At 42.3% G+C, this 71,639-nt stretch overlaps 1 protein-coding gene across 4 annotated transcripts; it reads left to right on the top strand.

Annotated features, from left to right (window-relative positions):
- The first annotated feature begins 26,768 nt into the window (after positions 1-26,768).
- On the top strand, positions 26,769-71,361 carry LOC104630115 (methylenetetrahydrofolate dehydrogenase (NADP+ dependent) 2 like). 4 transcript variants are annotated; one of them, XM_075750811.1, is made up of 11 exons: positions 26,769-26,954; positions 32,604-32,788; positions 34,116-34,238; positions 38,945-39,097; positions 39,849-39,956; positions 45,686-45,778; positions 49,794-49,919; positions 62,717-62,830; positions 68,339-68,459; positions 69,216-69,368; positions 69,681-71,357. In XM_075750811.1, the coding sequence occupies exons 1-11, from the start codon at positions 26,812-26,814 to the stop codon at positions 69,733-69,735; spliced, it is 1,374 nt and encodes a 457-aa protein (XP_075606926.1). In that variant the 5' UTR covers positions 26,769-26,811; the 3' UTR covers positions 69,736-71,357. The 4 variants fall into 4 exon arrangements, with proteins under 4 accessions (XP_075606926.1, XP_075606927.1, XP_075606928.1 ...); XM_075750812.1 differs by lacking the exons at positions 62,717-62,830; positions 68,339-68,459; positions 69,216-69,368; positions 69,681-71,357 and adding an exon at positions 58,152-59,652; XM_075750813.1 differs by lacking the exons at positions 49,794-49,919; positions 62,717-62,830; positions 68,339-68,459; positions 69,216-69,368; positions 69,681-71,357 and adding an exon at positions 58,152-59,652.
- The last annotated feature ends 278 nt before the right edge of the window (positions 71,362-71,639 follow it).

Raw genomic sequence — 71,639 nt, 5'->3', positions numbered from 1 at the left:
CAATGAATCCAATTATGCTACTTTGCAAATATTAAAGAGAGAAGAAATTAGGGGAGAGCATAAGCTGGACAAAGAGCTACATGCCAAAAAGCAGTGGAGAATGGGAGGGGTTCCTTACAGAGATAAATATAATTAAACAAATAAAGCATCTATCAAAGGGTGGATTTTACAATATGACAACTATGTATATAAATATATATACATGCGCCCATCTACTTAGATCAACTGCATATTATGAAATCACAAAATGACTCAAATGATAGATATTCTATACCCAACTGGCTATTCTGCTGGGTCATAACGTGAACTACCTGGAAGCTGAAAGCATTGAAACGACCAGTGTTACTGGTTCAGTCATATGCTGAAATCTGGCTGTAAGGAAAACCAGCAGCTTCCAAATGACTGCGATACTATTTGTCAGACAAAAATATTCAGAGCTTTCCCCTGTAGTCAACATTGCTAAGTGAGGTGGAGCAATTATTTACTGTCTTCCCAAGAACATTTTCCTTCTCAAAATTTATAGACTGTTTCCTCTTTGCATTTTTCAACCTTTTGCCCTCTTTTAGACTTTTCCCTTTTTATTAGCAAGAAAAAGAGAAACTTTGCTCTTTTTTCCTCTCCGTGGGAGTCCTGTTTCCTATGGGTGTAGGTCCCCGAGCCCTTTGGCACCTAAGCCAGAGGTTTCCCTTGCAGTGACCCTGCCTGAGAGGCACCTGCGCATTGAGGAGTCAGTGATCCCCCCAACTGAGCTAACTGTGCTGTGCCGCACGTACAGCTTGGCCCTCGGGCCGTACCGCACCCACCCCTTGGCTGCAGGATGAATTTAGGTGGCTCATTGTAACAGAGAGGTCTGCAGGCAGCTCCCACTCGATGCTGTGATTAGGGACATCTCCTTGCCCTTCTTTAAAACTGCAGCAACAAATTCTTGTGCGAACATTCTTCTTATCTGACAGGAGACATGATTGAGTTGCCTTCTTTTTAGAAAATCCTCAAAAGAGCTTGAACAACTCTCAGTGGGATAACCTTTCTGCAGTCAGGATCTGCACAGAAAGCTGTGCCCTGACCGGACCTCTGTTTGATACCACACAACTTAGGGTTGCCAGCATCTGAAGGGATGGAAGACTATCTTTACCGTCCTCTTCTTTTGTATAGTGAGACCTGTAATAAATGGCATTTCAGGCAATACTTGACAGAGAAAAAAAAAAGAGCCTGACTGCCTATGCTAGCCAACTTGCTTCTACCACACAGGCAATGTCAGCTCTACTGCAGACACGCAGAAAAAAGGTGTTTCATACAATGAGCCCTCACTGCTCTAGGCAGTTTCTGATGAGGCTCATCCAGACGCTGAAGCAAGTCTACTGGGTTTCCCCCTTCTCCAAGCAGAGCAAAAAGTTCCCAAAAAGGAAGTACAATGACAAATGACCTCAGCCCTCTTCTGCCTCACCTCTAGCCACGCCGTGTTGGGTTGCGGAACCAGAGTTGCGCTTGGCTTCTCCTCCCCTCCTACCTCTACCATCCAGCTCTTTTTCAATCACCCTAACTCTACCACATAAATGGATGCCTCTTTCCAAGACAGGACCAATGCAGTTCACATTTCCAGGGGAGCCCGTTATTATGCTGAAACCACAAGTCTACCCTCCCGACCATCCCATTGATGCCGTTTGTCACTATATGCCTGGAGCCCCGCCTGTTGGTTTTGCAGAGGTTTTTCCTGTTCATTGAGGAATTCCACAGGATACACCTCTGCTGGTCTCAGAGCACAAGTCTCTTGCCAGTCCCAGAATTTATGCCGTGCCTTGCACTCTAGTTGTTCTCCTTTAAGGAAATGCTTAAGATTATAAATTTTCAGGTGGCGGTAACAAGCCCATTGGGCTGCGGGTACCCGACCAGGAGGTGCGGGTTCCTCCACCAATTACAAAACTGCAGATATTACAATGTCACCGAAGCATTTAGATATAGCAGAGCAGCCCTGCAGTTGACGCCTGCTGAGAATGCAAAACCATGTGCCTCCACGCTATTTACAAAGGACTGAAGTCAAACTCTATGCAAATTAACATATGGAGCAAAGCTGAAAGGTTATTTTGCGGGAAATGTTAGCACCTTCTTAGAAAGACATATATACAGGTACACAGAGATCAAGTCTTTCATCCCGGTCCTCGGAGTAACCGATGATACTTTTCTACTGTGAACTATTCACTTCACAAAACCCCCAAAGTTTTCCATTGTTTTATGAAATAACCTCAGTTGTGAAAATAATCGTAGGACTACAGTTCTAAGTGGCCAGCTTTACTGAATGTTTTTGGAAGCAAATGCTTTTCTAAATACATACATTAGAAAAAAAGTACCTTTGAGTACTCTACCTTTCAGTTAATAATCCAAAATAATTGTAACATGATACTTTTGAACATTTTTACCTATTTTTCTAAAATTAGCAACATTTTAGTCATTCCATGAAATGACCAATTTCACAATATGCAAATACACACACAAACCCACAAATATCTGTTCATTTTGAGAGCTACCACTAACTTGCATAACAACGCAAAACGGTTCTGTATCATCGACTGGATAGAATTGAGTGCCTCGGTTTCAGGAATGCTTTCTGAATACAATATTTTAGGTCCCATGCGGGTCTGAAGATGCAGCAGAGTTTCAGTGCACCATAAGAAGGCACAGAAAGCAGTCATGGATAGCAAGACTGTAATCTCCCTCCTGATTCTCTCTTTCATGAGCAACTTGTCCTTGCTTCTTGTTGATACTGTCCTCAAAGTACCGAATCTCCTCTTTCATATATATTCTGCAGTTCAGCCATCAGGAATGTCACGGTGAAGATGCAGCTTGCATTAGTAGGAAAAAGGGACAAATGTGAGAGTTGTGATTGTGCGTTTTAACCTGTGATAGCTGATTTGAAAACAGGAAGATATCCCAGTGTCAGCAGTGGGTGGAGCTGGGAAAGCCCTGGGCTTCACGGCTTGTGAGCTTGGATAAATTCGTCATCTCTCCAGTGCTCTGTGATCAATCCCTAAAGACGGGATAATTTTTTTTTTTTTATTTTTTCTTCACTAGGGCAACATGGGTCTGGAAGAACTGTCAGGCAACAGCAAATTCGCCCAAGGACTTGGGTGCTGTACCACGTGTGGCATAATATAATCAAATTCCATCCCAAAGGTTGCTGGGTTTCTTGCTCCTAGTACTTACCCAGAGTTGCTTCCTGAGAGGCGCCCACACCTTTCCTAGCATCTTGATTAAGCTTCTGAGCTAAATATTTTCATGTCTTTTTCACACCAGGTACCAGTGTAGAATTTTAGCCCAAAGAGGTTTCATGTCCAGGCTGTATTCATGGGGAGCAGCCGTCTGCCTCTTCAGCTAGCTTTTTCTTCCTCTCACAAGAGAGGACCACCACACTTCCAGTAGCCTTTCATTGCACTTGATGTTGCAGGATGCCAAAATAATTGTAGTAGTAATGGGAACTTATAAATTGTTACCTGTACAAAGTCTGCAGATCATAAATGCCCCGTTATTGCTCAGTGAAGGTACTACCTCAAACCCATGCATAGCAATCCATCTGTACCTTGAGGCACGAACTTTTTATTCCTCCTGCTTTCTCTAATTAATATTTTCATGTTAGTTTGGTTCAGTTGCCGACATCATAAGCTTCCCTTTCCTCACAGAGATGATGCTGGCAGCGGAGCTGCAGTATCACTGCATCCAGACTGTCACAGGATTAATGTTGCCAAAGCACCTGGCCAACGTAGAAATCATTACTAAGGGCCCACGCTGCAACGTTATGAAAATGATTCAAGTCAGCAGGCAAGAGAAGGTACGGCTTACGAATGCCGAAGAGTTGGCAGCCCTTAAGTTTATAATCCTAAGCCTTGTCTGCGTCCTCCTCTGACCTACTCAGGTGCCAATATTAACTAAAGTGAAATGTTCATTCCACTGCAGTGCAACGCTGAAGAACAGCCAGCAAATCTGTTTAGATCCCCAGGCCAAATGGGTGAAGAGGATAATTAACAGGATTCTACACAGGTAACTGCCAGATTTACCTAGTAACTGCAATTATTCCACCAAAGGGCATATTTTCTCCAGTATAAACATCACCGTGTGTGCAATCTTCAGCGCTCTTTCTCGGAGACCCACTGAATAGTGCAGGAGGACTTGATTTAATTCATCTTTGGACAAGGCAGAAACCAGACCTACCTGACATATCTCAATAATTCAAAACAAACAAACAGTTACGAGTCATACTTTTCAAACAAGTATATTGATCCAGGTTCCTCAGGGCTGTGTTCAGCTCCACATTGCCAAGGGCAACGTTTGGGCTTTCTGGAGGAACAGTCTGGGAAGCAACACAGAAATGTCATTTAGCGCTGCCCTGTGCCAACTGGTCTGCCCAAGAGACGAGGTGATCATTAAGACAAGTTTCTCTTCTGTCTGTGGGTGGGTGCATCTTCTCCGAGACAAATTACACACACCAGCTATCAGGGCAAACTTGTTCTACAATAATTTCAAGTGACTTCTCCCTAGTGCAAATTAAACAAACATTCAACTAAAAAGAAACAAAAAAGTAAACAATTCTTTTATTTCCCACTAAAAGCGAATCTGGTTCTGTCCGGTTTCCATGTTTGTAAATTAATCTCGCTGTTTTGTGCCTGCTGTCATTCATTACAGTATCTGCATTACAATTCATCCAAGAAATGGCAGGAAACAGAGGTGTCTCTGCAATCAAGAGAGCTGCACATAGAAATGCAATTAGCCTTTAAGTGTCTCCAGGGTCAGGGTATTCATAATTTCACTCTAGCTTTTTCTATCCTCACTGCTCTCTACGTGCAGACTGTTCATCCGCAGAAGGAAGCTGCTGGGCTCAATAGGCTGTCACAACACTAGCAGACTCTCGTATTTTATGGCAAAATGTTACACGGTGTTTAACTGCAGAGGCATTTAAAGCAAAATCCTAACCAAACTCTAGCCTTGCATTGGTCAGCTGGAAACACCTGCACAGGGTTAGCAACGCCGAGGAGTCGGCATTCGCTGAACTGGTCGTTATACCAAATCATCTCTAAGCTTCATTCTGAAGGGCTATGAAGTACAGTTTTGTCTAGTTTATGAGAGCTGTAGTTTTCAAAGTAAAGAAATATTAACCAAAAGAGATTCTTAATGAAAGAAAAAATAAATAAATAAAAAGGAAAAGAAAGGGAAGAAAGGAATTCTTTGATATCAATAAAAACCTTGCTTAGAGACAATATGGTCAATGAAGCGAAGCAAATGCTGTAAGATTTCAGTGTTTAAAAACTGCTTTTTGGTCTTACGCATATTAAATATACCTCTAGCCTTAAAACAGCAGAGTGATAGTAATTCTGGTTTTGTCACCAAGCTATCAATATCATGAGGACTCTTCCATAAAAAAAGTTTTTGAAGCAATCAATTCAACTTCTCATAAATGAAATGCAAAGAAAATATGTATGAAATATCTTTAATGTTTTCAAACACGCTCAGAGTTTTGCCACCTGCAAACCATTGTTAGGGTTTATTCATAGTGCACCAGGGGCTGAAAAGTAAATAAAAATTTACAGTAAGTACAAAACTGTACGTGATTCTCTGAATTGCTATACCTGTTTTTCAAAGAAAATAAACTAGATTTCAAATTTATTTTCATTAATGACTGTTTTGCTAAAAGAAAGTTCCTTTTCCCTTTAAATAACATGTTTGAATACTACCTTGTTTTCAAAATTAAAAGTGCTCGTTCCCCATCTGAACACAGGCACATTTTTCCTTCTTATGTACACAAGAGATCATGACATCGTCGCTGAATGCTAGCACTGCAGGTCTCCAAACACATGGGAGAGATGATGTCTCAGCTGCGGAGCATGGGAGGCTATGTAAGGACTACCTGGCTACTTAATAAAGGCGAGAAGAAACCAAACGAAACCAAACCAGATTTGCCCTTAAGACCTTACACTTAGAGGTAACTGAAAAAGTATTTTCTGCAAGAAGAATTTTCTTCCGAATATATTGAAAAAGATGCCGATCGAGTCAATTAATTAGAAACAAAACTGTTGATCTTTTTGTCAGTGCTCGGATTAAAAGAATATTTCTTTCAGCTTTTAGGGAAATAAGGTAGCTTTTTTGATCATTTTACTTTGCGAAGAGCACGCTCATACCGAGTTGGTATTGGGAGCGCACATGCACATTGCACTAGGAGTTGATAACGAAAAATGTCTGATAAAGGCAGTTTTTCTCTCTAGGCTAAACTCAAAATTGCTATCTCAGATTCCAGTTTTTGTCTCTGCAGGCAGCCAGTGACTGCACTGACACAGAGGATTAATACCACATAAATAGGATGCAGAAAAACAGCAAATGAATCTCCTTCCAAGCCTCTAGGAAACAAAAATGCACCTTCTAGCCAAATGTCACAGCCCCCCTCTGGGGTATCATCTTAAAAAGATTTAAGGTTCCTGCCCTCACATCTGCCATTGCAAAAATTATTGCAGAAACATTACTCCTCAAACACCTAACAAGTTCTTCTAACTTCCAATCTATCTTTGCCCAGAATCAATTCTTATCTCTCGGCCTTTTTCCACCACAGTCCCTTTGCATAAATAGGTCTTTCCTTCCTTCCCCAGTGATGACTCTGTAAAAAGCCCCTACAGTACTTTTCAAGAGTGTAACCCCCTTATCTCTTTGCACAAAGAACATAAATACGTCAGTCTTCTAATCATCCTCATAGTTGTTTTCTTCTTTGATTCAAGTTTATCTTTCTCAAACATAAATAATCATCTTTCCGGTAAAATACTGATCTTGTCACGAAAGGATGATAGCTAAATTCAAACCCACGGATTGTTATTCTTGCTTGCATGGCAGTTTAATTGCACTGTAGAAGGTTGTCCAGAGATCAGCGTGGATTTCAGCAGAGGCAGCAGTGACAGCCCTTTTATCATCAGGCAGGCATCGCATTACGGATGAGAAAAGGCACAAGCCGAACCACCCAAACAGTTTTGAACTATCCAAGTTTCCAAGGCCGTGGGAGGTGATCTGGCTAACTATGGGAGGAGTGGAGGAGGAAAGACATCTGTACAGTAGAACAAGGTAAAGTTCAGAGGAAAACGACAAAGATAGTAAGAGTTATAGGATGAGAAACAAGTAAGCAGCATAGGTCTTTTTAGCCTGGAAAAGAGATGTCAGAGGGAACATGCCAAAATTCTGTAATGCTATAAATGGCACACATAAGGAGAACAAAGAATGATCCGTCACCGATTCCAATCTAAAAGAAAAACGGGGCAAAAATGAAGGTAGCAGGTGGCAGGTTCAGCAGAAACTAAAGGATTGTGGTGTTCTCACAACAAATAGTTGAACTGTGGGATTCTTTGCTACGCCTATTTGTGGATACCGAATGCTTCCAGGGGTTCAGGCAGTGAGTAGACAAACTAATGAGGGAAAATCCTGTAAGACCTATTCAACACAAAGATGCTGTCTTTGGCTCAAGAAGTTCCTCAACTTCCAATTCCTGGCATCTGGAAAAATATAAAGGAAAAGTAATAACGTATCTTTTCCCTGTTCTGTCCCAAGCATTCGTTACTGGTCACTACGAGTGTCAAGATACTGTTCTAGATGAACGTGTTAACGTGACGTAACGCAACTGTCGTTATCCGCTTTGGTCCTGAGGCCCTGAAATGTCATGGCATTTCCAGGATACAAAATAAGGACTCCCTCGGCTTGCATTTTGTAAGCAGCTGAAGAAATCTCCCTTATACAGCAAATAAAACAAAGGAGGCAATAAAACAGAGCAGTTTGTTTCACAAAGGATGCTGAATCAATCTTCTCATCCTCATGTTGCTGATTTCATGTCCTAGACTGACCAGAGCAATAGCAATGTCAGCATGAAAAAAAGGAAACTATAATTTCCACCGTAGAAGGATGATTTAGAAACTTCACAGCATGACAAAGAAGAGTAACCATAGTCTTGAAAGATTACACCATTACTGCGTATCAGAACCATGACTGGTGCATAAATTCTGCTTGAATTAATCATGTCCAGTGAAGTACAGAAAATAAACCCTTTCAGAAACTTCTTCAACTGATTTGAATTGGGTTTCCTTGTTCCTGGAACCACCACCCAATTTAATATGATTTATCTGATTAACACACACTTTTATCAGTGTTAGTTCATCAGTGAATGAGGACTCGGGCACTTGATGGCCTGTTGCTTTGTCCTCTGTTCCTGGGAGTCTCTGAAGAGGGCTTTCCCCAGGCAGTTCTATTGTGCTTGCAGTAGCAGCAGACAGGAGATACCTAATTAAAGGTCAGTCCCTTTAAACACAAAAAAGTTCAGGTGCTAAAAACATCACAGGTAGACTTTCCTATCTTTTTAGTCAATTTTGAGGTGATCTGAAAAAAAAATAGTTTGGTCTCTGTATGCAATATTTTCACTGACATTTAAAAACGTTCCTCTTCATCTTGGGTAGGGGGAAGAAATAAAAATCTTTCCTAAGGATAAGCAGAACACAGTGGCTGGTGGGTTTTTGGTTGGGTTTGCCTTGTTTGTTTGTTTGGGTTTTTTTCAAAAACAGCAAATAAGAACTTTCAAATCAAATAACAAGTATTCTTCATCACTGTGATTCCCAAAGCGATCAATTGGCAACTGCAATAAAAAATGGCTCATCATTATGAATTCCAACATGGTATAGCAGTGCTATATTCGGTCTTTCCTGGGAAGCTCTGCCCATCTTGACATGAGTACCTGTACCATTTTAACCGCTCATGAAGCATTTTCTTGATCCAAGGTTATAAAAAGCCAATGATAAATAGGAAAGAAATTGCCCTAATTCAGACAGTCACCATCTCAGAGGATTTTTTCCATCTGTGCGTTCTGAGTAATGTAATAATGTTGTCATTGAGCTGAAACCACCAAAAACCAAGGCCAAGTTATGAGATAATATTGCTGCTGAGTAAATTGGTGTGGTGAATGAAAACAATTAGCTACAAGTCCTCGGACACTTGCTAACGCAGATGCTAAATGGTGCCAACATAAAAACATATGTTACACCGCATTGCCAACAGGGCTATTTAGGAGTCTGAAACATAGCATCACGCATGCACTGCCACAATTTTTTCGCGGGAAGGTAGCCGCAGAAGTCTGCACTTTTTGTCCCAGCATTCTTCATTCTTGTTCCTAATGCCAAATTTATGTAAGACTGGCCACCACAGCGAGGATCGCTGCGGGAGCATGCCAGTGAGCGCATAGCACCAGGGTGAGATCACATTCGGACCAGACCAGCTGAAATGTACTTTGTTAGGCCACATACAGGATGCTGCATCCTTGCTGTTGTGGCAATCCGTGTCGTCTTTGGACATCATGAGGCTTTAATAAGGTGAGCTGCTTTATGATTCTTTCTCAGTGAATTACGGGAGAAAAACAGGAGTAAGCGGTCACTAGAAGACTTCTGCATTCAGAAAGCTTTGTGTGGTCACTGCAAAGGTTGTGAGTTATCTGCAAAGGAATCAAGTCAACAGTCTGAAATGGATCCAGCTAACGAGAACGAAAGCACCAATAATTCTGCATTGAAAGCCTTTGCGCAAGTCTTTAGATCAAAACCCCAACGCAGTTAATTGTAGCCTTCTTGCCTCCTTCCACAGGCTTCACATGAGGCCTCTAATTCTAGGGTGCTCTGCTTCCCAGCTACATGTTACTTCCCGGCTCAGATGATACAGGTTCCACCAAAAGAGCTGATACGAATAGTTTCTTACAACAGCTGAAGAGGAGATTAATGAGAAAAAACTGATCGAAAGGGGAAAGCAGCTGGACAAGGCCAGGCTAAAAGGAAGAGAAAGAAAGATGAGGAAACAAAAAGGAAATCTGGAAAATAACGAAATAGTAAAGATTCCTTAGAGGGTGTGGAATCTTCCTGCTCCTGTCTGCACTGGCCTGACTCATTACAGCATTAGTTTTAACACTCTAAATTGTTACCCATGTCATCATATGTCAGAAGGAAACGTGCCATTCTGATGCTATATGTAGGAAATTATGTCGGAAATACTGATTCACTGTAAGGAAAATAGTATATTCATAAAAACTCACCTGTGAGGCTTGTGGCACACTAAATAAAAATAGCCTGCTTTCAATATTAAATTAAAATGGTGACTTCTTCAATCATATGCAGAGTCAAAATCAGAAAAGAAATGTAAATATTTTTTTAACAATTTTGATAGTTTGAATACCAGCACTTGCGGTTTGAAAAGGCCACTTCTGCCCAGTGCTCCATTCTTAGCCACAATGGAGCAAATGTCCATTGGTCAGCAAGACAAGATTTCTTGGTAATCGTAATATCTTTATTAGACTTATTCATAATGCAAATACCTTTATGAGATCAACTACTTTATGCGGGAGAGATAAATATATGGAGCACAAAGCCTTCATCGTGCCTCTTGTGTATTTCCTTATATAGCGAAAATATCTAGGTTATTTAACTGTTTAGGAGAGTTTTTTATTTTTTTGACAGAAAGCTCAGGAGGCACTTCAAGAACAACGCTCTCAAACCACCGTGCACTGCAGGCCACGTGTCACTCTGTCACATTAGTACAACGACGGAGTTCCGCACGGATGCACGAAAGCAAAAAAAATACTTTTCTTAACTTCAGAGCCTTCTCCAGAGAGGAACTGAGTCTCTGCTCTACAGGAGGTAATGACCTATTATCACCCCCGGCTTAACGATGGGGAAACTGAAGTCATAAATATCCCAGGAACTGTGACCAAGGTCTCCTCCCTTCTAAAGCCATAGACTGTTGAAGGATTCTCCTCCTAGTTCAGCACATTACCACATTCAGGAATCTTTCCTACAGAGACAAAAATCTTCTCTTGTCAACAAAATAGAACATCATGGTAATATGATTAGAATATTTTTGAGGCAAACATGTGGTCTTTACCAATTCGTTCAGCCTAAATGGAAGAGAAAACTCTTCCATTGCATTTCTTCATGCCATCCAGCAGGGAGGACTGGTAAAAACAGTTCTTATCGAGAAATACAATGAAGCACACAAGATGTACATATGTACCAAACTGCTGTTCTCATTCGTTTTTATTCTTACTCTATTTCACACACAAGCTTTTCTAGCAGAACGACTGCATCTGGGTTGCACTGTAGGAAAGTCCGGCCCTTTTTGTTTTGTGCCAGAGCTGTAGCTTAGCACTCTTTTCCATGCAAAATAGCAACAGGCCTTTGCTGTTTGAACAATCTTTTCTACATCGTCAGCCTGTTTTCAAACCCTGTGAAGGAAAGTTGAGTAAAGGGTGGGTGTCTGGTGCTAACGAGAAAGACTTCTCTAAAGCTCTTCCTCAGTAAGTGTACTATGGCAAAGGCTGCAATTTCAGATTCCTTAAATCTCATGGGATTTTTCCCACAATATGAATTATTTGTGTACTTTTCCAATGAACTTCTGTCCCACCCCACCTGACAATTAGATATCTCCGTCACAAGGTGTGAAAAGTTACACCGGCGTCATTAGAAAACAGTCTCAAACTTGTTATTTATGCTGATCCTAAACAGAAAAGTTCAACCTAGAAGTCACTCCACTGCAGCCAATAGAATTATCCTACCGGTGAACGTAGCCGGCAGATGCTTTTCCCTCATGACTGCCATACGTCTAAGTACTTGCCCTGTGGATGAACTCATTAGTATTTACTATGAATAGCTTACCGAACTATGGAAAATACCAGTTCTCTCTACTTCTGTGCAATTGCAATTTTTCATTTCAGGGTTTTTCCGAAGGCACACCCTATTTACTAGTCATCATCTCTTAACTATTAGCAACATTTTCCTTCCATGGCACATGAATAATAGGACATTGCAATGGCAGGAAAGCATCATATACCTTAAACTCACTACTAGGCAGGAACTGGGTAGCACATTATGATCAAGCCTGACTCTAATCTCTTCTTAAATTCTGCTTTTCTGTGGGAGTGCTCTTAGACAATTTTTTTTTGAGATGAAATTGTCCTCATGCCCATTCCAGAAGATTTTCATGTATGGAAACTTTTCATGACATCTTTTCAATGACAGGTGAGTTGTTTTATCCGAAAGTACAAGTACCACCACACACATCCCCCTGGTAATGCTATGGTTAGATGAAAAATGAGAAGGATTGAAACGGACAATATCAGAGCTGACACGTCTTAAAAACCTACTTAGAATAAAAACAACCTAGCGAGCAGATGGATTGGGGAATGAAGACGAAAAATAATTGTGATTTGGGATGCACATTTCCTAGAGTAAATGCCATTTTCAGAAGTGATGTAAGCGTGTCAGTGTCTAAGTCAGACTGAAAGCCAGTAAAACCTACGTGGCTAAGTGAGCTCACAGGTTATGAATTTAAGATATGAGTAGCATTTGGTGGTAAAACTTGCCAACGGCACTTATTCTGAAATACTAATGATTTACCCAGGTCATTCTTACCACTTTGCAAGTAAGAAAAGGCCAGTGTTCACATCTACGGTAATACCGATACAATTATTAATATTACAGTTATACCATTCTAGTTTGGCTTCGCATTTGCCCGTTCAGACAAGCAAAGCGTCACTTTCAAAAAAGTAATGTTTTTACAGCGCTATTAGATGTGGACATCAAAGTTTAGCATCTTTTGAAACTTAAGGACCTTTACTAACTGCACCATGAAAATCTTAGGTTGGCTCAGCATTTGAGGGTGCTGCTGTTCGACGCTTTAGATAATCCTCTTGAAGGCTATCAATTTAAAGAGCGCCAGATTCATTAAAATTCTACACAATGGCTAACAAGAAAAAACAGAAAAATAGTTGTCGTCTTCTGCCTAAGCACCTACATGGAAATTAAAAACCTGTAAATACATTTTCAGAACTCAAGTACACACAATAAATGAAACCAATTTTTTCATTCCCTCCCAGAGGGGACCAAGACACCACATGCACCAAAGCCAGGGCCAGGAACAAGACCGGGGGCATGACATACGACGCACAAGCCTGCTGTACTGACAAAGCACGCATGCTTCAAATTCAGGGGAAAAAAATCATGTTGTAAATATGTCATGGTTTCAGACACTAAGAATGCATTTCCTTTCTGGCTACGTTCATATAGAGCAGAATAAATCATATCAATATTATTCTTATCATTACAGCTGCCTAAATCCCTTTGCCTGACATTCAGGTCAGCTGAAGCAGTTGCAATTCAGATTGATTTCCTTCATACTGCTAAAACAGATATAAAAAATCTTAATGTTTTAACAGCGTAAGGAAGGGGAAAAGACTTTTTTCCATATCAGCAAACATTAAATTTTGTCTACAGCAAGAATGGTAAACAAAAAAGTCATTTAGGAACATAGCTATGCAACTCACATTGTAATGTGAAAGCAGATTTTTAAAAAAGCCTTCCTTCTCCCAAGACAGGTTACCCTGTGTCGTCAAGGAAAGCTGCATCTTTGATGAAGGGGTTCACTGGAGCACGACAGCGCCAACATTGCACTGCTTGCATCCCACTAGAAGGCTACCCTGGAAAGCTGCACTGCGAGAAGCCACAGCAAAGAATGCAGATCCACAAGGAGCATTTTTTTTCTGCCAGCACATCTACCTCACTTACTGGAAGCCCTCTAGTTAAAAGCTTGTCTACATGTTAGGGCTTATGCCCCCATAATTACGCTGCTAGAACCGCCTCGTTGGTGCGCTTCTGTCTGCCCTTGCTTTGTCAAGAGGAAATTGGAAGGATTTTGCAAGTAGCTTTGACAGCCCATTATTCAAAGCTGTGCCACTACCAAAAAGTTGGCAAAGCTGAAGAAGGTGCTTTAAAATAATACTAGTGTGACGTCAAGCAGATTAAAAGAACTACCATACCTCCTGGTGGCAGAGCTATTGGGTGATTACATTCTCAGCTGCTCCTAGAGACCGAGGAGCTTGGCACAGGTTGGAAGGCTGAGGTACGGATGAAAACGGGCACGGCAATGCCGTGGTCCCCCTAGCTAATATGGGTATGCCATGAAAGCCCCAGGCAATGACATGGCTGGAGCCATCTTTGTGAGTTTCTAGGGATAGAGGTCAACTGGTTTTGATATTCTTAACCAGCTTAATCAGTGCGACCTGAGCTTTTTTTTTTCCCCTGCAATCTGTCAGGAAATTAGAAATAAAATTGAATAGTGAATTCTTACCTAACTGGCTTGTAGGGTAGCTATTCTAAATAAGCCCAAGTTTGCTGTTGCATGTTCATGGTTCAAACCTGCAGATACTCGTAAATCATACACAGGCACGGAACAGAGAACTCGGATCTTCAGGGTCGGAGTCATGGATAACGAAACAAGCAAGGTTTAGAATATTAAGAAAAGCGCACCCGGTTATAGCTGACTGGAGCTGAACGTTGTTTAGGTGATCAATACCTCCGTTTTTTGGAAATGCCCACTGTGGTCAGACTCTGCAAATTAGGTCAGTAATTTCATAATGTTTCTAATTCATTCTCAGAAGGGATTTAAAAGAAATGGCTCATGTTATAAACAGTTCTCTCCACAAGTAATATTTTTAAACCACACCGAGAATGCACACCCATGTAAATGTGCCTGGTTTTTTTTTTTTTAAATGCGGACTTATTAACCTTGATGAATATGAAATCACTGAGTTTAGTTAATCTACTCCAACATACAACCTTGCCCCAAATTTACCGTCACAGTTCTTACTTCTTAGTGTTGTTGGGCCTCAATTCTGAAAACCCTAGCACTTTATATTTAACCCACAAATGGCACCAAATCACATGGTTGACCTTAATAGTACAGATAACTATTTCCCTGTATGGCAGGAACAGACTTTAAGGAGTTCAGCCAGTCTCCACAGCAATTTCCCTGCTGTGTTTAATGGATTATTCCCACCCACACAGGTCAGTAACCACAGACAGCAAAATAAAAGATTCATATAACTGCTTACATCCAAATACAGTCAAAATAATTTGTCAACATCCCTTGTAATAAAAAAAAATAACAATTCCAAAATTCTATGTTCCACCTCACTGCGACTCAAACTTAGAAAACAGAACATGCTAGCATGACTTATGTTCCTAACTTTTGCCTCAACAACCATCTTTATCCTTGACCTTCATACTTTATAAGTCTGTAGTGGCCACAAGTTTTATGACATAAGTTTTATGCATCATCTCACAAATCTTTCTTCATACTCAGGCAGTAGTTAAGTCAATAGCACTGTACAGTTCACATATTTCAACATCAGCTGTCTATTAAATGGCATGAAAAAATGACTTTGTCAGATTACAGGCTGCCATTGATTAGGAAATCATTATTTAAACCAAAACCATGACAGTGTATATTCAGAACCACAGCTTTAGTACCCTTTCTGCTCCGCCCGCACCTACAACACTGAGGTGAGGACAGAGGCACAGTTCTAGAGCACAAAATTGGGTCCTACGAGTAACCCCGATGTTTTCCAAAGAGCTGAGCATCCACCAGTTCTTTCCAAAATCCTAAGAATCACGTGAGAACTAATATACACGCATGTCACTTCAAACCTTGGCCGAAGTGACAAAACCTCTTTAAAACTTAACAGGCCCTCTGCATTTGAACCTACTTCAGAGATAAAATCAGGACCGGATGAGCATTAAGGAAAGAACCTCATGCTCAATGACGAGAACTACTTCACAGTTCATTCAAAATCAGCCTTTCCTCAATCCAAACGCAGTACATCTGACTGACATCTGGCATGCGAGGATATACAGGCAAAGAGCTCCTTAGGACTACCCCTCTCACGGCACCTGCACTAGATGAAAGCACTTTAGCAGGAAAAAGGAAGAACCTGCTCTGTGGTCACACAGGTAAAACCACACGGTGCCTCGTGGCGTGTACTCTCTATATCCTCTCTCTCAAGCAGAGGAACGCTTACTCCTAACAGCGGAGATCCTGGTCCGTGCAGGTGGGCAATAGGACGTATTCTCTTTGACTTGCTGGACCAGTTTCTCCACTGGGAGACCAGTTCCACCACATGGGTCATCCCCCCTGTGCCCCCCCTAGATTGGTTCTCCAGGAAAAAAAAAGGTAGAGAGTGTGATTATTAATAATTCCCAGGAGATAGCGCCCAAGGTACGGAAGCGACAGCAACGTTGAATACACAGACCAAATCATTCTCATGGCCAATAATCTCATCTGATCATAAGCGAGTAGTACACAGTGCAGCAAAAGGAAAATCCTCATACAGCTCCGAGGGGTGATAAACAGCACAGTAGGGAATACATAACGCAAGGAAGGGCTTACATGACACAATCATGCGAACTAATAATACAACCTTGTGACCAGCGACTATTAAACGAATATAATGAATGCTTACAACAAATTTTGTTTTAACACGCTCTGATCAGATCTGTCATTATCTCAGCCCTTCATGCCCCACGTTGGGTGCCAAAAGGACTGTCACGGTTCAACCGGGTCAGCAGCTACAACAACCACGCAGCCATTCGCTCACTCCCCTACTCCCAGTGGGACGGGGGAGGGAATTGAAAAGAAAATGGTAAAACTTATGGGTAAGTCGGCTTAATGGGACAGAAAAGGAAGACGATGATGATGATGATATAGTAATAATGATAAAAGACTATACAAAACAAGTGAGGCACAGCACAAATACTCATCACCCAGAGCTGATGCTCAGCTAGTTCCCGAGTCGAGCCGCCTCCCAGCCAACTCCCCCAGTTCTATATGGAGCATGACGCCATATGGTATGGAATATCCCTTTGGCCCGTCTGAGTCGGCTGTCCTGCCCGTGTCCCCTCCCTTGACCTTCCCCAGCCTTCTCCATGGCAGGCCGGTATGAGAAGCTGAAAAGTCCTCGACTGCTTGGCAAAAACTAAAAACATCAGTCTGTTATTAACATTATTCTCGTTCTAAATCCAAAACACAGCACTATACTCACCACTGCTCAGAAGAAAATTATCTCCATCCCTGCAAAACCAGGACAAAGTTCACGTATGGTGTTATGTGGTTATGACAAATACAGCAATACAGAAGCAATTATGAAATAAAATATATTCTACTCTTTGTGTATCCTGCTATTTACTTATTTCTCATTTGTTTTGCCCTTGAGTGGTTTTCCTGAAAGTATTTGGGGTGTAATACAGATACGTTTTTTCCACGTGGATTTACTACGATAGGGACTCCGCAGGGCATGCCAGAGGGATGAATGTCCTCTCGGTTTATCACATGAGCAGCAGAAAGGCCCAAAATACAGCACTCTAACCTAGAGTGACAAATAAGGCTCTCCTGAGAGAGCATTGTGACACTCCTAAGAGACTGGAGAAGGAAGTGCGTCCTATTTAGAGCAATGTTACATGAGGGTATTTATACCAAAAAGCCACTATACCAAGTGACCCACGTTTAATCTCTTGTGTGTTAATACCTCAGGATTGCACAGACATAGCCAGCTGCCTGACTGCAGCGAACAGGCTGGAAACCAAAGGAACGTGGTTAATCACACAATTTGTAGCTAAGTCATAGCAAAAGATGTTGTAAATATTGTAAATAGCCTTACAAGAGTCTCCTATAGATAACGTGCAGACATGTGGCAAAAAAACCAGAGACAGTTGCCTAGCTCAGGCAGTCCGTGAAACACAAATGATTGGGAGTAGAGGAGCAACTCTGCCACGTGCCCAGTCTGTTCTTGTCTTCTTTCCAGAAGCAAGTTTTTGGCTACCGTCCAGGACAGGAAGCTGGGCTAGATGGATCTTCAGTCTCACTCGGAGCGGCGGTTCTTATGAAAGTCATGTGCACTTCACTCTGCAGTCTACCACCATTAGAAGAAGTTGGATTTATCCCTTACTTTCCTCTTCTCTTGTGTAAAACAGACGCACGGATAGGTGGTGTCTTACTGCATTGCAACAACAAAGCACTCTGCATTTTGATAAACTAGGACAGAGCAAACTAAGGTATAAGAAAAGCTGTCTGCTTCACCAGCACTAGGGAATTGCTGTAGGTAAGCAACCTCTGTCTCTGACCTTGGCAGTGCCAAAACACACTCGTGGGTAGACAATATGAAACACGTTCTTCCCTTTCCCCCCCACCACTCCCTTCCTGCCGTTTACAGGTGACGTGAAAGTACCGCTCCCTCTCCACAACCTTGAGAAAGTCCTGCCTGCACTGGCCACCACTCAACAGACTTTAGTGCATCTGCACGCATAATAGTTTTCCTCCCGGGGATGGTGTCTATCAGAAACCACTGTCAGCACATTGTCCTGTTGCAACACGTCTGTCTCAGGAATAGCATGGATTCCAGAGAGAGCTACATCCACCTTCACTTGACCAGAGAGCAGCAGATATTTGCAAAATCCCAAGTCTCTAAGGCAGAATTTTCACTTTCACTGCCCAGTGCAAGCTAAAGCCTGGGACTAAAACACCGACAACGACCAGTTTCCCTCAAGAGTCGAAAAATGTAATATACCTCCTCGAATAGATGCCTATGTTACATGTTATTTTTGAAAACTGTGGATCAGTGAAAACTGCTACAATTCTTCCCTCCTGCTCTATGTCACATGTTTTTCTTGAGATGCAAGCTAATCTCCTAAAACAGCAATGGAAATATCTTCTTGTGCAACTCTGGATTTTTGACTCCCAGCTAATTTTGAGCATGGAAGTATATTGCCCAACATGAAATGCTAGTAAAGCAAGACACATCAAAAGCCTCTCATTTTTTTAAAGTCCTCATGGGACTTAGGACTTTTTGTAATCAGTTCTTTGAAATTCTCAAGACACTAAGCATGAAAGTTAAGCTTGACAGTACCCTAAGAGCTTCAGATAAATGCCTACAGATAGTCAAATGTACACAGTCACAATAAGCCTATTGTTGCAACTTTAAACTGGATTTAACCCTTGCAAATGTTTTTCTTGGTGTAAAAAGTAGAACCGGAAAGAGGGTTTCCATGTAAAGTTCCAGCTTGGAGCGATTAGCATAATAGCCTTTGTGCTGTACTGTAACAAATGTGATGAACTGAAAACGTTTATGAGATATTTAGAGGAATGGCTAGGAAATTGCTTTGTTCTCCATCGCTGCAGACTGTGGAAGCAGAATGCTTTCACGGAGAAACTAGAAATCGCTTACTCTGCAAGGGTACTCAAAGATGATGAATATTAGCATCTGAATAACATGTCAGTTGTTTGCAATGACCTCTGTGGGAAGCCAGGAATATTTCTTGGAAAGTCAATTCCATTTAGCATTAAAAATAGACACCTACTCCAGCAAAGACACAGCCAAGTGTCTTGCTCCATGGACACAAGTTCACTATCCTCTTCCACACAGAATGAGCGTACTCAGAAACTCACTTGCCAAGCTAGCAACAATTATTATAGGGTTTGGGGGCGTTTTTTGCCAATACTATTTGAATAAAGTAGCTGAACACATTGTCAGTGAAGGCGCCGTATTTGAAGGGGCTTCCACAGTCAGGCTAAATAAAAAGCAGGTTCTTATGCCCTGCGCAGAAATGGCTTTGCACAAAAAAGAAATAGACTACAGGTTTTCTATGTGAAACATCTGGTATCATAAATAAAACTCACCTAGTGATCTAAGAGATTTTTCCTAAGGACACATTTGTCCTTATCATTCCTGACTTGCGTGTGAGCATAAATCTGACTTTTCAGCTCAGCCCAGAATTTCCTTCGTACTCTTACCTGCCAGCGGCACAGCTGCACTTCTGATACCCACGCTAAATACGTAATCTCAGTTAAGATGCTGTACTTGGTACCAACATTTGATGCTTCCCTTGAACGGATGGTCGATATCGCCAATTTCTATTTTTAGGATGTCTTGCATATATACTTGTATAACTTTTATTGTATTAGTGACCTTTCAATCAAGTGCTGATTTCCTGTCAGTTTCCAGAATAACACTGTTTCTGTAACATCCAGACAATAAATATAACACACCTCATAGCAATGATTTTTATTTCAACAAGCTTGCTAGTCCTCTCTTCCTCATTCAATATTACCTTTCAATTTCATCTATAATTAAATCCAAATTAAAGTCGCAAAATGTCCAGTTTGCACAGCAAGGAAAATATAATTATGTTAATGACGTTTTTTAAAACTACAGGGAAAGCAAACAAATTCAGATCCAGAGAAATGCATTGAACGTGGGCTTGCTTTTAAAAGGCAACATTCCAGATTTTTCTTTTACTTGCACTTTCATTTTGACCAGCATCTTTTGCTTTACAGAAACACTGCACTCCTGATCATAAGGGTATTAAACTAGATATTTACTACTACACCATCGTGTAAAACGGGCCCTTTTTCTTTCTACACTTAAAACAATCTAGAACATTTTGAGACGTTTCTTTGTAAGTTTTCTCCTACGCCCTTCTCTCCAAGAGACAAGACCCAAGATCAGCTACACATTTTCATAGATTCATGTAAGCGGTTTTTTTGTAATTCTCCTGCTGATCCTAGACGGCTGCCAGCACACAGGCTCTCCAACAGTGACACACCCAAATCCCTTAGACCCTGGATACCAATTTACCAACCGTCATCAGCACATAAAGGTGTCCTCCAAAAAGAAGAGTGCTCAGAGCAACCTAAGGCAAATCTACCCCTGTCTTTCCCCAACCCCAGCCCACCACGGCATTTGTAGCTTTTCCCCAGGTGATTTTCAGCCCTTTACAGCCCTGCTCATAACGTTCAGTCAGCTGCTCACCTCAGCCATAAACGCCAGCATTCCACCGTTTGCTCAGAACGAAACGCTTCCTTGGCGCCCAGAAGCAAAACTTGGGTAGGAGCCATCTGTCCTCGCCTGAAAGAAAAAACACAGAACAAAAGTAAGCGATGGAAAGGTAGAGAATTTCATCTCTCCGTCGGACCGAAACTTTGTGCCGTAAAGCCCCCGAAACCAGATAGGAAGAGAGGGGAACTTTGCACCAGTGGCACATCGCTGCTGCTATGTTTCTAATTCCCTGCAAAGAAGGATGGTGAAATTGTGAAGATATGTAAGGGAATAGCAACTGTAATACATAGATGACAGCTATTTTGGAGTCTACGTAATTTTCAGGAAGATTAGAGACAGTACACACGTTTTCAATAAAGAAAATGCCACGAGCTTAGAGAGTCTCATATAGATAACATTAGCAATACAACATCTTTTCTGAATTTTTAACTTGAAAACCATATTGAACATTGTGGCCTGATTTTACATAATTTCCAGGGGTTTTTAGTTATGCAAATGAACTGGAAAGAAGTTACTTTCTGGGATTGTCTACAGATGAGTGTTTTGCCAAAAAATTTAGTCATCTAGCGAGTAGATCTATCAAAAACAAAGACAGCTGGAGAACATTTTGGCGAGTGATAAGCATGAAGATAACTAGTATGGGTTTGCTGGGAACTTCAATGTGTATTTACATTGTTTTAAGCTCATGAAGACATCTTTTGTTGACTTCGGAAGTCTGATATCTGCACACCAAAGTAAAAGCAATATAAAATGCTGGGTTTATGTTTTGCTGGTGTATGTTACCAGAAATTTGGTTTTCCTTTTTAATAGAATAAGTTTTAACATAAGATCCACAGGAAGATCCCTTTATCAGACACAATTTGTAATGTGTGGTTAAACTACATGCTAAAAGTCTTGGCACTGTTTATAATTCCTAATGATTATTTTAGAATAACCTAAAAGAGGTTATAAACGCAATTAAGATATGCCAATCAAGCTTAAGAGAAGCTTCCCAAGGTTGAAAATCCACGTTCCCTGCTGTTGTACTCATAGCAAAGAGCTCAAGTGCCAACTAGATACCTCATTTTCACTCATGCAGAGTTCTATAATGAATCAGAGTATTCCAAAAGAGTCGTGGAAGAGCAAATACACCTATTACCAATGTAACCGATCTAAACTTGACTGGGAAATGACGCAGTATGAGTAGAATCTGCTTAAACTTACAGCGCATTTTACATTCCTTGCAATTCAAATCGACTATTTGGTTTGTTTGACTATTAATGAAAAATGAAATGAAAAAGTCAAAATATTACATACTTATGCAAATATATTACAGAATTTGGAGCTTGTTACTATTTAGGAATAGCTGTTAACTATTAATAATAGTGATAGTCATTACTGTCTAGCGATGATTTTGTAATAACACAAACTGTTGTTTCATTTAAAATTAAATCAAAATAATTTCCTTGTTTCTCCATGAAAACATGCATTTAAAGGATCAAATAATATTTGCGAAAGGCATTATAAATGTTTATTGTTGTGGTTAATGATTCCTACTTTATTTACTTTTTACAAATAATACCAGAACCTTTGCTCCAAATTCAATCCCGCACCAAATGCTAGAATTTTCCTTTTTCACATAAAAGATCCTTTCTATTGTTTCCACTGTAAGGTCCTTTAGAGTGCAACATTCAGACAGGATGTAGAGAAAAGGAAAACCTTCGTTTATTTTAATTGTGCTAGAGAAAGCCAAGAAAGAAGCACGTGCAATATTTAGGAGCTGTAGAAATACAATGCACTGTTACTGAATGACACAATCTACCTAACTCGCATCAGCACGTTCAATACTGTGCTCACTTAAGAAGACATTTCAGAGTCAGACCGTGACAGACAATAAATGCTAGCTATTAATCAAAAATGCATCTATCCATAAACTTTAGCACTCTGAGAGCATTGACTTACTGTAGAAAGGGATGCCAAAATAACTCAGATGAAAAACTCTCATTAAAACAGACTTGGCTGGGTATTTATTTCTTCAGTTTGTGCCTTAAAACTGCATATTTGAGCCAAGATTTTTCTAAACATACAGTGTGGACGGGTAGCCTGAGGACTCCTAATAGTTCTATGGAAAGCATAGAAAAAGAGTTTTTAAAAGATTGCCTATGCTTTGATGTCTATATTTCTCTTCAAGATCCTAAATATGAATTTCCATCTTGAATCTAGTTCTCTTTCATTTCCTACAGAACAATTTAATACGCATATGTTTTCTATTTCAGCTGACAGCTATGGTGAACAGAACTCGCGCTCCGGTTTGTTTCCCTGCCACCATCATCTGGTAGCAGGTCCTAAGGGAAAATAAGATATTAAAACAAGTGAAATGACTGGAGTCTCTTATTTGACGACTCACAATAATGACTGCACGGCAACAGATGTAGTTAAGGCACTCGCTAACGATCGTTTGCCTTCCCAAGTAGGGTGAATTACGAGGAGGGCAGCAGAAGGGATCGGGTAAGGCGAGACTAACGTGTGGGTTGAGTGACTCCTGGTGGCTAGCTTCCCACATGGCATCGCAAACCAGGGAGAGCAACGCTTGCCTTTGTGATTATCCCAATATACCCACAGACTTTCTGCATAAAAACAAGGTGAAGGCACAGTCCGGATTATTGATGTGCACTTTAAGAGAGTCACAGCACATAGTAACACACGTGCACACACACACAGATGCGATCCAGAACGTACCGATGAAGGAAAGCCCTTCAGGCCTCGAGCCATGTTCTGCACTGCCTCTTTTCCCTCTTGTGAAACAGCACTTGCGAAGTTGAGTTATGTTGGACCAAGGTGCAAAATATGCATCTGTTAAATAAATCAGTAACTCAGCTTTTTCCTTTAGTATTTCTTCCGGCTCCAGCAATAGCGGCGACTCTCACTTTTGCTCACATTCCAAAAATTCCCAGTATTCTGCTGTCAGGGCCCAGGTTTTATACAGAGTTTGTCGCTGTAGAAAGCAGACTCTGCAGCAGGTGCTGAAAGTGCCACATCACGGGATCCTGAGCAGGGCTTCTTAAAATACAGTAACATGTTTGCCGCGGATGCTACGTTCATCCCCAATGCTGGTACCCTTCAAAAAGAGGGGCTGCGGGTGGGGTGGGGGTAGGACTTCTAGAAAGCAAAAAAGGCCAGCAAATAAATTTTCTTAAAATGGAAAGCTTCCCAAGGGTAACAATTTTTTTTCTTAAACTAATTTTTCCTCAAACTATTTTTTTCCTAAACTAAGATTCATTTTTGCCTTAAACTAAGACTGCAAAATACTCACAAAATTTTTTGCAAAGCAACATTTCCTGCACCGAGTTTTCAGAAGATGAGAGAACAGCTCTTCTTACCCAAGAACCGCATTTGACTTCCTCCTCTTCACACAAAAATAATTATTAAGAGATAATTTTAAGTCGATGGAATTGTTAATGCCCAAGACAGCATTTTGTAACTATAGTCCTTTATCATAAGCGCATAAAAATACTCCAAGTATAACAGACTCTGAAACAACCCCTTAAGAATATCCACCTTCTTCACAGCTGTCAATGCCTAACTCTGCTTTAACTGTTATGCAAACCAAATTGCACGTTTTCAGCTTTATCCTTTGTAGCGATTTCATCAGTGCATTTTTGCGGATCATGTGCATACTGTTGTTATTATTATTGTAGTATTTTCATAAGATTTTCTATATAACATATTCAAGAGACTGTGAGCAATAGCAACGTGGTCACTTTTTGTAGGCTATGCTCTGCAAACTGTTCATTCTAAATATTGCTATTAAAGCAGTGGTGAGCTTTCAGGTTTGGATTTTTTCAGGAATGATAGGAAAAGGCAGTGTATTATTTTGGTGTGAATGACTGGTATCGGTAGCATTTTTTTTATATGTACTTTACTACACATAGCTTCAGGTCAAACCTGAGGCTGCCAGTATGGTGCAATTTGACCTGTGTGAAAGTTAATTTAAAATGTTGTGGTGTTTTGCTTTTTTTAAAGTTGTGATATTTAAGTATCAAACTCAAATGGGATCTAAAACCTAAGCAGTTAACTCAGGTCAAGAAAAAAGGTTTCATCCTCATATTACTGAAAACCTATTTTTATTTGTCTGTAGGGGTCAGTATGAATAGCAGGAATCCAATTGGTACAAAAAGTGAGTTTGTAGAAAACATAACGGATGACCTTTTTTTTTGTTGTTGTGTTCAGCGTAACTGACTGCAAGAATATGCTCGCCTACAGTTGTCAAACATTTCCTTGCTGATGTACTTTTGAAGTAAAGCAATTCTTCAGTCACAATTTGCATAGCATATTTTATCAAAAGCATTTATAATACTACTGTTTTTTCCTAGTGTACTAATTTGGTAGAAAAGTATGTGGTGGACATTCCATCTGTGGAAAATTTTGACAACAGCAATACAAAGTTTTGTAGTCAAGTATACAAATCTTGCATTAAAAAAAAAAAAAAGAGTGGACAACCTTTTTCATCCTAGACAAAAAGAAACTTTTGATGGAATTCTTTTCTGTAATACCAATTTTTAGGACTACTGACATTTTTTTCATTTGCCCATCGTGTTTTCTGTTATCCTCTTCAGCTTTTCTTTCTTTTAATATTTTCCCTATTCTTTGTGTGTGAGAGAGAGAGATATATCTGTCTCCTTCAAGTAACCTACTCCCTTTTTCAGGATTACTTGCAATTCCTTTTCCCACTACCACATGAAGTGTCAGTCTATCTGTATTTGAACATACCTGTTTTTATGAACCATCGATATGACAGTTCTAAACCAAAAAGCCCTCAAAAATGGCTAGATTTTATATAAATGAGCTTAAATATTCAATTTACATTCATAATATTCAGTTCTTTAGAAGCTGGATAGATTAGCATCTCAAGATCTTTCTTCTATCTTAAAAGATCTACTATCTGTTCAGGACGGTAAATTTTCATAGGACTTCCTGTATCCTCACATGTTCATTTTTCTCCAAACAGGATAGTAACAAATATTCATGGGAGTAAGGGTCAGTGTATATAATTGTGTCGACGCATCTTCGGTAAGCATCCTTTTTCAAAAGAGCTTTATAATGAATGCAGTACATACATGCTAAACAGTGTGTAAAGTTTGGTGTCCCTACTGTTTATAAAATGAGAGATGGCAACCTAAGGGGGAAGATTTACATAATATCTACATTGCTGGAAAAGGATGAGATTCTAGGAGGACAAGTCATTAAAAAACAGTATGCACATTGTCTGTGGAAGCATCTGAGCCATGTTCCTTACGAAACACCCGACCGATCAAGACGTTTTCCAGTGCCATGGCAGAAACTGCAGCCTCAGTAATGTGTTGCATCTTTTCAAAGATTTCACCAGCTTTGTAAAGGAACTTGCCAACTGTGAGTAGGCTCAGTATTGCAGATCAGGTTGCCGTTATTATTTTGGCATGCTTTGTACATGCTATTTCAGATCTCGGTTTGTTTCCTTCTTCCCCTTTGCACGGAGGAATCTTTCCACACTTTTTAGTGAAAAATCTGCCGTAAAACATGACAGAAAGCACTAATATGTGCGTTGCAAGGGAGTCCACGAGACTTCCCCCGGGAAAACACGAGGGTGCAGCTGAGAACTACGGAGGAGATCGGTGCTTTCCTGTGTAGCTCTCACTCGATGCCGGCTTTGCCCGTACCGCATTTTGGCGGGAACGGGAGTTGATACGAATCGAAGGATGCAAATGAAGGCGGCCTTGTGCACCACCGCCTGCAGCGGCTCCTGCCGCAAGCCGCCCCTGCCGCAAGCTGCCGAAGCACTGCAGGGTGGCAGGCGCTGGTGGTTGGATAGGAGCTGTGCCGCTCGCCCTCTCAGCACACAAACCCGCAGGGTTTGCCGGCCCCGGGGCCTGCCCACAGGTGTGCCTTCACTGGAGGCGCTGGCGCTGCCCGGTCAATGCAGCCGGGCGGTGCGCCCATCTCGCCCCTCAGGCCCGCTCTTCCTATCACGGCCACCGGCAGCTCCGCCCGGCCCTCAACGACGCGCTCCGCCCCGCCGCGGCCCCGGGCCCGCTACTTGCCCTGGCTCCTCCCCTCGTCGCTTGGTTGCGGCGGCGCTTCCGTCCGTCGGGACCGACATGGCGGCGGTGGCCGCCTTCTCCTCCTCATCCTCCTCCGTGCTGCGACCGGGCTTGGCGCCGCTGAGGAGATGGCGAGCCCTCTCGCGCCCGGCACCCCGGGCCGCCTACAGCACCAGCAGCTCTCCTCGCAGCGCCGCCAGGTACGCCGCACCGCTCGGGGCATCTTCATCCTCGTTCCCTCCTCTTTCTTCTCCTTCCTTCTCCTCCTCCTCCCGGTGCGGCGGGGAGCGTTCTGTGGAAAGGCGGGCCGCGCGCGCGCCGCCGCCGTTTAACGGTCGCGCTGGAAGCTCGCGAGCGCGCGGCGGGCAGAGCGGGCGCCAACCTCCTGAGGAGAGGAGAGGAGAGGAGAGGAGAGGGCAGAGCCCCAGGGCCCGGCTCCGCTCCCGGGGCCCCGTTTCCATCATCGGTCGCCTCCGGGGTGGCTCCCCTGGAGCCCGGCTGTGTTGGGGTTCTCGCCGGGGCTCCGCGGGGTCGGTGCCAGCGGGCAGAGGTACTCGGCGGCGGGGCGGGCCGCGGCGCGGACGTTGTGGGTCGAGCGAGGATTTAAACGGTGCACTGAAATGGGGGAGCCCTGGCGATGGATGGGCCTTCCTGTCTCCTCCCCGAGGGGAATCTGGCTATTAAACGTTTGGTTGTGTCTGGTACCTAAAAGAGACTCTCATTTGATTTGCACAGAATTAGTATATGTACAAATTTTTTGGCATCTATGATTATTTTTGCTGATGTATGCTGCCTGTATGAAGGGGCATGTGACGGTGACAGGCCATCCCATTGCATCCTGGTGTCCTCAGCAATTTTGTTCTTGACAAAATAAAAAATTTAAAAGAAAAAGAAACTAAACTCGTAATCATTTAAATAAATAAGTTGAACCCCACGGTCACAGTGTGTCTCACGTAGCACTGCAGCGAGCAGAGGTCTGCCGGTGTTTGCTGAAAGCCTGGATGCCAGGGCGAGCAGGACACGTTCTAACACACCGAGGGCCCGTCTCTTGATGTCGTTAATCCATGTGTTTCATTTAATGCGCTGGCTGGACTGAGCCTCTCATGTTGGTATTGCGGCACGGCAGCTACAAGCGCTTGTCTGGGTGTGGATTGGAGGGTTTCAACTCAGCTCTTGCTCGACAGCCTTTTCGTTTATACTGGAGTTGGCTTGAATACTGACCTGAAGGTTTGCTGAGTTTGGCGGGTCACAGGTAGCCTACAGTGAAAGCAAAACCCCTTTGCTTTGTGTTTTTAAATGTGAAAAGATTAGTAAGCTGTACTGTGACAGTTGAAATAAGGGTCTGATTTTCTAGATATTCTGTATATCCTGTGCAACAGAGCATTCAGTTCTGCTGGTTTTGGCACAAATAGCTGTATTCCTTGCACAGTGCATGACTGCTTCTGTTCTTTGCTGCTAGTAACTGTTCTGCCAGTTCTGCAAAAAGTAGGTGCTCCTGTTATAATGATTTTACAGAGGTTTTCGTGCGGTATGTATGAGACTAAGATCATGTTGTGATGCCCCATGTGCTTTGGGGCTTTTAGTGTATAGGTTGATCTAAAATAGCAGCTGACATCTTTGTTTTGGTCATGTCCTGCACGTCACTGGATGCACTAATAAGGAAGATTGAGTATATGAATTGTTCTGTTGTAAACTCACACAGGGTTCAGAATAAGAGCATCCATGAGCGGGTAGGATGACAGTGGGACAGGATGGCGTAGTAACACGTATTAAATATGTCATTACACCTGGTCAAGTTTGTAATGTACACACAATTTAAATTAATAATTAACTTATTAATTTCAATGTCTTGAATAGCTTGCTGCAGTGTAACCTTCCTGTACAGCTGATGCTTTACTTTTTCATGTAGTTCTTGTGTAATATTTCCATTGAAAGACTTTAACTAGTTAGCTAGTTTACCTTGTGGATGTGTGGCATGCTTTTAATAGCTTGGGGCTTGTGACAGCTGGGGCACTTGGTTTCTGAACCTTTATAAAAACTGTTAGTTGTATTCCAAAAAAGATTTGCGTTAGTGGCATAGTACCGATGTTGGTAAACTATGGGTGGCTGAACTCATGTGGCTCAGGATTGGTGTACGATCATCAGCTGTGAGCAGATGATGGGGGTGGAGGGGAAGCTTTCTGGCCTTCAACAAAGAGTAAAATTTAGCGTGTGGGGGGTGGAAAAAGCCACAAGATTTGCTGTTCTTTGCCGCCTTAGGAGAGAAGAGTGCATCTATAACTTGATGGGCTCTTTATCTGTAACTCTGTAAGGTACAAAGCTGACCCTTTACACACCATTTTCCCATTATTTGGTAATTTCAGTTGCTCTGTGGTTCATGGTCAGTCTCCAAAGCAAAGACTGAAAGGTTTATCTGAAGATTTCTTTTCCCTGTACTTTGTCTTTGTTGAGATTCTTCTTGAGACCTGAAGTTACTTTCATAAACATTTGCCATAAATGTACATGGTATTTACCATCTCCCTGCCAGCACCTTGAAGTTATGAATATGAAAAGTAGAGCTACTCTTTGAGACCTTTCTTAACTTCCTCCAAGTATCCATTCACCTGTCGGAATGCCAAGAGAGGGTAGCTCTTTTACAGCAGGGCCATTCCATAAGTCCTTGCGAAGGTATAGTTGTACTTGTTTCCTTCTGCATATGTGAAAATTTTGATCTTCTATATCTGGGCTGCCCCAGAGTATTAATTTTTGAGAGTAATCTTAACTTGAAACACTTTGGTTTTCAGGCAAGTTTTTGTCTTTTACAATTGACTTTTGCCAAGGCTTGTAGAACTTGTAGATTTTAAGGAAGAGGCAAACACTTAAAATTGTGTGCTTCAAGATTAGGAAAACTGATCCTTTGGCAATGCTTTTACAGTAAAAATAGCATAGAAATGCGATACACACGGATTGAAATTTTTTTTTGGCGCCAAAACATTGTTAAATCCTTGTAATCTAAAACATATATGGCATTGCTACACAGGTGAGCATTAATTATTTATTTGGCGTAATGAGTACATTGAAAGAAATGTCTTGTGCCAAAGGCATGTATAGCTAAAACATAAATAATGAAGATGAGAGACATCTATGAAAATGAGCATGTAGAGAGCAGGCCATACCGGAAAAGAATTAAACCACATCTGTTGGCTTAATTATTTTTCTTTATATGTATCTATCTATCTATCTATCTATTTATCTATCTCTCGAAGTTCAACAGTGCAGAACCTTGTGTTTGAGAAGTAGCTAAGGCTGGTGTAAAATTCAAAGAAACAAGGTATTTGCGGTTTTTGTGCGCTAAGTATGTTTCTAATGCTTTGCTTTCCTGACAAACAGTCAGATAGGTTGTTCTCAGTAGAGTGTGTTTTTCTTTTTAAATATTAAGCAATGTGATTTTTTTCTTTTTTTGAAGTTATAATGATACCGTGTTGTTGTCATTATAACTCATCTCAAGTCCTTGCTAAACTATGTCAGCTACAAAGGGTAGTCACTTTGAATTAATTTATTCAATTCAAAGCAGGGGTTACGATATCTGTGTGTGCGTGTGTGTATACATGTAAAACTCTTCATCTCAAAGAAGGAAGCAAAGGATGTTTGCAGAGGGGAAACTCTGTCTTACTCAGGCTTACTTTCTAGTAAGTAAGATCAAGTAATCCATCAACGGTCTTTGATTAGGAGCTGATGAACCAGGAGGGTGGCTTTTCTTGCAGTGCTGCTGCACAGTTGTGCTTGTTAGGAGAGGAGTGAACTTGTCCATTCGTAACTTTAACTTTGTGTCTGTCTTAGTAGTTCTGCTTCTGGGGAGTTGGTGTTATTTTACTGCGTTTTTACAGACAGAATAGTATTTACTTTCTTGTAGTAGTTTCAGATGATTGTGCCAAGAAACACTGTTAACTGTATGTATGTATCATGTTAAGATTCTTGGAGTTTCTTTGAGAAGATGAGAGGTTTGATTAGTGAAGGAGACACTGTAGATAAAAGCTGGAACTGAGGTGGAATATGTCCCATGGACATGTATGAGGTGAGGAGCACCTATGCTTGCTCACAGCGAGCAGACGGGCAGGAAGATGGAGAAGACTCTGGAGACCAGGAGAACAACCCAGGTAAGATAACGCTGACACTTGGAAGGTCTGAATGAAATAGTACTGAAGGAAGTGCTGTTCAGTCGAGGTGCACTTGATCTTTGAGCAGTTAGTTGGTGAGGTGAGCATGGGAAGTTGATAGAAGACATTAAGAGCTTTACCCAAGGGTAAGTCGTAATATTATTGTCACCAAAGTGTCATTTGAGGGTGAGGGTAGGGCTTGTAAGATTAAGTAAGAAATTCGACTTTCGTTCCATTCTGCGGTGTCTCTGGAGCATCATTAAGGTTTGGCTCATATGCCATTTGAAGTAAAGTTTATTTTAAAATACATTTTTGGGGTTTTCACGTTACTGCTTACAAGTTGTTCATTTATTAGAAGGGGTTGAGCAGCAGTAGTAATTAGAGACTTATATAATTCTATTAACTTCCAATCCAGAAAAAAATATTTTCAGGTAGACTGGATTTCTTCATCTGTCAGTCAGATATAGAGGTTAAGTTTGGATGATTTCTTTATATAAGACCATAGCTAGTCTGTGATTTTGGGTGGTCTTGTGATTGTCTTGTCCTCTGTGGTGCCGCCTCCACCGCTGCTCCCCCTCACCTTCCTTCTTCCGCACCTTTGTGCGCTTAGCTTCTTTGGTCGTGAAGATTTACTGAGAATGATTGAAACTCTGCAAATTGCTGAATTATGTAAAATGCAGCATAATCTTTTTGGCTGCTTCAAGTGATGGGTTTGAATCTTAGAGAATACCATATTTTAAACCAGATCAGCAATAAAGTTTCTTGCTCTATAGCTTTCTGTCTCTTCTTGCTTTCTACCCTCTAAGCACCACCACCACTAAGCAATAAAGTTAATATTGAAAGGCTGCTTATCCGATACAAAAGGAATTAATGTCGTAGCATCTGAAAGTTATGCGTGCTGGAGATGTCTTGTTTGTTACAGGTTGGTGTGTGTGGGGGGGGGGGTGTTCCACGTCCTTGGTTGTGGTCACGATCACAGCAATGGTAGAGGTAAAGAGGGGGGCTGAGGAGAAGCTCAAGGCACAAGACTTTTTCCGTTTTCTTCTGCTTTTCTACATGGGTTGGGTGATGGTTGTTGGCCCTGCACCCAGGGAGGATGTTCGTCTGCTGTAGTGCTGGGGGGGCGGGGAGCGCGCAGAGGGAGGTTACTGGAGGGAAGGGGAATTGAAAGGACAAAAGTGGGGCGGGTATGACAGAAGCTCCCGAGTTAGTCACCGCTGGCTTGTATCAGCTAAGTCCTAAGAAAATTTAGAAATAGTGTCATCTAGGTATGCACCAAACAATAGTGTGAATAATCCCATGTTAGATTTATTTTTTTTTAAGGAAATTTGGAAGGGAGGTGGGTTAAAAATTCCTTACACCAAAAAAACTTAAGGGCGTAAGAACGTTCTCATGTTCTGTTCCCAAAGGCAGGAGTTGATAGATGTGTTCAACCTGGCTGGCTACGTGTGCTGGGAAGGTGGGGTGTGGCGGTTGAGCTATTCTTCTGCATGCACTGATGGCACATTGCCGCTCTTCAAACAAGAGTGGGGAAACACTGCTTTCCCCAGGTGGATTTGTAGTGCGTTAGTTTGTTTCAAAGCATGTTTGAAATACTGGCAAATTAACTAATCAAAGCATTTGCAAGTATTTAATGTGGTAGATGGCACACTTGAAAATTTCATAAACAAGACACTTTTGACCTAAATATTTTCTATCTTTTTGTCTTTATAGTGATGAAGCAACCATTATCTCAGGAACAAAGCTTGCTAAACAAGTTTTGAAAGAAGTTCAAAGGGATGTAGAATCGTGGATATCCTTTGGAAACAAGAGACCTCATCTCACTGTCATATTAGTAGGAGACAATCCAGCTAGTCATATCTATGTCAGAAACAAGATAAAAGCAGCTGCAGCTGTAGGTATGTGTTATGTAATGTAAATGATCTTTTGGTAAGCACCAGATACTGTTACTTAAAAATAAAAAAAAGCAAGGGGGAAACCCCTTTGTATCTTAATTGAATTTTGAACTGTTTTCTTCCTCATCTTCTCTGATGAACCAAAAGAAAAGAAGTTGCATTGACATGTGATGAAGGTAGTTTTAATGGCACATGAATGACAGCCCTAAGTTCAATTCTGTATCTTAAAATGTTGTTAGGAAACAGTTTGCACCCTTATCGTAAGAAATTGGAAACTAAAGGAGAAGGCTGGGAAAGTTTTTTTGAGCGTTAAATGTCTTAACTGGCTTTGAGGAGCTTGGTGAATAAAGATAATCAGAGAGAAATTATGTCAGTTTGTAGTTGTTTTTGCAAGACACTATGATTGTTTTTGAATGTGAAGTAGTTGCTTAAGAGCTTGTCTCCTCAGTACTTGTTAGATTGTTCTTTTTATACATGGATTTTTCAGCCCACCTCCAACCGTGGTAGCAAACCCTATACCTCGGAGTTGATGGGAACAGTGATTAAGTAACCAGGTCTACAGGAAGATACTGCCAAGAGCCTTTTGCTTCATAATGTCAGTGATTTCTTCATAACATCAATCTTGCTGTGTATCTGCTGCATGTCACGGAACATCTGTCCAGTTGAATGCTCTAGGTCCACAGTAGGGCCAGGCAAGCCAATCCAAAACCAGGGCTTCACGGCTCTGAATATGAAGGGCAAGATTTCAGACATAATGAAATCAAACAGTAAAGCTAAGTGAGCGATTACCTGGGCTAAAGCCCAGTCACTACTACATCTCATCTCCAAATGAAAGAGTATCACAGTCTCAACAGGGAACTTGAGCATTGTTGCTGTCAGTGAAACTGCAATCTTGTGAAGTAACTTGAAAAATTTTCTTTTAATAATGAGTTTTGTCCCGCAGAAGCAGAAAAGATATCAGATAAAATGCCAGTAATGCTAATGTAGCTTTATCTGTTTGGTTTTAGATGTAACTTTTCTACAAATGTGCTCTTGAGAATTACATGCTTTATTTTCCAAATATTTCTAAACTGTTGTTTAATTTAGGTGCTACTATAGATTTGTTTGTTTGTTTGGGTTTTTTCCTTGTATGTTTCATTGTAAGATTGTACTTGACATCTAGAAATAGAGCATGAAAGACCAGGCAGCAAAAGTAGAATTCTTAGCAGGTCTTTCATGGTTATTTAAGACAGTTGTTAAAAATAGGGTGGATTTTTAGACAAAATACTAAGCTGTCCATAGATAAATTTCCTGATACTAATACGTGTCTTCTGTTTTTGGTTTTTATCAGGCATTTCTAGTGAGATCATACTGAGGCCTAAAGAAGTTTCTCAGGAAGAACTCTTGGATATGACGGTAAAACTCAACAAGGATTCAACTGTTAGTGGTTTATTAGTTCAGCTACCTCTCCCAGGTGGGTGACATCTTTTGTCCCACTCTTCATATACAGTCAACATAAGACGAAAGAGTCTGACAATTTTGGATTGCAAGTGTGTCTTAGTGACACGCATAATGAAGGATTAGGTGAGATGTTAATTTTTTTGTTGTATACTACCCTGCAGTTCATTTCAAACAAAAAAGCAAATGAAATGGTAAGAATCATTTCATATTGTCAATCTTGCCATTTTTTAAAGTTCAGTCAGAAGGCTATTTCAAGGAATTTCCCTCCATACTCACACTTTTTCCAGTCTCTTTCTCTTTTTTTTGTTTAGTTTTGTTTTTAACATACTGCCCTGTTTTGCCTTGATCTCCAAGACCTTTGCCATAAATTCATCCCCCGTATCGTGCCAAGTTACGCTATCTAGCAGATGGTGCTACGGCCTTTCTCACAGTGATTTCAGGTTTTGCCTTAAACATTTGTTTGTTTTCTATGCTGTCCCTAATGTTCCAGGTGAGCTTTGTGCTAAGGTTCTAAAAGCTTCTACTATATTCTTGGGTTTTATTTCCCTTCTCCTAGTTTGTAATAAAATCTCACTAAAATATCACTTGGCAACATGTTTTTTTGGCAGTGATAAAACTTGCAGTTTTCATCTAAATCTACCTAAGTCAAGTTAGATAAGCCGCTGTATGCTTCCTAACGGGGAGGCGCCTGGATGCGTAGAGCCGTTGTAATAAACGGCCTGGCATACTGCATTTGTCCTGTCTCTGTGTTCCCAAGTGTTGTCTTTTATCATAGGTTTGTACCGTGTGCTTTGAAGGGCAGGAGCTGTCTCGTTGGCATGTATAGGCATGATTTCTAGCACTAGCTGGGATTCTAGGGGTTACTGTTTATTAGTATCTCTCATAATGGTGAAGTTGCAGCTTTGTTGCTAGGTAAGCTCTTCATTTCCGCTCTTATTCCTAGTCTTGGTTTTTTCCTTTCAGATAGTTCTTGCTGCCTTTATTTAAGTTCATATCTATGCAACAGCAAAAATTGGGCCAGGTGCTGAGTGTTACAGAGGAAGAGATGCTTTATTAGATTTGTAATGAGCATCAGTGTTTGTGATGAGGAAGTTTTGTGCTTCGTATTAGATGAATTAGATGAAAAAGCCAGTTGAAATAAATTGGCCACAAGGTGGGAGTATAACACAAGTAAGGAGACAACAAATTGGACACCTAGTGAGGGGCTCTGGGAGCTGATGGAACGTGGTTGGTTTCCTTTGAACATACCTCTGTCCCACTAAGAACGGACTAGGGAAAACAGGTAATGTACTAAATTTTCATTTCAGTAGTGAGAACTTGTGCAAAAGATGGAGCACTGACAGCCTAGGGATGGAAGGCTTTGTCTGAAGCATGTAGCAAGGGAAACACTCATCCCCTGGACTCCCAATCCGCTGTTGTGCTCCACAGAAATAGGAGGTGTCATGCGTCACTTGACTTACTTGTGTGGATACTCGATAAAATTGTTAGGTACCGCTTGGAGAAATGCAGTTTTTTGAGGAAGATATCGGGTCATTATAGTCTGCTCTTGAGCCGTCTGCCTTCATCGATACATGGTTCAACAACAGACTTAAGTCTTGAAACTTAGTGAATTTAAACCTGTTCAACGTTTGAAAAAAGAAAAGAAACCCTGAAGATAATTCTAGTTGCATCAGTTGTAACCTCTGATGCTAGTACACTTAAATGGTTAAGCCATTTCACATTGGGATAAAAATAGAAGCAGAAAATATGTTTGTTCTCTTTCACTTTTGTGAGCTGGAGCAACTTAACTTTGAGCATTGTCATCTTTGCTTGAGGAAAACTTCCTTTCTGTGCACCTTTTGAGGGCGTTACTTGTGACGTGGTAATGGTTTTGTGGAGAGTTTCCTGTATCTTTTTTAAATAGCCTGGAAGATGGCTGTGAAATTTTAGATCTTTAGTTGAGATAGAATATGAATATCTCACAATTTGCTTAGTTGTAAACAGCAGAGAAGTATGAGACAAAAGAGTGCAAACATGATATCCCTCTGTTGTGGCAGACTGTGCCAGCGCAGTCTGTTTTGGTGGAACTGACTGTTGAGATCATAGCAGTGTCTCGCTATAGCTTCTCAAAATTATTTCCAGGGCGCTCATTGCTGCTGCTGCTCAACAGCTTCCTTCCTGCTCCACGTTTGTACTTCTTGATCGTTTTCGAATCCCTTTTTTGCTACGTTTTAATTTTTATCGGTGTTCCTTTTGAAAACCAGTCTTGATTCTTTTGTGTGTCAGCATTAGAGGTACACGTTGTTCATTGTGCGAATAAGAGTTTCTCTCTGTGCATGTCAAGGTAGCTAGGCAAGCGATGCCTGGTGTCGCCTCGCGAGTTCGATGAACAAGTGAAAGGGTGAGTGCAGAGAGGAACTTGGCTTGGTGAGTAGTGTGTATGACTGTCAGTAAGACTGAAAGGAACGTGCTTAGGAAATTGTTTTGTTCCTCTGGAAATAACTGAGGCTCTCTTCAGTCAACTAACCAGGAAAATAGATTTCTTGAGGCTAATGGAATTTTCTCATTAAGTAACATAGTAACTGTCTATATAGCTTGAATTGGGTTGTTTGGTTTGTTTGGAGATGGCCTGCCCAAGATAGTGTTTCAGAAGTGTCTCTGAGCAAGGGAAGGTGTCCGCATCCTCTCTTCTCAGGCCCGTGTCAGCCTACTTGTCCCCAGCTACGCAGCTGCATTTCTTCCGGTGCCATGTGCCCTCTTCTGAAATTGTGCAAATCAGTTTTGAGTGGGGGTGGAAAAAAAAATCCCTGTAAAGCATGATTTCTTTCCCTTTTTTGTGGAGGTACCTATTATTTGTCTCTTTTTGGGAAGCAGAAGACAGACAGCCATGAGGAGGCATTTGTCAGAGCAGCGTTCTGTCCTATCCTGGGCGCAAGGAGAAGCGTGCCTGCCAGGTTTTTGTTTGCTGAACAGCTAACTTGCCTAAGGTTAACGAGTCGTCTTTTGCGAAAACTGTTTATAGGTTACTCCAAATTTCTTTCTTCTTTGTGGTTTGTGGTTTGTTGGGTTTTTTTTTTTTTTAAAAATTCCCCAAGCTGACACAAAAACAAGGTTATGGTTGCCTTCAATCTGGACTAGGCTAGTTTGACTTGTAAGAGACTCTTTAATCGATGTACTTAACATCTTAATTTCCACAGGCTTTTCTGATTCGGATTCAGAAGTAAACTTCCTCCCATCGGACAATAGAGAATTAAATTGTAAATCATAGTAGTCTGGTTTAATTCGAGGGTTTTTTTCTATTGGAAATCTTTTAACAAGAGATTATCACGTTTAAAGTTCTATAACATGGATGATATCTTTTAATTAGCTAGCTCGTTTTAAAGCAAAATCACAGAATACCTACATAAAGCTAGTTGACTACTGAATTCAAACATCCTATATACGTCTATAAAATAATTTTACCGGGAACTTACGAATCTTGTAATGAACACTCATTTCCTTTGATTTGGCTTTTTTAAACATCCTGTTACGCTTCCTGAATTGGACTTTGGGATACGTCGCCTCACAATCATAGAATCGTTTTGATGGGCAAAGACCTTTAAGACCATCAAGCCCAACTGTTAAATAGCAGAGTTGTGTTAGGGATCTAGCCTCGAATGGGTGAGGTTTTGTTGTATGAAAGATAGAAAAAATAATCCTTCTGAGATGGAAGTAAAGCTGGAAGTATAATCCTGGAAGGAGTTTGGGACTTTATTAAGCAATGAAGCGATAGACTAAAATGTCCTTGCTCGTTGCAGGGGGGTTGGACTAGATGCCCTGTAAAGGTCCCTTCGGACCCAAACTATTCTTTGATTGTGAACTTGTGACTGAGGTACCCCTGGGTAAATGCATTTATTAAACAAAGTTTGCTTTCTGGGTCAGTATGGGAACATTTTGTAGAGCTGTTCCCCTGGAGTGTCTTTACGTTTGCAAGCTTTATACTTGGGTTTGTAGTTTTGCAGAGGTGAGACTGGCTAACGCGTATTTTTTCTCATAATCGGTGCCAATGTTTATGCGGTATAAGCATTAAATAGTTGCAGACCCATCCAGTGTCAATATGCGTATGACAGATGCTCTGTGCAAATAGATATGAGTCATAAATTATGTGTAGGTATCGTAGTTTAAGCCTTACTTAGCGTTTCAAGCTCATCAGTATCAAACAATGTGATGTGTTCTCACAGTTTTCCAGTGAAGGAGGATATGTTTCGGTCCTGCTGATTAGCAAATCGCTAAAACCAGTTGTTTTGTTGTAAAATGGAAAATGAAAGCTAGGCCTGCAAAGCTATTTCAGCTTAGGGTTTCTGTACATTTTTTTAAAACTGAGGTCGTGTATCCTTTGTGATCTTAGAGACGGGTAACGTGCACATTAACCGTAGAATGCAGAAGTCACTCTCAAATGTCTTGCTTAAACATTTATTTTTATAGTTACTAGGTGGTCATTCTCAGCTGACTGTCGGCCTCTCCTATTTTGATTGAATCTGTTGTATTAGCAGTGTCACAAACTGAATCATTTAATTGTCAGTAGATGACTTGAAAAGCTGAAGTTGTAACTGCTGCCTTTAGAGGGGGAGTGTAGTTGATTCATAATGAATAATAACCCTAGCTAGACCCAACTTGTGTGTTTCTCTGTAATAAATCAGATAGTATTGATGAGACCTGACAAGTGCAAGAACTGTAACGTGAAAGCAATGTTTTTCCTAGATCACATAGATGAACGAACAGTTTGTAACGCTATCGCACCTGAAAAGGATGTGGATGGATTTCATATTATGAATATCGGACGTCTGTGTCTTGATCAACCTTCTATAATACCTGCCACTGCTGCTGCCGTGTGGGAAATCATAAAACGAACAGGTAAGAAACTGAACTGTATTGAAACTCTCTTTATCTCGGAAGATGAAGGAACGATCAAGTCAGGTGTGAGTTAAAAGGTGTAGGTTATCTAAATGTATTGGGCTGATTGAAGAACAAACATTTAGAGGATTAATCTAAGTAATAAGGAGGTGCCAAATAGATGAGATCTTTTGCCAGTAGCATAATTATTAATTAACTGTAGACAGTAGTCTGCATAGAATACTTGGTGAAACACTTTGGTAACTTATTTTCTGCCTTTTATCATGTTGCAAGGACCTTTCTGTGATACTGCTGACCTCCTGATTATTTATCAAATAGAAGATTTGAATGCGTAGGTTCTTGTGGGGCATGAGGAAGAAAGAAGGACAAAAATGGGATCATTTAATTCAGTACTAGAAGGGGAAAAGAATGCATATGTATTCAATAGTTTTCATTTTATAAATATAATGTACATGTTCTTATTGGTAGACATAAGAGCTTCCATTTCTCAGAGAAGAGAAATTCAGTCCCTCCGAAGGGTGATTCAGATAACTGGAACGAGTTGCTAGTTTGGTTTCTCTAAGGTGAAAATTGGAAGTTGTTTTGTGGATTCATCCCTCAAGTTCAGCCTTGTGGATTTTCAAGTCATGTTGTTGTCAGCATTCCACAACAGTGAATTATATCTTGGGGGTTGAGAATAAGGGTTTAGGTATATGAAAATAGCAGAATACAATTTTTTTTTTCCCCTTTTTGTTCCCCCACCCCCCATAAGGAATACAAACATTTGGAAAAAATGTTGTTGTAGCTGGAAGATCTAAGAATGTTGGAATGCCAATTTCAATGCTTTTACATACTGATGGAGAGCATGAAAGGCCTGGAGGTAAGTTCATCAGTGTTGTTTGAATGTTTCCATTTGTGCAGTGGTTAAAATAAAGCTGACCAGAGGATTCGGATAAAAAGAGAAAGCTTTTGTCTCTTGTACAGTATTTGCAACCAGAGCAAGGAAATAGATTTGCTGATACATTTCCTGACGTATTTGCAGGAGAGCGGATTCCGGACCCGACTTTTTCTGGTGTTAGGTCATCATTTTGTCCTCCATTGGAAACAGCTACTGTTTGAACCTGCTTAGCGCTGAAGGCCGAGGATGACGCCTGACGGTGTGGCCTTAAAGAGCTACAGAGGTTCATAGGGTGTTTATACAAAGTAATATAGCTATATGCCTTATCCTCGTGCTTACGTAGTAGTAATTTGAAGTTTTTCATACACGCGCGCGCACGCGTACGTATATACGTACACGCATATACAGATATGCACATATGCATATATAAAAATACACATGACACGATTCCTGCGTTGTGCTACGTTAGTGAGATGGTGATAATGAAAAGATCCAAATGACCACCAAAGTAACTTTTCAGCGTGAGCTCTGTGATATTACATGTTGGCCTGGGGGATTTTTCTGCAGTGCAGTTTATATCCCCCTGGAAATTGGGGGTTGTAATGGAGATAATTTTAATTAATTCTAATTACAGAAGCATGCATGTGCTGCTGGAATTGTGCCGTAGAAAGAAAAACAAATATAATTTAAATAGAATACTGGCCTTTTGCAACTTCATTTTGATGTTAGAAACTGCCAAGGTGGTGTGCGCAAATGAGGTAAACATGAATGTTTAATCCCAGGCACATTTAATAGGAGTGGCGTGAAATCTGTTATTAATATAATAAAACACTAAAAGCTTCTTACTAATCATAGAGTTGGTTTTTGCATTCAGCCTCTGTGGGAAAGTTGCTATTTGAAACTTCTCTCAGCGTTTGAATTGTAATTACCATCAGCACATAGTTCAGGTCTCATCCCCATTCCCATGAAAATGAGTAGCATTTTTGCCATTTGCTTCAAATCCTGGGTTTTATATGTCACTGGCCGTGCAGTTTGGTGTTTGAAATAGGCTTTATACAACACAGAGTTGTGTTGCAAACTGCTTGCGTGTTTCTCGGTTGGAGAGGAGGAGGCTTAGTGACCTGTGATTGTTCAGCAACTTGTTACAAAACCCATAGTAGTTGGAGGGATGCTTTTTAGCTGTACGTACGGTTTTGTAGCTTTCAGCTTGTGAATTAGTTGGATCCGTGACTGTTTTGTTTACTTGTATCCTGGGTTTGTAGTTCTTAGGTGACTGCCTGCTAGTCTGACTTGTTTTGGGGGGGTTGTCCATGAGTTTGGCCTGTGAATGAACTTGGTTGTACTTCACGGTCATCTGCCTACGTTCTGATTCCTGACATGTTACGCATGACTTCACTGGCAGCCCTATTTACTGGCGTTGTCATTGATGCTATGTATGTCAAGGATTCTATGTAGGGACAGAAGAATATTCGGATATTCCCCTACTGACAGTGACAGTGGAATTTAGATGTAGAAAGAGTTAAGTCATTGAAGTTATCTTTGCTTATTCTGAAGAAATGGATTTATTTTTAAGGTAGTATTTCTTGTTTTCCAACCTGCCGAGTGGTAGTATACACTAGAGTGGTAGTATATAGTTTAAAGCAGCTAGCCGCAAGAAAACAAAGGAACGTTTGTACTTCTTTGACAATAAATTAGCATTAAGTATGTATTTTTTGTGTACATGGTGATAAATACTTTTGTAGTTGGGGTAGTTTAGTGTAGTTTTCATTCCCGACTCACAGCTCAGGCTGTCCTTGAAGATCTGGTTGGTCTTTGGCGGTTAGCTTTCTTCTCTGCTTCTGCTCTATGCAACGAGAGGCTAGCCCGGACGACGTGTGGAAGGGAAGGCAGGCTTGACGGCCGTTTCTGCTCTACCTCAAGGGCTGTCAGAATTTCTGGATGTATCGTGACAGAGAAGAGACTGAAGGTAGTTGAGACAAAACAGAGATAAACAGTGAAAGAGAAGGCATAAAGCTGAAGTATAATGACATCGAGGAGGTGGAGCTAAAGGAAAGATTGGAAATGTGAACGTAATAAAAAAAATAGCATTGACGGAATAATCTTGTCCGCCCGTTTCCTTAGTGAATAATGCCAGGGCAAAATTTGTGCATTATGGTCACAGATACCTGTCGGCATACAAGATGAGGTAGCTTTAGCAAGTGTGTTAAGCTTGGAGCTGAAGTGTGTTTTGGAGTTGAAAATTACGTGTTGGAGTTGCTAATTTTTACCAAAGGCGGGCTTTCTTCTTAAGCACGTGCTTAGAAAAATTTTAACCTGTTAGTAGAAATGAAGTGGAAGGTGGGCGCTTTTTTGGGGGTTTGGGGATTTTTTTCTTTTTTTTTTCTTTTTTTCTTTTTTTTTAATACAGGGGATTGGGGACCAGAAAAGACTTACAGTTAAGTGCTGAAACAGACTTTTTTTCTCAGGTTATCAGCTGGGATAGAGTTTTATCAGCAATTGGGCTCACTTGGTTAGATACATTTTATTAAGAAGAAATGCAAGGTCTGTTTGTGATACTACTTTTTTTGTTTGGTTTTGTTGTAGGTTTCAGTTGTGGGTTTTTTTACAGATGATGAACAAAACTGAAAAGCTGGGGTCTGTTTTCACCTGTGATGTTTTGTATGTAGAAATGGTCGTGTCCTGCAGGTGGCAATATCTGATCAGATGGGAAAACTATCTGAACCCTTACAAAACAAATTGTGTTTTGTGTAGGCAGGTCAAGAGACTGTCTCTATTTTATAAGCTAGTGAATTGACTGAGCAGTATCATGTGGAATCTTAATTGCTAAATATATTCCTCTTCTTTCAGCAGAAGTAGCAGTGTAAAAATTGTTGTTTATTTTCTGTTTTGGCATGATCCCAAATAAATGGAAAACCTACCCTTTCTGAGGTGTCTGTAAGCTTCTGGACTGCTATTTTGAGGGTAGGGGCTTTTTTTTTTTTTTTTTTTCTTCCTTTCCTTTTTGGTAGCGGGAGCGATTACTTGGTTTCAGGAGCTGACTACAGACAAGTTCGTCACTAAAATCTTGCTGGGAAAATAGCACTGATTTTATTTCTCAGAAGGTGTGAATATTTGTAACTTTAGATTTTATCTGTCGTTTTTTCTTAGCCGCTCTGCTGAGTACAAGATAAGAGATGGAAAGAATCTCATTACATATACGTATATATTTTTGGAAGTAAGGATTGGGATTTTGGGCAAGACATCCATCATCTGCTTAAAATAGGCATCAGAAGATTCGTCTATTTTATTCAAGCCGTTCTTTCCAGAATCCATTGATAAGGCTGTTTGCCTTTCGTACGTGATGGACGGCACTTCAGAGAATCCCTGAGTTTCAGTGTGATCGACAGAGCATTAGCCCAGAAAAGGAGAGTGTGTCACATGGAAGAATAGTCATGGTTCTTCTGCAGGGGACAAAGTGATGTGTTATTAGTATGTTTGGAGAATGAGGCCTCCGAAGAAGGACAACTTGGACCCTCTATACAGCCTGGATGCAGCTCACTCAGAAGAGTATGTGTGTGGCCTACATAAAAACGAATCGGCAGCTGGAGACATGCTGCTTTATTTTAGCAAAATGAGGGGTATTAAGGAGTAATAGTTCAGTTCTGTTCCAGTTGTTTTGTCTGTGATAGTTTTTATTTCATGATCCCAAAGGTATTCAGGGAAGAAATCTTGACATGCAGGCTTTGTGTACCGCCTGGGATGTTGCTATCATAGGAAGGGTTATTGCAGAGATTTTTTTTAAGATGATTAGCCGTCTAAGCTCTCGATGGACTTTGATTCATGGGAAGTTATAGAATGTCGGTGAGAGATTTATAATTTCTGGCAATTCCCCTTATTTCATGGAATTGCTTATGCATGTGTACTTTTCTGTTCTCATTATCTGAAAATATCTTGATATACTTCTCTTTGAGGAGACGATATAACTATAGAGACTGAAGGAGAGGAGGAATCAAAGATGAGGGGAAAGAGCAGAGAAGTCCGAGCACAGACAGGTTGAAGATGAGATGCGTGAGGAAGCGAGTTAATGAGATGAGAGGCACAGATTAGATCAGTCAGACACATTCCAGAGGAAGCAGATGTGGTGGTAACGTCTGAAATGGCAAAAACTGTTATTGAATGGTTAATAATGTGGCTTAGGAGTCTATGATGAGCAGAAGGTGGAGATGGGGGATGTAACACCTGAACGCTTTGCGGTAGAAGTAGTTGACAGGGAGAGTGTTGGGAGGCCTCTGATTGATAGTTATCTTTGTTGTTTTCTGTGGCAGTCCTTGAGGGATTGCCACCCATGCTGTTGGATGCAGGAGAGACTGCGGTCCCTATCCCCGTGACAATTTTTGTGTGCGGTGGTGTCTCCTCAGTATCTCCATCAAACAGCACGAGGTTTTTCATGTCTTACAAGGAGGGTTTATTGTACCTTCTTGCCAAAAAACGTGGGTATGTGCAAGAGCGGGCCCCATATCTTATGAGTTTGCCCAAAAGGATATGTGCTTCTATTTGACATAAATTGAAACGCTTCCTGCTCTGGTGTGAAGTAAGGGTTCAGCTGTTTTTGTTTTATTGGGACGCACAAGAGTTTGTAGGACATCTGCAAAAATCCAGTCTTTTCCATTCCTGTTGTGGCACTCGAGCTACATAAAATAATGACTTGAAATGCTGTAATTGTGTGGAAAAAAAATATACGCACTGGATGTATTGATTCCTTAAGTGATTGTGGTGATAAACCGCCTTGGACCCATCCCATTGGGATTTTGTAAATACTGATGCTTCTGTTGATTGGGTTCAAGAATGCCTCTCCGTGATGAAATCTAGTAGCGTTGCAGTCGAGAGAGGGATTTTGTTGTCTGACCCTTGCGTGCAGTTACTGGTCTGCAGGATTTCTGAGCAAAGACCCTTGGCCCGGGAGCGTCCTAGCTACTGGAGTCATTCCCCATGCAGTCAGAGCTTACAAAGAGAAGAGCCTCAGTTGTCATCTCCTGTTGCTGTCCAGATAATCAGCCGTGTTAATTCTAGAGAGAGGGAATATCAGTAATACGCAGTGCCACTTCACTGAACTTGAATTACCGTTTATATTCCTTGAGCACTCAAAATCTGTCAAAAACACGGGGCAAAGACTAAACGTTGACTCGAGGGAAAGGCTGTTGTGAAGTTAGGTCACGGGTACAGGGAAGACTGCGGTCTTCCTTCCTGTCTATACAACAGAAAGTCATGGGAAGCATCTAGGGAGCTTCAGGACAGGTCTGGTTGAGGACAGAGATCCGAACGTGGTGATCTTGTACTTGAAGCTTCGGTTCGTGACAGACAGCTGAGTCTTATCACACACTATACAAATTGTGCTTAATAAGGTAGACGCCAAATTCGGTGCTGGGTGTGCTCTGTGTAATTCCACTAAACGTAATGAAACTGATGAAGGACTAAGTCAGTCCACAATGTATTAATGAATTCATCCTGTGAGAATTTTTTAAGAATAAATGTTTTTTTCAGAAGTGTGAACAGCAAGTGATGTGAGATTTGTGCCTATGCTGAAAAAAATGCATGCTGGCTGCACCGCAACACAAATCTCATGATCATCTGTACTGTTGTTAATGTACCAAACCAAGTCATTTGCGCCTGAAAGTAAATGCTGTACGGGCATTGTATGTGTGACAATTAATTGATCATCTCTTATGTTTCAGGTGATGCTACAGTGACCATTACTCACAGATACACACCAAAAGAGCAGCTCAAGGTCCATACGCAACTCGCTGACATTGTGATAGTAGCTGCAGGTAATACTAGTTGTTGCTAATGCTCCAATCGCAGCGTTTAAAACCTAAAAAGTAGACTTTGGTGTCTGTGTTGGTGATGCTACTAGCTGTTTCACGTTTCAGCAAGTAATTGGTGCTCGTGCTTGCTGGGGGTGTTGCAGTAAGTAGGATTTCTTGTCATAAGAAGGGCAAGTGATTTGGCTCTTTGTTCTCGCCCTTCACGTTTGCAGACTCATAAACTGTTTCTCGTCACATGTGACACCTTTCCCTTAGGGAGACTTTGGAGTGAACTCAAGATTGGGAACCAGTCAGTGCATAGTTTATACAGGTATAATTATGTAAATTAAAACATTCTCTGTGCAGTGCAAAAATCATGAGTCATTTAAATTCTGACAGGAGGGTTTCTTTAAATCAGCTGGAGGCTGCATTCATGAAACAATGGTATTATTCCCTTGCTGCTAGAATTAAGGGCAGCCTTGGCAAATGAACTGGTAGTTTTGGTAACATAGGTAACTAATGGAGGAATTTTTACTTTATTTTTTTCTTTTACAATTATCATGTAAAGAGGAGGAGAATGGTAATTGCCTAGAGGAAGGGGTCTGAAAGATCAGCATCTATATTGTTAAGGCAACGCAGAGTGAAATACTTGCAGTTCGACTAGTCTAGAACAAAGAAACAAGCAGAACTCGGCTTCTGAGCAACCTCTCTTTTCTGTTTACGGGCAAATGGAAATATAAATGAATTTAAAAAAACAGAACCAAACAACGCAACTTACTAAAAGCCTCCGTAAAATTCTGCGTCCCCTCGCAGATCAGGATATCCTCCTTCTCTTGTACTGTTTTGGAGGACTACAAGAGGATTGTGGCTTTGCTCTTTTCTCCTCCTTTCCTCCCTCTTCTTCATCCTCAAGACTCAAGTCTTGCTTGGTTATTTACAAGATGAAAATTAGATGAAGACAGAAGACCTGTCTAAAGCTCATCACTTCCTGTTGAAGTGAGATGTCCTTTGCTTCAGGGCTTAACTGCACTATCTCTTTCTCATGCCGGGTCAGGCACGAGAAGCAGCTCAGTTGTCCCACACGTGATGACTCAGCTGCGGGCCTGACCAGAATTCACGCGCTGTGAATGAAAGATAAGGTGTGTGCTAACTGCAAATAAACAAAAACTTTTCATCCAAATTCCCCGCTTGTTCCAATTTAATCATCGCTTCTGATTTTTATGCTGAACATAGTTTGTCTTCAGTTATGCTTGTAGTTAAAATGGTTTGGTAGCAATTTAGCCATGTTTGTTCTTCACGTCATTTGTAACAGGAGCGTGATACAGTACTCGTTACACAACATGAGATATACTTGGAATGATGAAAAAATCTAGGGCTCGATTGTGCAAATGGTATGCAGCCCTGCCCCAGTGGATGCTCTGGGGAAGATTACACTCCAGAAAGGTGGAATCCCTCCAAGGTTCCTCTTGTGACTTGAGACCCGTGCACATTGTACCTTTGGGATCACGCATTCCCCGGAAGTGACTTGTTCAGTGAGTGCTGCAAAAAAAGGTAACTTACTGTGCGAGGTAAAAACAGCTGTTGTCATAGGCCGCTGTGCAAGTCGTGTAGGAGGAAAACAGCTTTTTGTGCGTGTCTGCATAGAAGAGCAAGATTGCTATTCTCGTTCTCCTCTTTCCGTGCAATACTTTTCAAAGAGCCACCTGCATTCTGGCTCCCAGTTTGGTGACTTCTTGTAGCGAGTCTGTTCATTCTGATGTGGTACTCTATCTCTGAGGAGTTTTCTGTTCACTTGCATTCATGGATTTTGTAACACTTCAAATCGGGAACTTCGGATTTTACTCTTGAGTCTGAGAATACCCATCTCAGTTAAATTTATAGTTTGCTTTTTTTTTAGCACCTTTTTTAACTACTCCCGCTTATGTTGTCTCTCATTTGCCCCCAGCCTTGGGACCCCAGTTTTCCTGCTGACTTTGTAACTATCCATGCCACTTATTCCTTCTCTCTCGTTCCCTCCCAGCCCCTTGCATCATAAGTTCCAACAATGGCGCTCTTGTCCAGCCTACCCCTCCCTAAAATCTGTGTCTCTGTTTCCAGGTGGAGCTTCCTAAACTCTTTCAATACCATGCAGCTTCTGCATTTCTAGCCAAAGCGTGATGTTTCCTCCTAAGCACACCCGGCACTTCCCCTCCCACCGTAGCCTTTCCTGTCTTTGCCTGCTATCCCTGCCTATACAGACATCCCACAGAGTCTGTTCTTTTTGCCATCGGGCCGGACACGTAGTAGAAGAGTAAGTGCAGCTTTACCTGCAGTGCTTGCGTAGCCACTGCAGTACTGGTAGGGCGGTCATGGAGGCAGTAAGCCGTCTTTGACTAGTCAGCCTGCTGCTTCTGTCGTCTTGGCTTTCCAGTCTGCCTTGAGAAAGAAGACTGATCTGTCTGCTAGGTTTGGAGAGGGCGTAAAGCGGAGAAGGAGCGGCGGAGCCAACTGCCAGACGAAATCCTTCTGGGACAACTTGCGCTGTCCCTCGGGACGTGATCTGTGGTCATCTTGTATAGGAATTACTGATTTGTCAGGCTCTTTTATTCATGGCTGGTAGGTTTTCTCAGGAGTTGGCTGTTGTACAGTCCTTGTACCTAAGCTGGGGTTAGGTACGGTTTTGTTTCTGTTTTGTTTAAAAAAAAAAAAAGAATCATAGTTTTCTACAAAAACTACCAATGAAAGATTTTTCCACATTCTTCAGTCAGTGCACTTTAGGAATAGCTGCTCTAACGCTTATCTCTTCCTACTCGGTATGTAAAGTAGGCCTAAGTAAATAGATCTGCTCATTTGGTTTGGGGGTTAGTTTATTTGTTGCTATTAAGTATTTGGCCTATTATCAAACCATTTTACAAAGGGTGTAACTGTGCAGCTTCCGTTAATATGCTTCCATCCCTATCGCAGTCAGATCATTTACCCCCATAAGGCTGAGGCATTATCCAATTACCAGCCAGCTTGCGATGGATTGCGTAAGAGTGTCGTGAAGTAGACGCAGCCAGATGTTATCAAATGGCATAGGAAAGAATTTGAGGTCTTGGCTTGCCCAACATTAGAAGCAGAGTTTCAACCTGGTGTCCTATGGGGGAGTGAGAAATGGAGAGCAAAGAAGGTTCTTGTATTGCCAGTATCTAAATGACTGACTGGCTGTGATCCAGCATTTCAAATGAAGCCAAAGCCCTCGTACACTGGCGCTTGCCTCCAATAAAACTACGGTGCCAAACCATATGGATTTTCCTTCTTTGCCTTTTTTGTCTTCTCCCCTCCTGAGAAAAAGCCACTTTGGTGGGGAGAGGGGACTCCCCCTTTGGAGGTACTCTATTACTAGGATGAACGTTCTTCACAGAGCGGAGAACTGAGAGAATCGCTCAAGAAGCGAGGTGAATTGTAATTTTAAAGTTTGAATTTCCTGTCACGCCAAGTTGGAGGTTGCACAGTAGAAAAGAAATTTAGGAGGTCATTTGAAGTGGATACAGAGAAAAGATTGCCGCTGTCGCAATTAAGTTACGATAGGCGAATGATGATGATGTGTAAAGGACTGGATCTTCTTGGCTGTCCGATAGCACGCGGCGACTTCAGTCTCAGATACTGCATTGCCTTAATATTCCATGAGATGCTTCATTTGTTGTGACTGTCCAGGTGTAAAATTTCAGATGTCTGGTCACACGTGACGCTGCTGGTTGTAAAGCAGTGCTAGAACGTTTGTTCAAAGATAGTCTTTCTTGCTATTACAATTGCTCTCTGCAAGGCGGAAGCCTACTGAACTCCTGTTCTTGAAAGGGAGGTCTTTTCTGTGCGTCGAGTGGAGCTTTTAGTAATTACTAACGGGGAAACTGAGGAATAATTGTTTTCTGTATGTGATGTATCAAGAAAAATTCCAGCGAAGGAATGATCTTCTTTTTTGTGCATACGTACACGTGAACGCGCGCCCCTTGGTATAATTTGAAACTGATGACCTAAGACTACCCGGCCACGTTAATCAAATAGATCTTGATGATTCCAGGTATCCCAAAGTTGATTACAACTGATATGGTCAAAGAAGGTGCAGCTGTGATTGACGTAGGCATCAACCATATCCACGATCCTCTTACGGGAAAGACCAAATTAGTTGGGGATGTGGACTTTGAAGGTCAGTGAAATGCTCTTTATATGAACCTGTTGGATAAATATTTTGAAGTTTGTGGGATTCATTTGTGATAAATACTTGGAATAACTGGTGTCTCGAATGAGATGATACTTGCAGGAATTTTTTCTAATTTATTTACTTGAATAAGAAAACAAACTTATGTTCGTATGCTCTTAAGAAATGGTATGTTATTTAAGAGAGGAAGCGTTACTTTTAATTACACATACCAGCAACCTTTAAGAGATGCAGATGAGGCATCTAAAGGCAGCGTGGTGGCGGAAGATGCTTGTCTCCAGATTTCTCGAATCCTTTACGAGTCTGTGAAGTGTTCCAAGAGTAAGCAATAAAAACGGTTTCTGCTCTTTCACAAGGCCTCCCACCGTTCATAGCAAATACTACTGTACCACAGCTTCTCAAGCCTCCTTTTACTATCTCGCTCTACGCTTGTCTGTGAAAATGTTCACTTCTGCTTTAGAGGTACCATTCATGCTAAGGCTTAATGTGGGTTCATCTTGAGCTGTTGAAAATCTTGGTCCAGGCAAGCCTAGCAGATAAAAATTGATGTTACGTATTGATCTTTTTACATTTAATGTGTTGCAGAGCAAGTTCACAATGTAACTTGATTAAATATCTCTCTTCTGGAGGAGCTCCAGACTGGAATAGCAGGATTGTTGCAGTGGAAAATTAAAGCTTACTGGCAGAGTTGAGTGTGGGAAGCTTAGACAGCATTTAGCCACATTATTAATGGTTCTCAACAGTTCCTTATTTTGATAAGTATGAAAATCACCCACAGGTTTTTTTCACAGTTATTAACATCTTGGCTAGCATAATGTCTCAAAGCTTAATTATATTCAAAATGTTTCTAGCCAGCTGTATGTATTTGTAATTTGTAATTACATCACTCCCTTAGTTCCTGCTGCTTTTACTCATCACACACGATACCTGTCTGTTAAAGTCAACGAAATTAGCCGCACGAGTGTAGCTAAAGGATTGTCTCGGCATGCGTTTGGCAATGTATAACCGTATGTGTACAGTAGACCTTCAGCAGACAAATACTCTTTGAGTACAACTTGAAAATTTTTTTGTTTTGTTATCCTGCTTGTGCTATCACGAGTAAAAGGTTTTATTTTCTGTTTTCAGAACTGAACTAAAGTACAGAGAACTTTGAGGATTTTTTGTTTGTTTTAGGAGGTATGGCAGGAAAAAAGCTATAACTCTTAGAAACATGAAATTTTACGCTTTTTGTTTCTTTTCCTTTAAATGCGAGACCTTATGAATGTAATATAGGTGTAGATTCCACGGCAAGGCCGTGATTCAGAGTTTCAGCAATGCACTGTATGTGTCTCGTCATGTCTGGTGTGGGTTGTTCTCAGGATTTTACCTGGGGGGAGGGAAGATCCAAAAAAGAGGGAGGAACTTCAACTTGGATTATGCCACTACAGTTGCAAGTAGCATTTCACTGTGCATTGCCAAAGGGAAATTGTTGTTGGTTCATTGGTATCGGTGAAAGTTTCACTAAATCTCTGACAACAAAAAAAACATCCCAGCGTATACAGTTCTAAATACCAAAAAGTCGATCGCTCTTGCCAAGTATCTGATTTGGCAGTTAGGAAATGGAACGAGCTGGTGTATTCATGTAGCAAATCATTTTATCTGTTTCCTCTGTTTGATCACTTGACTGAACTTCTATTTAAGCCTAAGTGAAAATGATTTTTGCAGGCTAAGGACAGGTACATAAATGGCTGGCATGGCGTACAGCACTAGTTTAACATCGTGTAGCCCACCGGTATCTGTGGTCTCATCATCCACTAGTTTAAGTTTAAAAATGTGGCCGTGAGGAGAGCAGAGATTTAACTGGGCAACCAGAGGTTAAATTTGATTTATAAGCAATAGATGGAAATGGCTTACTTGACCAGGTCCTCTGACTAAAATTCACCTGCGGTGGAAAATAAGTCTATTAGATGGGTGGAAACTGTTTTGATTCAGTCGTCATGTCCTAGCAATACTTGGATGCCATCCTCTAATCTCTAGGGGGTAGGTTAGAAGCTAAAGTTAATTTTTATCTCTTTGATCAACAAAAGCATGCCATTTCAACTTTTTTTTTTTTGCATGTTGTTCGTTATTAAATTCAGTGTAAGAAATGTCTGGAGGAAAAAATTCCTACCGCAGGCCAAGACAATTTGAAAGCTGCTCAAAAAATGACTTTTGAAGTTTTGAAATCTGTTCCAAAATGTTCATTTGTTTGAGTCGTGTCCGCTTCTGCTGTAGGCAAGAGAGTCGCATGCAGTCACCCGCAAGCCAGAGACCTTGCTCTTGACAACGCTTCCAACGCTGGGCTGAGGACAGACCACTGGCTTATGCTGGTGTACCTGTGTACACACTGAGGCAAGGAACACGCTTTGGCTCTCATTTAAACTCCAGGAGATGAGGAGGAGCAACAGGATTGTTTAGTTTACTTAGAAAAAATTAATAGCATCAGACCTGTGCTTATCACTATTCCAGCTGCTATAATGGTTGGCTCAGTGGCGATGGCGTCGGGGTACCTCTGTGCTTGTCAGGCTTAACCGTTTATTTTGGGCAAAAGTGTCCTCCCCCCCCAAAAAAGGGGGGGGGGGGTGTTGTTTTTGTGTTTTGGGTTTTTTTTTTTTGGTTGGTTGGGTTTTTTTTGTCCAGAATAGTCCTGTGCAGTTCTGAGGTATCTAAAAGAACCAGACAGGAAAACGCGGTGCATGTGGAGGTCAGCTGCGAAGTGCTGAGGTACCTAGCCTGATCTTGCTAGGCTATCTTAAACTGCATGCGCATCTCTCCATTTATAACCAGCAGAGCGCCTTCAGCAAACCCCTATTTATGCTAGGAATTGGCCAAAATACATGGTTCAGGGAGGGGGCACCCTGGGAGGTGAAGTGACAGGGAGGAGGAGAAGCCTTGGCACCCTTAGATTATTGCCAGCACCGTTTCAGTTAATTTCGGGCAGCAAGTTTCAGTGACAGAAAGGGAGACATGTTTCGATGAACAGGGTAACGCACGTGTGGGTGTACTTGGCCCTGTTTTATAGGGCTTTTGTTGCCACAGCAGTAATGCTAAGGGAGGAGGAGGGCTACAAGGACCAGGAACATGAAATAAAGCAACAACTTACACAGAGCATTTAACTGGAACGGCTTTTTTGGGTGGAGCACCATTTCCAGGAGTGACTGGTAGAGCAGGGTGGTAACACGCCAATGTAGCAGCTAACGTTTGAAACTGGAACTGGAAATGCCCGTGAAACCAAAGCGTACAGAACTCGAGCGGGATTTAGTTTAAATGCTGCCTATATTTCTTTATCATTCTTCCCGTATCTTTGACAAACAGACGGTAGTGCTGGTTTTTGAGTCTTTATTGTATGCCTATATAGAAAAGAAATCTTTATGTGAGACCTTCGTAGGTGATGTAGTTGCAGTATCAGGGGAGAGGTTTATAAATGAGAATCGTTCTCCCGACTCACCTGTTTTGCACAGCCTAGGCAATGTAAAAGAGATTCTGGAAAATAGGTGCCACCAAGAGCGGGGGCGGGGGGTGTCCCAGTACTGAACAGCAGAAAAGACTGCCTCAACAACAAGTAATCGATATGGTCATGGGTGATGGACGTACATTATGAGCTTCCTTTGAATGAGGGATAACTGTACATGGTGAATGCAGGGGAACTAGGGAAATGGAATGTTGAATAATATTAAGGCTGAGAATGGACCGGATTCGTGTACCGTTTCTGGATGGACCAAGTGTACCAAAAAGAAATCGGATACAGGACTAATGACTACAAAGTCATCAGGCAAATTAACAAGTTTGTTGAAACTTGTTCCTGTAGTTCAAGAGATTTACCACGATAATCTTCTAATCCAATTTCTTAAGGGAAATGATGGTCCTGCAGTTGTACCTTAGCTACGGTTTGTGGGAAACCCAGGCTTTGCGACAGCAGTCGCTTCTGAAGGTGGTTTGCTGACGCTTTGTGTTCATTGTGTTACCTCCCAGGCCGTAGACTTCCCTTTAGACTATCAAATCCTTTCTAACTTATCTCTCTGTGCAGCTTTTCCAAACGCAGAAAGTGCATGTTCCCGTTGCTTTTGCTGTAGCTTTTTTTAGTTAATTTCTCAGGTGGTTTTGAAGACCTGCTATTCATTTTGCAATTAATAATTAAGTCCAGTCTGCGTAATCTTGTCACCGTATTGTTGCTCTGCAAAAGTCAGAGGAAGCATTGCCTGTTGCTACGGTCCACTAGTGCAAGAAATAAATAAGCATGAGCATTGGGCTGTGATGGCAGGTGGCCAGGCTGACTGAGTGCTAGCTGGTGGCAGTAAGCTGCTGGATGGCCAAGTCTAGGTACTCTGCAGAGCACTATGTCGTGCAGAGGTCTGAGTCGTCTTTGCTGTCTTGCATTGCTGCTGCCGCTGTTTACTGTCCCAAGGCTGCAACGATACCCCATCTACCTGTCTGTGCTAATTAGCTGAATGCAAAGAAGCTGTTGTGCATAACCTTATGCTGCATTTTTCTGCCCGAGATGCCTCTGTTGCTTGGCTTTTAGAGGGACTGGAGGAGGAAGGATGTATGCACTATTAGAATTACAGTACTTGGGCCAGAAGTCCTTGACCTTCCTTTGTATTGCTGTTAAAATAAGTGCAGTAAGAGAAACAGGGATAACATCAAAAAGAAGGAACTGTGAGAAATGGGGTAGATGCTTGCTGGGCGGTATTCCACAGCGCATAGCGAGAAGAATCCCAGAGCGTGTAGAGCAGAACAGGGGATATCTACTGTGATTGCTGAGCACGTGATTCTCAATGGTGCAGTGCTGCAGGGATGCAGTGTTCCAGAGTAGCTTTACAGGGACTCATAAAGCTGTGTGGAAACAGTGCCGAGGCAGGAATTACTCTGCATCACTTAATGCAGATGCACAAGACCCAGAACTGTCTTCAGGTTGAGACTTGCCCTTGGTTTGTGTGATTAACCCTATTAGGTGTCTGATGTCCTTACCTTTAAAGGAACCTAGGAATGAAGGGCTGTTTACAAAGCAGTGGGTCCTGTTTTTCAAGGAAACAATCTACATTTCATTTCTTCTGAAGAATCAAAGGAAGACTTTAAGGTTCTACAGAAGCTGCAAAATAGCAGCTCCTCCCCCATAGGCACCTAATTTGCACGCCAACGTTTTCCAGATTGGCAGAGAAAAGCCTGGGAGAAGGGCACGCATCTCGAGAAAAGCAGACTTAAAGCTAGGGACGAAGTTAGGCTGTTGCTGAGAACCAGAAACAAGACCTCCTGGAGGAACCGACAGTGCGGCGCCTTACTCGCCAACTTAAGATGGGTCACGCTCAGGTGCCGTCTTGGAACTGCGCTTTGGCCTGCTATGTTTCACAAGGACAGGAAGATCTGCTTACAGTTTTGAGGGCCGGGCTATTTTTTCCCTGTTTGGTCGCTGGCATCAGTCTTGGAAAATTGCATTCTCCGTATCTGTATTTACTCTTACAGCTGGAAACTTAGCACATGGTAGTTTCCCCCACATAGACACCTGTTGTGCATTTTATAATCCAGATTGGCTTTTCTGAATAAGCTATCCGGGTGGTTTTATGCTAACTCATACAAAATATGTCTTCTGCCACACTGACCCACAGGGTTTCCATAATGATAGAGTACACATAGAGAAATTCCCCAACAACTTGTGAAAACAGCATACTGTGTGTTTACTGCCGAGTACGGTTACTAACACTAGAGGCAATGAATGTTGTACATGATATTCATTAGAAGGCTTTCTTTAGGTAGGGATGGTCCGGTTGTGGATTGTACGTACCTCTTTGTAAGTAAGATAGAAGTAGTTTGAATAATACCGCAAAAAAGACGTATGTAACATTGGCATGGAAAAAAAACCCTTATTTCAATTTAAAATGCCTAAAATATGTTCTATGTTAATTACCATGTTCATTTCAGATGTGGGTACATGTCAATAATTATGACATTAATCTGGGAATTTGTAGTAACTGTATTAACCGTAAATACCAATCTCAAATGGTAGGTAGTTGAAAATAGCGTAACTATTAAAAAGACAAATTATTTGTGTTTGAGAAAATTAAGAATAACTGTCATATGACATCTTAATTCCTTTGTGGTAATTTGCATGTAAAAAAACCCACATTGCAATTTGTTTACCTTTCCAAATATTTTAACAGTATATCTGGTGGTACCAGTCAACTGAGCAATTAAAAGCCTCCCAGTTGTAATTACCATCTGTCCTCAGTGAGGCTTAATCTTCTGTTCTTTGGTTCAGCGAGATATTTGCCGTTACCTTCTGGGAATGCTTTTCTTAAGTCCCTGCCTTGGGGAGTTGAGGCGGTGGGGTTTTTATTTCATTTAAGTCTCCCCGCGTCCCTTAAAATCTAATAAATATTTGATCCAAAAAACCCAATATCCAACTTTTCAAATGAATTTTCAAGAGTTATTTTTGTGAGACCTTGTTATTCTTAGCAGTGAAGCACCATATAGATTCAAGGTGAATACAGTTAAAACTTTATCTTGTTTGTCCCCAAATCAAGGTGCTTAGTTTTCCATCCGTTGATCTCTTCCCATAGCCAGGTATAGATTCTGCTCTGCAGTGACTTCACTAGAAATGTACGTGCTTGTCTCAGACTTAAGCTTGCTCAGATTTCTTCTGTGTGTGTGTGTGTGTGTGTGTGTGTGCACTTTTTAAAAACAGTGCTTTTAAGAGCAGGGGGTGAGTTTCCAAGAAATGATTTCTAAGCAAGCAAAAAAACCCCAAACTAACAAACAAAAATCCTCTCACGGTGGCACTTGAGGAAAGAAAAAAAAAACACCAAACAACAACAACAACAAAAACACAAACCAAAAAACCCTCTGTAGTAATCAGGTTAGTAATAAGCCACCTGGACTAAACATTAGTAGCAAATAACTGCTTATTACAGTTTGTCATGCAACGACTTCCCAGCCAGTTGCATTTAATTCCTTTGCAAGCAACCTGCAATTCCAGTTGATTGCATTTTGCACACTAGATAAGAAAATCAAGTCAGGATTTATTGCTACGTTACGTTAATTCCTTGTACAAAGAGGTTAACTTGTCAGGTGTTAATGTAAATGCTTAAAAAAAAATAATCTGTACATATTTACCTCTTAACACAAGCATTCAAGATCTGTACTAACTTTGGGCAGTCTGACATGGTTTGTGGTTGGAGCTAATTCAGCTGTAAGAGTTTCCTTTCTGTTTGAGACTTTGGGAAGACCTGCGCCTCCAAATCCTAGTTCAATATAGGCACCCTAGTAACGCTGGTTAAAAAAAAAAAAAAAAAAGTGTTCTCTGGAGGAGCTAAGTGCTTATGGCTGAAGGTGCAGTGGGGATTTTGCCCCTAGAATCTATTTTACGTTGAAGACAACTCTTGGTTTTGGTTTTTGTCCGTATTGTGGAGCAGAAAAATCAACCAGGAAACCGTACTTTATCCCTCTGCGGTTTTCTTAAGTTCCCTTTTCCGATTGTGGAATATCTTTGTTGGAAGCCGCAAGCCAGAGCAGGGAAAGAGGCCGAATGCGTGACTTGACTGCTGTTGGTTCTCTGCTGTCGATTTTGATAGTTACAGCAGTTGCCTACTCCGCACGCTGCTCCTCAAGGGCACACTCACTTAGCGGGGGGGTGTGTGTGTGTCATCTCTTTACCTACAGAATGAGATCCCCAGCTTCCATAGCTCTCCTGGATATTGAAGGCGCAGTGTCACGGTTGGCAGATGGTGATGTGCGTGTCTGCTGCCCTCCTGGGGTCGTCCCGTCCTCGTGTAACCCGGGCGTTCCTGGGCCAGCTGGTCAGCCAGCTGAAATGGTCAAAAACTGCCCCTTACAAAAGAAATTTGGCGGGATTAACTTTCCATCTGTCTGACCACAGGCTGCGTGAGTGTGCATTGCTCCCCTGAGGAAAGGGCAGCCTTCTGCAGGTAGATCAGCTCCAACAGATTGTGAAGCCGTGCCCTGGAACTAGCCCCTGGGTAGTAATAGTTCAGATGAAGAAAACTACCTTGCTGCCCCGGTCCTGACTGCATCCTGTCACTACCGTGGCTGTCATGAGACTTCTGCCTTAAGTCTTCCCGTATCTTCCAGTACTTGCCCGGACGCGGTCCTTTGTGCTCATTGCCGGTTAGGCATAGGTGGGCAGTTGAAGGGGGGGGAAAATGTTTTTGGAAACATTGGTGGTCATTACTTTTTTCTCTTTTCTCTTAGAAGTGAAGAAGAAGGCTGGCTTTATCACTCCAGTGCCAGGAGGGGTAGGACCTATGACGGTTGCAATGCTTCTGAAGAACACACTTGTAGTTGCTAAAAAGCTCATTTACTAGAGCAAGCGGGCTACTTTGGAAGAAGAATCCAAGTTGTTCTATTTATTGATACACAAACCTGTTATTTTTTACTACAAAGATATTTATTTCTACATTGTATTTATTTTTTCATGTAAAGTACGCTAAACCTGATGGTTTACAAAATGTTAAAATACTTTGTGTTACCTCCTACTGATTTAATGTGAGCAAAAATGAATTGGAGAACGCAGCCTATGCAGATAGGTTGTTGTTGGTCAATTACTGGTGTGAAAAGGAAGGACGAAGCATGAATTACAAGTATACCTGTGTATCTGCGGATGGGGTGCAATGACCAAGATCTTTTAAGCGCTTGGCACCGTCAGTTTTGATCAAACAGTATAAAAACTCAGTTTCAACATGCTAGATACCATTTAAAAATACTGATTTGGGTTCTGAGGTCATGAAGCGCTCTGGTTCTAGTTTGAAGTCTTGAATTTATTGCATTTTTAATGCAGTTAGAGACAGCAGCAGCGGTATTGAATCCGAAAGGAGTGGTAGACCGAAATTTTTGTTTCGGCTGCCAGGCAGTAATGCTGACGTGAATGCAAATGTTCAGTGCGTGTTTTAAAATCGCCATGTAAACTTGAATGCTGGTGACATTCTGACCTTAAACATATGCAAGAGGTATGCATGAATAAGTAGCTAGAATTGGGGCCAGAATTCTTCTCTTGCCATGTCTGGATGTGTTGGACAAAATGTTTTGGTGCATAATACCCTTACCACGCAAAAAACCTCAATAGATGACTGGGCTGGATTGGACTTGAATTTAGGTAGAATGTAGTTAAAACTACTAGGTGTGTACAATATCTATAATGGGGGGGGGGGGGGAGAAGGAAGAGAAAAGTAAGGGTTTATCCCCGATGAAATACTTGTATTGGAATCATAAGCCATTTAATTGTTTTGTTATTTTCTCAAACTGCACGAGGGGGGTTTTTTAGTCCACGACGTAAGGCTCGGCCCTATGAATCCTTGGCTACAATGTTTTGCTGCTTAGAGAGGACTGTGTGGGATAAGAAGATCAGTGTATTTCTGTTCCCAAAACTTTGAGTTCCAAAAGTGGATCTAGAATAGTCTCATGCAATGGACTGGAGTGGAGTTACTGCTAAGCTGCCAGTTGGACTGAGCGTGTGCGCTGTTGACACGAAGAGCCTACCCCAATTCTCGCTGCAGTCAGTGGGAGCCAGTTTGGACTTCTGTCTTCATGGTTTTATCTCAGTTGGGATAACTTTGCTTTGTTTTCATCGAGAGCCTTAGGTGTTTGCTAGTAGACTATAGGTATCTTGAAACGAAAAAAAAAAAATCCTGTGGTTATAAACTACTGCCGTTGAACACAAAAAATGGGCCTACTGTAATAAAAGAAACAAGATGGAGTATCGCTTCTGTGCTAATTGTTCTAGTGATGGACTTTCTGACAGTTGCGTTTAATGCAGTGATGCGAAAGAGGTTGATGGAATCGTTACTAAATACATAGTGGCAATAGTGTGGACGGTTGCTTATCTGTTTAAATTTAAGCGGTAGTATAAATGTTAGGAGGATCGAGGTACCTAGGTGCCTGTGGAGATAATATGTAGAATCAGCTCATCATGGGCCAAGATGGAAAAAAATCTTGGTCCCTGTTGTTAGTCTTGGTGAAAAATTTTAATACTGTTTGCGGAGTGGTTGTGTTCTGAGTTTTTTGGGGTTTTTTTGGGTGGTTTGGTTTTTTTTTCCCTTTGTGTGTTAAGAGTGGAGCAAATGGATGGAGATACTTGGTATGTTCAGTCATTACTTTTTTCATCTCTTGGCAGTGCTGTTCTAGATTCATGTTTCTTTAACTAAAATCATCTCTGCATTTTTTAGGCAGAATAACAATTTATGGTGTTTTGCTTAAGTCGCTTGAGCGAGTCTCCTTTCACGTCCTGCAAACGTTTTTTTGTGCATCTTAAGCTTTTTCTCTTTTCACCTGTGGTGCATGGTTTAGCATTGCACAAAAGGCAGCGAGACCGAGGTTTCGCTCAGCGGCATGCTATTTTCGGAGCTGCCAGACACATCTGTGAGAGCATTCTCCACTGGGAGAAGGTCCAGAAGGAGCACGCAGAGGGAAGGGCCTATTACGAACCCAAAAAGCATGCTCATGTGCCAGGCCCGGTCAAGTCTGGTCCGAGCACAAACGCCCTGTGGCAGACAGAGGCACGGCCTTATCCGCAGAAGCCTTCTCACAGGGCTACCGCGCCCAGCGGTGTTGCCTAATGACCAGGCCATCTCTCGGATCCGAGCCGGATTAAGCTCCCATTGTGCGGACGTGTGTTGAAAGCAAGGCTCGTGAGACGTAGCCCTGCTTGGGACTGATAGCAGAGGTTATCCGGGTAGGCATAAACACGCCTGTCGATCCGGCGAGTGCGCAAGCTGCACTCGATCAGTGTGCAGGCATGCAGCCATTCAGGATAGCGAAAGAAGGGAAAAGCCTCCTGGAATGCAGTCCGTGAGCAGGAGAAGGCATAATTAAAATGCGTACAACTAGCTTGTGTTTTTCCCTTAACACGCGAAGTGGTTAGATTTAGTCCTACGGATCACTGAGGAGAGCGCAGCATAGAGGGAGAGCGTGAGCTGACCGGAGTTATTAGAGCATTTATCAGGAGGTTTTTGGTTTAAAAATATCAAAATTCTGACATGTTGTTGTTGCTTGGAGCTCACAGTTGAGAACGCACAAGCTGTTGCTGAGGTGAAGCGCGTAGCTCTCCTCCAGTGAGAGTTGGGTGGTGGGTGTGTGCGTACGTGATTGAAGTGGGCCTTTCTGATGGTCCGCTCCGGTACGTCTGGCTACGTCGGTACCCTGCAGAGACCAGTCCTCCTCGTGCCAAGCTGCCTGTGGCCAGGGAAGCTGGACAGCGACTGGGGCTGTGGACAGCGGTTTAGTACAAGAAATGCACGTGGAGGTGTGTCTTAGAGACCCACAAACATTTTATGTAAAAAGTACGGTTGTTCTCATGATGCGTACCCGCTTCCTCCAAGAGGTAGAGGTGGGCTTTTATAGCAGTAAGTGGCGGGAGTAATGAAGGGATCGCCTGATAGAGGAGGCAACAGCTTCCCTGGTCTTTGAGTCTGTGTTTTCTCGGTGCCTGTGCTTTGCCAGCTTTCGCCATCGATTGTGCGTTCTGTCGGTGCCTGTGCTTTGCCAGCTCCGACCATCAGTCCCAGGCCTCGCGCAGGGCTGGTGGCCTGCCTTGCTCCAGACCGGTGTGCGCACGGGAAGGCTGAAGGAGTAGCGATGAGCAGGGCCCTCAGGCTCGCCAGAGCCTCTGATCAAAGGCCTCCTGCAGTCACTGATGGCGAACGTTGTCCGTTATCTTTGTGTGCGATCGCTTCCTAATCTCAGTACTAGCTGTTCTCGCAGTCCCGCTTCCGGATGGCAGGGAACTGAGGTACAGGGAAGACCAAGGAAGGAACGCTAGCAAAGCAGGGGCTTGTCCCTGGACCCTCAACTCCGGAGCGGCATCCTGAGCACCGACTGTCCTCCTGGAAGTAACACAAGACCTGCGTTGCTAATGCAAAAAAGGGTGGTGTTTTTCACAATAGGTCATTTTTCATTTTGCTCACCTCTGTTTTGCTGTACTTCGTTCATCTGCTCTGGCAGATACCAGGTCTCTCTAAAATTGTATCTTTGCATGCACGATTATGCCCACAGGTAATAGGAAACCAGGGTTTCAAAAGAAAACCTGATCCCATTGCTAGATAATAGCAGTTTCCTGAATAAATGTGTGGTTGCCCCGGGGGTTAAGGTTGTTGCCAGATGCACCTTTTTTTGATTGGTGAGAACAGCAGATGACGCTCCGTGGCATATAAGTGCAAGAGAAAACACGGGAGCGCAGATAAGCAGCGCGAGCGAGCCATCTGGAAAGAAGAGTTGAGAAGGTGTTAAAGCAGCTGCTTGCCATGGCATTTGGAATGCTAATCTATATTTTGCTGAAAGGTGGGTTTGGAGGAGGCTTTTCAGTGTCATAAGATATGGGGGCTTTGTTGAACAACAGCTGGCTCTTTATGAAATAAGCGGTACGGGTGGGAAGCATGCAAAGACATTGCGAAGCAGAATTACTTCAGCTATTTTAAACCTGGATGAAATTTTAACTGATAGGGTATGGGTATAATTTAGACTCTTTGAAAATAAGCTACTTAGGTAAATAGGTGTAACGTTGTAGTATATTACAGGTATCAGTGTTGTAAATTGCATAAGGTGATAGAAGGGAGAAGGGAAGGGATATGTGTTTTGGAAATTTGCAAGCCACAGTTTGTTTCTGCACAATTGTAGCTATGCTGTGGGAAAAGGAAGTTTGAGGCAAGAATGTTTTAAATGAGTTGTTCCTAGACTGCTGCATGGTATCAGAACTGTATTAAGTGGGTACGTGTTTTGTGAATGAAATGAACCTTGAATAGATATACTGAGTTTTTCTGTTACAGTAAGCATCTATTTGCATTACACAGCAATGGGGGCACTGAGTGAAGAGTCAGCGATTACTGTTTCATCCCTCAGCACAGACTTATGGAATAATTGGACAAAAAACAATGCTGAAGGTATTTCTTTTTATGTTCTGTTTGTCTCTATTAATCTGTCACTTTAAAAAAACCAAACAAACCAACACACAAAAAGCAAGCCAACAAGATCTATTGTGGTGATAGCTGCTATTAATGCTCCTGTCACTTGGACTCGGTTGAATTTTGTGTGTGCTTTCTTTGTGAGATGAGCTGCTTGCTTCACGGAGCCTTCAAAACCTCTCTGAAGAAATAGTGGCCGCTCAGCTGCGGTATGCTCAGCATTGACCAGCTGAAGGACCATTTATCCCAAGTCAGTTATAATTGGAAGAAGATATTTTAAAGCTAATTGGGATAGGTGATATGTATTTCTGATGGCCGTTTCTGTTAGTTTTAGCTAGCGCTTGGTTTCTAGCTGTCTGGAGCGTGAATCTATGCTCACGAGTGAGAATGCAGCAAGCATAACTTGAACTGATGCCTCTGAGTACTGTTACTCTGTCGTTTCTTTCTTTGTTGAAGTTTTGCTTTTGGCTATCGCAGCTTCCACAGCCCTCTTCAGAGTGCTAGCTCTCTTTTCTTTCTTGTTCTTTTCTGACGGAAATATGAACTCAAGCTATTTGCCTGCCAACATCTGAGACGAGAGCGCTGTGTTTATCCTGCAAGCTGCTTTCTTGATGTTACTTCAGGTGCTAGTGATGTCATTACTTTTGGAGAACGGTGCGATCTGGAACTGAGGTTTTGGCAGGTCAGTAAAGGAGGAAAGGATTTTAACTGTGATACTTATTAATGTCTTTGTATTTTACAAAGAACATAAACATGCATACAAATCATCTTCTGTTCATTCTAAGTCATCAGAGGATGCCTTACAAGCTTTTTTTAGTAGATCTGTAAGTCTTTTATTTTTCTCATAACAAGTCAAACTTTTTTTTTGTCTAATTTGGCATAGTGGTACAGCGTCATATATACGCATATTTACCCACACGTATATAATGTATGTGGGTTTCACATAGATGTATATATAATATATATTGTATATATACACACCCATATGTATACAAAGTCAAGATGATGCTGATTTTTGACTGCAGTAGTTGGATTTATCAGCACAGCACTGTGGTCTGGTTTAGTGGATTTGTCTGACACGATTCTTCCAGAGTTGCGTAGGGCAAACGGGAGTATAATCGAGTAGAAATAACTTGTGACTGGTGAAGTACCCTGTTTGTATGATTTCTAGAAAGCAGGAGTTACGGGTCACGTTCTAAGCAATCAGAAGCTTATTTTCAGGGACACAGCCGTGTCTGTAATGGTCCCATGTACCTGCTTGCTAGCTGCGGCTGTGCAAGTCAACTAAGAGACCGGCGATGTTCGCTGAAAGGCTTGTAGGCACTGAGAAATTAGAAAACACCATTTCCAGAAAGAAGATTGGTGACTCTTTGAGCACTTCTTTTCAAAGAAACTGGCTGAATCTCTCTGAACTTTTCTTGTAGCTCCTACTCCTCTGCAAATTAAGTTTATAGTAAGGTTTATAACCAAGGTTTGGTAATACTGGATTCTAAGAAAATGAATTCCTGGTGAAGTATCACTGAAGGAGCTAGCAGTTTCTTTTTGGGATTGCAGAGCCTCTGGGGGCTGAGGTGCAGTTTGTGCAAAGCCATTAATTTCTGCTTAATCCATTTGCCTTCTATTTACAAGATCATGTCCTATTTCCTTGTGTTGTGTTACATAGCCTTTACTTGTCACCATTGGTGGGGCTAGGAAACGTTAGGCTTGGTGATCAGCCCGGAGGGAAATAAGGTAGTGGAGAGGGTGCCTGGCTGGGGGGCTGACGCAGCAGGGGTCGAGAGCTTCTGACGCTGTTTGGGCCAAAGGGGAGCCTTCCTAGCAAGATGGGCAGCTAGGAGTAAGGGAAGGGCTTGGTTTTACTGGTGTAAAAATTAGGTCCCTTCATTGCCGTGAGCCGCTGCTTCTGTGCAGCCTGTAAGGGAGGCCCTGAACCTGGGGCTGACCCCTTCCCTCCCTCCCCTCTCTGACTCTCCCGTTCCTCCCCGACGCACCATACTTGAAGGCTGAGCTGTCGTGCCCTTAGTGCTGACTCTTTCTGTTGCCCGTCTGTCAGTTTTGGCATGCCCAGGCTTCCAAGTACCTGTAGTTTTGATTTCATGTCAGATCTTGCCAAGTGTATCTGTTGGAATGACTCAGTTGCAGGCAACTGTCAAGTGCTTACACAGCATGTTTTTCTTTGCTCATGTGACATGAAAGGGCACATGGATGTGTTTATTCAACAGCTTATTTAGTATCTAGGTGGATAATATGATATGAATTAGCATAATACTCTGGGATGGGTTAGAAAATAATTCTTTTTGTTTTCGAGACTCATCGTTCTTTCAGAGATAATTTGTACTTTTGCAATGTCAAAATAATGAGCACTTAGAATTTTGTGTGTACATTTGAGATCTGATCTTGCAACCCGCAATGGACAAAGCCCTCGCTCCTGCCAACGAGGGAGGAACGTATTGTTTGTTTGTCGCCTGCGCAGCAAGATGTTTGTCTCGAATGCTTTCTAGGCAGGCTTCTGTTGTAGGCTGACCTTTGCTTCTAATGACAGGACTAACTTCCAGGGCACTCGGGGGAGGAAGGTTTCGCGTACCTGCACGAAGCGAGGTTTCTTCCAGACGTTGGTAGGTGGAAGGCTGCCACCTCTTGGCGGCAGTGGGGTGAGCAAAGAGGGATGTTCTGGCTGCGTGAATCCATCTGGTGGAAGGTTGAGTACAGTCGGCTGGGGATTTCATGCCTCTGACGCGTACATTTGTACCTTCCTCGGTTTTGTTTTTGATTTTTTTTTTTCTCCATATGGCAGAGATACAAGTGAAATATTAAACCTGTCCGGTAGACATCTTCTCGGGGCCCAGTAGAAGACTAGCACTTTGGGCGGCAGGAAACACACGTTAAAGGGTGCAGTTGAGTGGTTAAGTTGGGCGGTCTCGTAGCGCACCGTTCAGCCCCCTTTGTGCTGAAATGGCCATTCCAAACAGTGGGTGCTTAAGCGTTTGAGGAGAGGCACGAGGGAAGCGGCAATGTGCTTTTGCCTGTTTTCTGAAACCTCCCTGCAGAGCTTCGGTAGCTGGTTTGCAGGTACGTCAGGCCTAAGTGAAAACGGGCTTTTGCAGGTCTCCTGCATCCTGGATCTCCTTGGTATGCTGAGCCCCACAGCTGTGTTTACCATGTGATTTTTTTATTATTTTTTTTTTTCCATCGCGCTTTCCCCAGCGGTGAGCATCGTATAGTCCTCCTGGGCAGAAAATAGTATCATCCATCTCTTGTCAAAAAAAATCTGTCTTTTCTTCCTGAAATCTGTCCTTTCTGAAGTTGTCGTTCTCTTCTGTAAAACTGTCGCTCCAAGGCCTGGCCCTGTTCTGACTGTGCTCTCAGCCCACAAGCCTGTCCCCGGCGCCAGCCAGAGAACAGCCAGAGCTTGATACTAGAGCAGCTCACGTGTGGCCGGCGCCAGCTTCGTCCCTCACAGAGCGTGTGGTTCAAGGCTATGGGTGTGTCTGCCCCGCACAGGCCTTTCTATAGCAGAGACACGGGTCTGGTTTCAGTCCTTGGGGACAACCTGGCTGCGGTGCCCCTGAGCTCACTGCTAGGTGATGCTCCACGCACGCCCGGTCTCTGAGCTGTTTCAGCGCTCCCGTGCCGCGTCGCAGCGTGCGGCAGAGGTGGGGCCTCAGTCTGGGCATCTCCTTCGGTGTGTACGTATTGTCACCTGATTGCTAGGCAGACGCTGTGGATTTGGTTTATAGCTTTTAGCTTTAGGTCTGCCGTCTCCACAATGTGAAGAGAAACACGTGATTGCTCCTTTCAAGAATGGAAAAGATGTCCTTTTCTCAGCCCAAAGAAGATCATTTTAAAGGAAGACGTGTTTTTTCCACTTCTGTAGCTTCCCCAAGAAAGTGTAGTAAGCCAACATGTTCTTTTTCAAGCAGACTTGAATTGTTACTTGTTCTCTTGAAATCTCCTGATAAGCTGGAAGTCTGATGTCTGTCAGGTTTTAGAGGGCACTGTTTTCAAAGTAGTGGTGTTTGATCTGAGTAGCAGCGATAGCATCATGCCTCTTAGCTGTCCAAACCACAGTATTCAGTGAAGTTGTGAATTGCCCTGACGTGCGGGCGTCGAGTAGAGCAGCTGTTTACCCTTGCTTGTCATATCTGTGATGAAAGTGCATAAAGGACGAAGAAAAAAATAATTCAGTGGAACGCACGGGAGGGACTCCTGCCACTAAATGACTCAAGCTGGAATTTGATCGGGAATTTAGGGGGCTGGTGGTGTTACTCATGAAAAATGCGTCGTGGGAGCTCGAGTTGCCTGCAGGAGGGCTAGAGGCTTACGTCTCTGACAGTCATTCCATCGGCATAATATCTCCAGACCTTGATTCAGCACTTAGTCAGAAAGGAAGGATTCTGCTTGCTGTGCCATTGTTTAGTCACTCTGAGCAGACCTTGTCACCTTCCTGCCTGATGTTATTTTTCTTGTGGTCATAACTGAAAGCTGGTGTTGACATATACTCGGTTAGGAAATCACCTTCAGCCATCACTAAAACAGTCCCTTGAAATAGCACGGCATTGCTTGGACACCCCACCCTACCCGCGATTGCTGTACTGAGCAGAGAGACCAGTTCAAACAGATAGTTGCTTTGATGGTGAAGCTTTTGAGCTTTCTCTTCGCTTGCCGCACCCCTGCTCCCATGTTAGAGATTGACGCTGGCCTCTGCGCTCCTTCCACAGAGCAGGGTGCCTGGCTCCTGGGCTCAGGCGCTCTTCTGTCGGTACGTAGCAGTGCTAGAAGATCCCCAAGAATAGTTTTGACTTCTCCTTTATTCCCATTTGAGCTGCCGTGAATGGGAATAAGGTATTCATTTTCTGCGCTGGACGCATAGAACGTTGCGCAAGTTCAGAAATGTAATAGTCACAGACTGTGCTTTTGCACGGGAAGACCATCCGGGCAGTCTGGGGTAATTACAAGCATAACAGGACACTCAGCTAACATGGGACCGTGGCGAAGGGGTGGAGAGAGCAGTCCCACCGTTTATCGTGCACTCACAGCTGCTGAGCCAGTCGGCAGGAGTGTTACATATGCAATAGTTTGTTTTGTAATGGGGAAAAGAAAAAAGGAAATCATTAATACTCTGAATTCAGGCTTGGGAAGTATACTGAGAATAATTCAGTGCTCTCATTGTGCCCTAAAACCTGTGATATTCCTGGAGTGGTTTTTCTGATGGATTGCAGTTTGGGTAGTGCTGGCCTTACCGCTTTCATACGCAATTTTCAGGAGCAATTAGTTTACAGTCTGTTCTTTCTCTAAAGCTATGCCGGAATGTCTTAGAAGCTTGTTCTGCTTAGTGGCGTTTTAATCGGCTCACGAGGCATGCCACAGTGAATTTATGTATCAAGTGTCTTTTTGCAGACAATGTCTGTTCATCTTGAGTTGTGAAAATAGATTGCAGTGATTTATTTTTTTTTCCGAAATGTAACATGACTTTTTCCCCTTTCACAGTAGACTACACAGAGCAGCCCAAGCTCTTGAAGCTTATGCAGACCTGTCTTGAAGAACACCACAGCTATTGTATCAATGGGCTCTGTGCGTTCCACAGCGAACTGAGGAAACCCATATGCAAGTAAAGAATACTGCTTATAAGTATCCTTCTTAGACAATAACAACAGGAGCGTTGTTTCTTTGTCTGCTACATGTTACTAATGTAATGAGACTAATTTTCAGCGGAGCGCAGCTTTGAAGTGCCAGTCGAGTATTTGGAGGCTTAAAGTTTGGCACAGGCTTGAGCGCTACGGTGGCTCAGGACTGCTAACGAGGCAGTAGTGCTCTGCTAGGGAGAGGGAAAATGCGCAGCTCCGTGGGTCACTGCAGTGATGGCGTCTCAGATGACAGCTGATACTGGACTAAGTAGTAGAGGAATAAGTAGATGTTCACGGTGGGCACAGAGAAGGGGGCAGGATCTTCCAAGGTACCGGCTGCAGCTCCCTTATTCTGCAACTGCTGACACGCCCTTCGGGACTATGGCGTCCTTACGTTTTCCTAGGGTCCGTACTGGGCAGCCTTGGCCTTTGGAGACAGGAGAGCAGCTAAGGATCAGCAGAGCACAGTGCTCTTGGTCCACGCCTTCTGCGATGAGGTTATGTTTAGACTGCGCTTACTGCTGTGACTGCAGTACTAGAGCTAGCTTAAGACTAGAGAGCCTGGGGCGACTGGTAGTCTTGGTGGAGTGAAGCGGTTCTGACTGGGCACCAGATTCAGCCCATCCTCGTTTAGATTTGTTCTAAATGATTTAGAACTGATGAAAACTAACATATGTTTCTGAAATACAAAGCATAAAAAGTTCTGAATAATTTTTGCACGGTGTATATTTATTTTGTAGGTGCCTTGCGGGTTATAATGGAGAGAGATGTGAACATTTAACGCTAAATTCATACGCACGTAATTCTTACGAACGCTACATCGCTGTGGGAATTGGTGTAGGAATACTGACGAGCGGGATACTTGCCATCTTCTACTGCTACGTAAGAAAGAGGTACGGCAGATATACGTAACCTTTCCTTTATATTCATCTGAATTACAGTGGGCAGGAGGAAACAGCGTGCGGAGTTTTGAGGGCACTGGGAGCGTGTTCGTGCCTGTTACTGATCTGCGTTGTGATCTTAAAGGAGCTGACACTGGATAGGTCTGCTTTCCGATCTGCCAGTCGGGTCAGCTGGTGCGATGGTCTGAAACGTGGGTTTCGTTGGGGCTACCTAAATGAGTTGGGTGACTAGGTTTAGTTCTGTTCAGACTGCTGTGGTTTTAGATTGCTCTGATGCAAATCATGTGATCTTGTCCATTCTAGATGCAGGAAATTGAAATCACCCTACAAAGTCTGCATGGGCGAGACGGCGTTGTGAGGATGAGGCGTTGGGACGCTTACCAATTTACCTGTAAACGAGAGGAAGTTCTGCTGGGAAGGCCACCCAGTGCCATCTGGCAGGTACCCCAGCCTTGCTGACGAGACGAAACCAAGGGAATGACAGAGCGAGTACATAAAAGGAACTCCTGCAGAACTGATGGGCTCTGTTCACTTTTGAAGAAAGACTTCCTCTTTTTAGTAAAGGTCGCTAGATGAGCAGGTGTGAACAGCTAAGGATACTTGCAGCCCTCAATGCTCTCCTGCGGTTGGTATTTGCTGAGGGGAGGACTGCTGGGTTTTAGCTGTTTTCAGTCACTTCAAGACCTGTGGAGTGTTCTGCTCTGGTCTATTCTGTCTTGCCCCCCCGCCCCCCCTTCTGTTTCCTCCTGTGGAGGAAAAGCACAACCTGTCTCACGACGGAGTTGTGTTCTGAGCGTCACGTGATGACAAGAAACCATTTGGGTTCTGATTTCAGTGTTGCTGCCTATGTGTGCGGGTAAACAGCCCTCTTCCAACACAGCAGGTATCTTCAGCGTGCTACGCAAAGTATAGCCTGCTGTTGCCATAAAGGACAAAATCATACAATACTTTGGACTGAGGAAAATGGATGGCTCTCGGAGGCTTGCTTAAACTTCGGAATAGTGAGTAAGCAATTCCTGGAAAATTAGACCGTGACACCTCTGGCAGTGGCAAGTTCTTAGCGTTGTCATAAGCAAAGGAATTGGACGTCTTTCTCAAAACGGATTATTGAGTGTGCTCGTGACAGAGAGCTCTGCTCTTCCCTAACATCGTATAGCAGCTGCTCATCAGATTCACGAGACTTCAGGCAGAACGTTACCTTGCTGCACCGTGACTTTGGCACAAGACTTCAGTTTCTAGAGAAGCTGGAATTGTGTTGTGAAACGTCAGTATAGCTTTGTTCGGGAAGCAGACTCTCTTTATTCCGTTCTCACGTTATGTGCACAATGTGACCGCTCAAATAAGAAAGAAATGACCGTAGGGGTTTTGTTCAGCCCTGGACGAACAGATTACATGTCAGATGCTTGTTTTTGTTCATCTTGTCTACGAAGAATCGCAAAGGTAGAAAGACTTTGTTCAAGGAAAAAGGAAGAAAATCGGTTCTGAAGACGGTGGTGCTAACTGTGACTTCTCACTGGCAGTCGGAGTATTTGCCAGTGCTGATGAGACTGGAGATGGCTCTAAGAGATTGTCATTTCAGCTGTTGCACATTGGAGACGCATCTGCTATGCTTAGTCATCCACGAGGAAAAGGCAGTTAGGTACTCTGTGATTTTTATGGGATGATATAGGCCCCTGAATTTAGGTGCCCTGCTGGAAAGCTCAATTTCTTTGTTATGTGAGTCAGTTTTCCCAAAAGGATGCATGTCGTGTGTTTAAAAAACGCTGTGTATTTGTGCGACTACAGTTGTAGTGCTGAAATGTGTATGAAAGACGGTTTTGAAAGGGTCAATGTACATTTTGCACTCAAGTGGTCTGAAGTTCAGTGGGCTTCTCGCACGGGGGGATCCCGGTCAGTAGCTGAGTCATCTTGGCTGTCAATTTGATACCAATAAATAAAACAACACGTCACACGCTGTTTGGTTGGAGTCCCCGTGCAACCGGCTGGAGCAAGCGACACGTGCGCGCACAGCAAGGGTTGTTGGTGAGGAGCTGGATGGAGACAGGCACCAGCCCTTTCGTCTGCGCTTTGACATGAGTGTTCTGTAAGAGACACTGAACCAATTTTCCAACTCTCAGCCTTTTTATTTTCTTCATCTCGAGTTAAATCTTCAGGTTTCTGTATTGTTTGCTCCTTTCCATTCTTCTGGCCTTTCTTAGTATCCACTGAGAAACAACTTCTGCTCCTCATGATTTGCAAGTCAGCTTTCAGTAGCTGACCTAA

The sequence above is a fragment of the Balearica regulorum genome, chromosome 4, assembly GCF_011004875.1.
Source record: "Balearica regulorum gibbericeps isolate bBalReg1 chromosome 4, bBalReg1.pri, whole genome shotgun sequence".
Classification (NCBI taxonomy): Eukaryota; Metazoa; Chordata; class Aves; order Gruiformes; family Gruidae; genus Balearica; species Balearica regulorum.
Note: the sequence above shows the minus strand (reverse complement) of the source record. Positions and strands in the feature narration are given on the sequence as shown.

What these genes read in the sequence shown, in the direction of transcription:
- LOC104630115 (XM_075750811.1), top strand. Translation starts at nt 26,812, where the DNA reads ATGGCGGCGGTGGCCGCCTTCTCCTCCTCATCCTCCTCCGTGCTGCGA. An exon ending in GACAAAAAACAATGCTGAAG is followed by an intron (nt 62,831 to 68,338) that starts GTATTTCTTTTT and finishes CCCCTTTCACAG; the next exon opens with TAGACTACACAGAGCAGCCC. An exon ending in CTGAGGAAACCCATATGCAA is followed by an intron (nt 68,460 to 69,215) that starts GTAAAGAATACT and finishes TTTATTTTGTAG; the next exon opens with GTGCCTTGCGGGTTATAATG.